At 39.8% G+C, this 72,089-nt stretch overlaps 2 protein-coding genes across 2 annotated transcripts; one reads left to right on the forward strand and one right to left on the reverse strand.

The window, feature by feature from the left end:
• Positions 1–15,850: 15,850 nt before the first annotated feature.
• On the reverse strand, positions 15,851–23,986 carry ESM1 (endothelial cell specific molecule 1). The gene is made up of 3 exons (XM_001097123.5): positions 23,281–23,986; positions 20,053–20,202; positions 15,851–17,407 (listed from the first exon to the last, which is right to left on the reverse strand). Exons 1-3 carry the CDS (start codon positions 23,717–23,719, stop codon positions 17,304–17,306), a joined length of 693 nt encoding a protein of 230 aa, XP_001097123.2. The 5' UTR covers positions 23,720–23,986; the 3' UTR covers positions 15,851–17,303.
• Positions 23,987–55,724: 31,738 nt separating this feature from the next.
• GZMK (granzyme K) lies at positions 55,725–65,537 on the forward strand. Its single transcript, NM_001266310.1, has 5 exons — positions 55,725–55,829; positions 56,104–56,251; positions 61,847–61,997; positions 62,774–63,043; positions 65,167–65,537. The coding sequence occupies exons 1-5, from the start codon at positions 55,766–55,768 to the stop codon at positions 65,326–65,328; spliced, it is 795 nt and encodes a 264-aa protein (NP_001253239.1). The 5' UTR covers positions 55,725–55,765; the 3' UTR covers positions 65,329–65,537.
• The last annotated feature ends 6,552 nt before the right edge of the window (positions 65,538–72,089 follow it).

Below are 72,089 nucleotides of genomic sequence, written 5' to 3' on the forward strand. Positions count from 1 at the left end.
GCCTCTCATTGCCACTATTAGCAACAGCCAGTCTCTATCTTTGATCATTGAGCACTAGCTAACTCGTAAGCATGCCCTGGTACTGTGAAAATTAGCCTTCTCCAAGTGAGTCAGGTTGGTTTTCAGATCTTGCCAAAGGAAGGTTGGATATGGGATCTCTTAATAGAGTCTTTGGGTCTTGCAATATGCTTACAGTTACGGGTTTCTACTGAAGGGTGTATGGGGAAAAACTCTCTTTCTAACTGCATTTTTCTCTCTATGCTCACACCATCACAACAACAATCATCAACACAGAAGACTTCCCAACACAGAATGTGTGGAGTTTTTCCCCACACACAGCAGACTTCAGCTGGGTGTCCTCCAATTCAGTTCTGATGCTATCTACCCAGAGATAGTGTCAGATCCTGCAGGTTGGGGGCTTAGTCCCCAAGATTGCTCCCCCACCCCCAGACACCAGTCGCAAGTCTGGGCCTCTGAAAATTCTGACCAACTGGCTTCAAGTTGAGGTTCCCAAAACTCCTTCGTGGAGTTCAATTAATTGGCTGAAAGGGCTCACAGAACTCAAGGAAATACTTACTTACACTTACCACTTTATTATAAAGGGGATTACAAGGGACACAGGTGAAGAGACATGTAGGGCGAGGTATGGGGAAAGGGGCGTGGAGCCTACCTGGTGCCCTGTGTTCAAGAACCTCCACGCGTTCAGCTATCTGGAAGCTCACTGAACCCTGTCCTCTTGGGTTTTTAAGGAGGCTTCGTGGCATCAGCATTCCTTCCCCCGAGGTACAAGAAGGGACCCTCTTGGAAGGGTCTTAAGGCCCACAATCAGAAAGGCAGAGAACATTAGAGTCCTGCCTTGGGGGAGGTGAAAGGAGTGCAGGAGAAGATCAAGGCTGCCCCTGAGGCCTCACACACCCAACAGTGTAACAAAAGACTGGAACAAGGGCTATAGGAGTAATGAGCCAGGAACCCTGGATGTAAACCAATACATGTGCGTGTGTGTGTGTGTGTGTGTGTGTGGCTCTTGATTAAGTGGAAGGGAGTGAGTTCTGGAAACTTCTTCAATCACCTATCATTGCTCTTAACCAATCATAGACCACATTTGTGAAATCTAAATTGAGGAAAAACCCACAGAAGGGAAACATTCCTATATACACTTTTTCCCTGTTGTTTAAACTATCTTAAAACTACATTCCATAATGTTTAAGCCACCTTAAAACTAAAAATTAAACAAATATATATTGAGTCTCTACTATATGCCAAGTACTGTGCCACTTCCTAGAGACAAGCAGTCAACAAAAACAGATGCAGTTTCTATCTTCCTGGAGCTAATGCTCTCATGAGAAGACCTAGTGTGTGAGCAATTGATAACTAATAGCATCTCTCATAGATGCCTGCAGAGAAGCAGCGTGGTGCTTGGAGAGCATAACAGAGAGGGGTTTAGCTGAGTCCAAGAGACCAGGGAACATTTCCTTTAAAAATGAAGAATTGAACTAAAATTTAAAGAACGGCTAAGAGTGAACTCAGCAATGGATCAGGGTCAGGATAATATAAGCAAGAGAACAAGCTTCACTAAAGCCAGTGAGATGAGAGAGAGCTAGACAAGTGTAGTGGGAAGTAACTTGGATCTGTGACTCAAAACCTAAAAATGTATCAATGCTGGGGCTTCAGGCACTGTGACAGACAGAGGGAGAAATTTTAAAGACAGGTGACAGTTGTGTTATCCTCAAATTGTGCTACATATGAAGTCAACTACACAACATGCTCATGAGTCCACCGCACCCTGCACGTCCTCCCTGAACTCAGCCTTTCAATCAGAATAATGAGATGATCACTGTAGCTCATAGGAACAAAGTATAATTCAAGACCTACATGATAGAATAATAGAGTTTTGTAACTGAAGGGGTCCTCTGAGGTCAATTAACCACTACCCTCATTTTACAGATAACCAAACTGAGGCCCAAAAAGATTGAGTTACTTGCCCAATGTCATATCCCTAGTTAGTTGTGCAACACAGGCCAGATTCGTACCTCTTGGTACCTATGTACTTCTTCCTCCTAAGGTCAGGTGCCACAATGTACTTCCCAGCACTCGCCTATTTGGATACATCCATGCCAGCTGTGATAGGCATGTTTTCACACATTTGCCCCATCCATACCCTCTTATCGTTGACTTTTCCTCCTGGCTATAGCCCTTTGTGTCCTAAATTTATTTGGTACCATGTAAACTGTGCCCTACCCCATACCCAGGTACAGCTAATTGTGTCACAGTGGGAGCTCAGGTATTGACATGTATTGTCTCTGCCATGCTTCATTCTATAACTCTTTCCATGTTTCTTTGGAACCTAAACACTTCTTTCCCATGGACGATTCTTCATCCCTACTTCCAGTCCTGGCCTGCTCACTCAGAATATCACACTAGAGCACTTTCTAGGACTTTTCTGCTGTAGCTATCGAGAAAGTTCTACAGTCACCAGAGTAGACCCACTTTCTCCTGAGAGATGGGAAGTCAGACAAAGTAAGTGAAGCCTGTGGATTCAGCCAAAGCTGAAGCCACCTGTACCCATTTTAGTAATGTGAGCCATTACATTCCTTTTTTAAAATTTAAGTGGCGTATTAATTCATTCTCACACTGCTATAAATAACTGCCCGAGACTGGGTAATTTATAAAGAAAGGAGGTTTAATTGACTCACAGTTCCGCATGACTGGGAAGGTCTCAGGAAACTTACAATCACACTGGAAGGCACCTCTTCACGGGGCAGCAGGAGAGAGAAGCAATCAAGACAGAAACTACCAAACACTTATAAAACCATCAGCTCTCATAGGAACTCACTCACTATCATGAGAAAAGCATGCGGGGAACTGCATGATCCAATCGCCTCCCACCAGGTCTCTCCCTCAACACCTGGGAACTACAATTCAAGATGAGATTTGGGTGGGGACAGAAAGCCTAACCATATCAAATGGTTTTTATACTGGGTTTCTATCACCATAGAGGCCCAACATACATTCTCCCCTACATACATCTTGGTTTTCGCCAAAACAGTACTGCCCAAGTTAATGAACATCACATTGGCCAGACAGGACTCTAAGTGGTTTTGACCACAACCAAAAAATAATTGCAATACACAATGAAAAACCTGCAATAGATGAATTTTTTTGAAAGATGAATTAGTTGACCTGTAGAATTTTTCTCTCAAAAATTTATACTGATACACGCAGAGGTCATTCTTTAGTCAAACAATATGTAGGAAGTCTAGAAATAAAAAGGTTATATGGAGTTGAGAAAGAAATTACTGCTGAAACAAGGCAATACCTGTCCAAGCTAAGGTAATGGGAAACCAAAACAGAGCCAAATTGCCTGGGTCTGAGACCCAGCTCTGCCACACACTAACTACACGATCCTGGGTAAGCTTCTCCACTTCCACGTGCTTCATTATACTCATCTGAGAAATGGGTATAAAAATAGTACCTGCCTCATGGGGTTATTGTGAGGACTAAACACATGAGTACATGCAAAGCACTTAGAACAGAGCTTGTGCAGATAGTAAGTGTTAGCTATTATTATAGGTATTACATGATTATTGTTATTAATATTATGGTTAAGCAGAAAAGGCCAATGGATAGAAAGGAGAGTGGGCCTGGCATAAAGAAGCTAACAGTCATATGGTCACTGGGCCACAGAGGGAAAAACAGGAGTTGTCACCTCTCCAGTTCCCATAGGACCAGCCATACTTCATAAGCTTTCTATATCCTCAAAAATACCCATTGACCCACTTTTCTTTTTTTAACTTTGGCCCCTCTGAGTGGGTTTCTGTTTCTTGCCATCACACAAGCCTAGACAAAAGTATGGCATTTGCAGAGCATGATGAAGGACCAACCAGATGGCACTGCCCTGCTGCACACCATCAACTGTGCCCCAGCTTCTCTCTAATATGTACTCTCTCCATCAAAATCCATCTTAGTTCTGCAAAAACAGCTCAAAAGCCAATTCCTCTCAGATAGCAAAGCCAACATCATCTCGGCCATGTGGAAGGCGTGCTATGCCAACCATAACACAGTGGTTGCCATGGCTTGTAAGAGGACAAGAGGGGATACTCTAGGTTTCCACCTTCGAAGGGCAGGTAGATCATTTCCTCTCTGGGGATCAGGTGTCCAGGATTGTCATGTGAATCCAAAGTCTTTATAACACTCTCTTTGCTAAGTTCTATTCATAGAAAACCTTGGCCTGCCTCCAGGTCCATGTCATATTGTTTGTGACAATGAGCAATGAGGACGTACTCAGCTTTTTCAGAAAAACAAGCTCATGTTTTCGAGACATTAAGGGCAAAACTTTTCCCACAGCATAGAGTGAAGTCCCCTTCATCATACCCAAGGTGCATCATTCCAAAACTCACAAACAAAACGCCCCCCACAAAGAAATCCCAAAGCCACACACATTCCGACTTCCTGGTCAGTAAACAATGTGTCTGAGAAGATTTACCCCGATGCTGGGCCCGATTCCTCCCCAGGAAACGGACTCCTTCTCGTACCTTTCCTCTCCTTACTTCAAAACACATAAAACACTAAATGAGGGCAGCTGAGTCCACACTCAAGGACAAGAAAACAGACTCCAGGAGAAGTGAAAACTCTGACCCAGTTTTTCCACCTGAATTTTCACCCATCAAGCCGTCATACTTCATTAAGTCAGGTCTAAACATTCTCACTCATCCTGAAATTCCAGAATTTCATAATTACAACCTTGACATACCAGGACAGTCTCTGTAACCGCCACCAACCCACAAAGATGGAAACACAAATTCTCCTCTACATATGGTGGGGTTACGCCTCAATAAACCCATTGTAAGTTGAAAATATCATAAGTTGAAAATGCATTTAGTGCATCTAACCTGCTGAACATCACAGCTTAGTCTGGCCTACCATAAATGTGCTCACAACACTTACGTTAGAGCAAAATCATCTATACAAAGCCCATTTCATAATAAAGTGTTGAATGTCTTATGAAATGTATTGGTTACTGTACCGAAAGCAGGAAACAGAATGGCTGTATGAGTATTCAAAATATGGTTTCTACTGCATGGGTATTGCTTTCACAAGTTTGTAAAGTCAAAAAATCGTAAGTTGAACCATTGTAAGTCAAGAACCATCTGTATAACAGTCTCCCTATCAACTACAGTATTCCTCTGAAAATGGATTATTAATCTTGCTTGAATAGGAACAAAATAGATAAACATAGCTAATTCCTTCTTTTTACTGCCTGGAAAGTAATTGCACATAAAAGAAGACAGACATTGACTAGATGTGGTACTTTACAAGTGACAATGATCACAGGGTTAAAAAGAGCCTTGCATCTACCTGGGAACTCCTCCCCAGCATCCCTGACATATTATGTCACCTGGGGTTGGACACCTCTAACCATTGCCTTTACTTGCTGCAGGAGTCGGAGCCAGTCTTGACATGGTCCTCCTGGGCACTGCTTCACTTCCACCTGCAAAAGCAGGTGTTCTAGCACCTTAATGAGGCAGACCTCGGCCTTTCCCATTGCTTCTGGGTGTCACCACTCCCATGCAGACTGAGAGATGGGGACGCAGTGTATGTAGGGCCTCCTTCAAACTCTAGGACATGGAGCAAGGGGGCAGCACCATTCCAAGCATATTTCCTAAGAGTAGCAGCTTTTCAAAGTTTTTCACAGGTGTTATATTGACATAATTATTGTAAAGACAAGGAGGAAAAGGAAGCAACATTGAATGGGTGAACAAATGGGTATCAATGATCATTTTCTAACATTTAGTTTGACTCAATTTCAGAAAGAGAGAAAAGTTTCAAAAATAGGAAAAAAAGACCCATATACCCTTTGTAAGGATTATTTAAATCTTAATGTTTTATCACCTTTACTTTATCAATCTCCCCCTCAATATGTATATATTTATATTATATGTTTTCTGTCCTGTTTGAGCATAAGTTGCAGCCATTCAGGTGGGTTTGACAGGAAGAGAGTTTTTTAAAACATACTTCAAGAGAAAGAAGAGAAAATCATTGATACTAAATAAGTCTTTGCCTTAAAGCAATTGTGAATAATAATGCTTTTGTCTTTGACACCCAATAAATCATTTAAGTTTAAAAAATCACTGGTCAGATGCTGAGACAAGTAAAGGGGAGCCGAAGGGTGACTGCTTCCCCCACCCATTCCCTGATGGCCCAGCCCTTCCCTGACACTGGTTCCATCTATGCCCCCGGCTCCATCCATTGAGGAGCTTCATCCAACTCCAAAGACACTTGAGAAACACACTGGTGCTTCTTTCAAAAGCGCCATTGATGCAAGTGACTTCAGGTGGGCCCCTATTTCCTAACTCCGCAAAACCACAGGGCAAGTTTCTGGGTCCCCCAGGGCACTCCTTCCTGCCTAAATTCTACTCCTAATTATCATCTTATATATACATGATGGGGTTCAGGGCATGCCAGAACCCCATCATGTATATGCCAGAACCCCATCTAGGAGACCAGAATATGTCACCCTAAACATGACTCTTTGGCACAAGGATTATTTTGAGCTGGTTATTTTGGAAAACAGCCGACACAGGAGTAGGCTATGAAAAGTTATCCTATTTTTATAGGAGAAATTTATGTCTATAAGGAAAGTCTGCATTTTTGGGGGCATCTTTCTGTCTCTGTGCCAGGAAGAGAAATATGGCTAAATCACCAGAGACTTATAATCAACAGAGAAGGCATCAATTTACATATGCAAAACAGGCCCTCATTTTACAGTGCTTTTCCTGGCTATCTCATCTTCACCGGGTCTTTCCCCATACTCTTCTTTCCTTGTTTCAGCAAATGACGGTATTTCCGCCTGAAGTCTAAGACACCTCTTTGAGATCTACTCTAAAAATGTACTCATTTTTCTGGGTTATCTCTCATGTATACATGTTATTAAACTGCTATTTTTCTGTTATTGATCTGTCCTTTGTCACAGAGAGTCCCAGTCAAGAACTACACGGGGTAGACAGAAAATTATTTTTCCTCCCCTACATACATCTTGGTTTTCACCAAAACAGTACTGCCCAAATTAGTGACCATCTTATTGGCTAGACAGCACTCTAAGTGGTTTTGACTATATCCAAAAATGAAATCCATCTACAAGGAAGAATATTTGTCACAGTTGAGCTATTCACTAAAACGGGCCACCAGGCCTGAGGTTAACCCAAAGAAGAGCTTCAAAGAGCCTTGGAGCCATGGAGCAGCACTGGAATACAAACAAAGCAACCGTAGTTCTTTATCTCAGCAGCAACAATCTGTCAAAAATACCTATTAGCTCTGCCACCTGCATCTCCCATGCTGCCCTGTACTCGCCAAACCAGTTGATTCAACAGGTGTTTTGTTTTTGTTATTTTTTTTCCATTTTGGGAGGCATCCCATACCTTCCAATAAATTACATTGTTGTTGAAGTTAGTCAGAGTTTTTTCACTCTTTTGCTTTGTTTTACTTGCATCCAAAGAACCATAAACTACCACACATGATTAAACTATGCACCTTTGCCTTTCAGTATTCATTGTTCTGTCTCTACGGCTATTCCAGTTTTCTATGTTCCATCTCCACAGCTTCCCCACAGGGCTTCTTAAAAATGGAACCATAACTTTTCATCTTCTCACTCTCCTTCCATTGACATAGTGCAGAATCAACGTTCCTCCTCCAAGACTGTCTGACTAACTGTTCATCGGTAAAAGATTAACTAGCCCTGAACTAGACTTACTCGGTTGTCTCCTAAATTTTAAAACTGGATATTGCTTTTATATCAATCTATTGTAAACAGAGTCCATTTTCAAATTCCTCTCGTTTCTATAAGCCATGAAACAACTTCATGAAATGGTATTCAAAATCTACTTCTCTCCAGTCTCAGATCTGTCAGCAGCTCTGATGCATTAAATAACTGAAAAGTCAACCACGATCCCGGATTCCCTAGGTTGTTTTCAAACCAAGAACTTTACTGGTGCCAAGACTAGCAGGAGTTCCTGAACTGGCCAACATTCCTTGAATTTCCTTTGAGAGGTAAAAAAAAATAAAAGGGTAGCTTAAAATGCATTATATAAGAAAGAAAGGTATGAGCAAGTTAAGGGGAAACTACAAAGGAAGCGGGCCAAGTCCCAAAATAAAAGGCAGGAATAGAAGACTAAAAATAACACACAGGGAAGTGTGCCACATCTGTAGGGGTCCCTTGCATTCTCCTGAAGCATTGTGCTTTTTTTTTTTTTTTTTCTCAAGAGCATGCTAATAATTGTGTGGAGATTTAAATAGAACACTATTATTTGCTCTTTAAAAATAGTCACTTCTCTTGTAGAATTGTGAGAGTTTCAAACGATATTAATTGAATTTCACTCATTGCAATTTTCTTTTTATGGATATCTTCAAGTTTGCTAAGAAGTTAGTAGATCTTCTTCAATCTCTTTATCTAGTCATCTTGAATAGAAAATGTAAAATATTTTAAGTATTTCAGTCTTGTGGCAAATTATTGGACACTTAAAATACAAAAAAAAATGAGATTGGTTTTTATAATAACACGAATTATCTGCCATCTATGGAAAGCTTAAGATATGGCAGACACAGTGTTAGAATTCACTGGCATACCTAGAACATGTGCAAAGATTCTTACAACTTTGCACATGAGCCATTACCCACACTTCACACACAAGACACTGAGAGGCATTGTGGTTGAATAACCCATCTGAGGACAATAGCTACTGAGTAGTGCAGTGGGTGAGTCCTGCTTCCCTCTGACTCAAAAACACTAGAGTCCTTGTCCTTCCGCAGTACTTTAAGGTGACCAAAAAATATTTTTTTAAACAGGCTAATTACGTATAGTTAGCTCAGAGCCATCATTAGGATATCCGTTGCTCTCTTAGTCGGTTTTGCTTACTTTGGAAAACTTACAGTTGGATTTATATTTAAATTCCACAGATCTCACAGCTAACATAGGTACCATTCCTCCTGGGTATAAGGTTCATTTTCCACCACTTAATCAACTATTGGATTATTATGACAATTATTTTTCTCCCTCAGGAGAAATATGTTATGACAGATTTTAAGAAAATGAGAACTTCATATAGTGGGAACCGTCTAGGAGAGGTCATTCACGATGTGTGTTTAATAATTGCTTCCAAGTTGTTAATTCCTGTTTTCTCTAGACACAACAGAAACAGGAAATATTTACCAACTTCACAGGTGTCAGGAAATACTTTTAAAACTGGTAGCCTGGGTCACCCGCTGAAGCAGATAGCTCTTCTGCGCATAGGTGCAGAAGGTACATTGTAATTTAAAATTTGGTCCAGAGAATCTAAGGATTCACAGGCATTGCTTCTGTTGAACCAAGGATATGTTCCAGAAGACAGTTGCAATGTATGCACATGTGCTTTGCAGCCTTTCTAGCATTTACTAGAAAACTAGAATTCTCTACATTTACTTAATTTGAAGCTCTATTTCCATATCTAACAATGTGCCAAGAAGAAAAAAATACATCTCAAAACTACTGAAATATAGGATCATGTTCTTAAGTCACTTTTTGTGTAGCAAACCACTGATTTGTTTTCATGTTGCAACCTACATTTTCAAAAATGGACAGAGCTTTTTTTTTCCCAATTATAAAAGTAACTGCAAATTTTCAGAACACGGCTAAAAATATAAAGAATAAAATGAGCTCCATTTTTTTCCTAATTATAAAATAACTGCAAAAATTTCAGAAAACAGCTAAAAATATAAAGAATAAAATAAGTGTCATTGATAACACCTTGATTTATATCCATTTAAGTATTTTTTCACAAAAATAAGATTATTCATATGGCATTGTACCTTACCTTTTTTGCTTAATGTAAGTAGAAGTGCTTTTAGGCAAACTTCACTTAATCATCTCACTGAAATCACCATCTATGTCCATTCTCTCCCCCAAAACACACAAGTATCGACATACATGGAGTACACTGAAGGACGAGGCTGGCAGCACTCCCCAACCCCGCCCCACCAGGGATGTACCTGTTACTTGCACTACCATTGTTGAATTAAAAATATACCAAGAGATGTTTAGCTCCCACATATGAATGAGAACATGTGATATTTGTCATTCAGTTCCTGACTTATTTCACTTAACATGGTGTCCTCCAGTTCCATCCATGTCGATGTTAACGACAGAATTCATTCTTTACATGGTTGAGTAGTATTCCATTATATATATATGTATACAATATATTCATTATATATTATATATCTCATGATATGATATATATCATTATATATCATCATATATACATTATATATTGTATATACACGTTATATATCATTATATATCATCATATATATTATATATACACATTTATATATCACATTTTATTTATCCATTCATTCATTGATGGACACTTAGGTTAATTCCATATCTCTGCTGTTGTGAACAGTGCTGTAACAAACATTGGGATACAGGTATCCCATTGATATATTTTCCCTTGATTTCTTTTCCTTTGGATAAGTAAATACCCAGTAGTGGGACTGCTGGATCATATGGTAGTTCTATTTTCAGTTTTTTGAGAAATCTCCATGCTGTTTTCTGTAATGGCCATACAAATTTACATTCCTACCAACAGCCTTTAAATTATATTAAGTTAAATAAACCAGGCACATAAAGACAAATATTGCATGTTCTGACTCATATGTGGGAGAAAAAAGAAAAAGAAAAAGAAAAAGCTCATCTTATGGAAGTAGAGAGTAGAATGAGACACTGGGAAGGATTGGGAGCAAGTGGTAGGGACAAAGAATGAGGTCAGTTGACAGATACAAACATAGAGTTAGACAGAAGAAATAAGCCTTAATGTTGGATAGCAGAGTAGGATGACTGTAGTTAACAATAATGTATTGTATATTTCAAAATAGCTAGAAGAGAGGACTTGACATGTTCCCAACATATAAATATGATAAACACTCGGGATGGTGAATACCCTAAATACTGTGACTTGATCATTACACTTTCTACACATGTAGCAAAATATCACATGCACCCAACACTCAAGATGGTACCCTAAATTCCCTGACTTGATTGTTGCACTTTCTACTCATGTAGCAAAATATCACATGCACCCCATAAAAATGTACAAATACTATGTATCCATTAAAATTTTTTAAAGCATACTGAGTCTGTTGCATTTATTCCCAAACCTGTTTGTGCAGTTATCTCTGTTATATAACTTAATTAAATATTACATACATCAGTAAGCTAGTAATGCAAGAGAATTGTTACTTCCATGAATATTAAGGTGAATGTTTTAGGGAAATCTGATAAAAGTGTTACTTTAAAAAAAACAGCTGCTCTCAAATTAGGGGGAAGGGAGTCATGAAAATCTAGTCGTCCACACTCTGATTGTGGTGTAGTCAAGAAAGATGATGTGCACTCCTTCCGGCAGCCACATTACCTGACCAATGACCAGAACTGAGTATATGGTCTCTCTCTGCTTTGGAATTAACACATTGTACATCATCAGTCGTGATATATGCACCTCATCATTTTCAATGTCTAAATTATATTCAATTCTTGGCTATACTGTCTTTTTTTTAACCAATGCTGTATCAATGACCTTTTCAGATTATTTGCCAATAGCAATTTTTCAATACTATAAAAATGTTGTAACATTTATTGTATATACATTCATGCACACTTTAACCAAGTATTTCCTTAGAATAAAATCATGGAAGTGGAATTTCTACACAAAAGAATGTATACTTTTTGGGCTGAGTGTAATGGCTCACACCTGCAATCCCAGCCCTTTGAAAAGCCAAGATGGGCAGATCACTGGAGGTCAGGAGTTCAAGACCAGCCTGGCCAACATGGCGAAACCCCATCTCTATAAAAATACAAAAACTAGCCAGGCATGGTGGCACGTGCCTGTATTCCCAGCTACTTGGGAGACTGAGACGTGAGAATGGCTTAAACCCGGGAGATGGAGGTTGCAGTGAGCCGAGATCGTGCCACCGCACTCCAGCCTGGTTAATGGAGTGAGACTGTCTCAAAAAAAAAAAAAAAAGAATGTATACTTTTTAAAGCCTACATATGTATGTATATTTTAAAATATAGAGTATGTAAACTAAAAATTTTTGATATTTTCATTTTTAAAAATTAAATGACTACACATGGGACGATGTTAATTAGTAGAGTTTTCACCACTATGCACAAGATTGTATCACTGAATTTATTTGGATCTAGGTGTTTCATCTGTAAAATAAAAGGTTTAGACTAGATTTCCTTGGGGCCTTCTTCAGGAGTCCAATAACAGACTACCATGCATGCCTATATTCTCTCAGGGGCTGGGAAGTGTATCAATGCATCTATTTTGTGAGTGTTATGTCTCAAAAGTTGATTTAAGTGGAATTTTATAAACTAATTCAAGTAAGCAAATCAAACTATATCGTCACTACATAAAGTCTCTATCTTCATTTTGACTGGTGGTCCTGACCTTGGAATGGTGTCTCTCTAACCGTGGGGGTGGGGCTTTGGGGTGAACAGAAAGAAACTCCTTTTGTAACTCTGTTTTCTCTTTAATTGCAAACTAAACCTTTGTCCTTCCCAGACAACCTTATGAAAAAGTGCTCACCTCCCATGCAGCATTCATACCCTTGTCTGCCTTTCACCCAATCTCCCCATGGACACTGCTCCACTGTGGTCACAAGGGCCTACCTAAGGACTCTGGTTCTGCCTTTTCTCTCCATGACACAGGACGCCATTCACTCTTCTTGAATGCTGTTTTTTTCTATGAGACTATATTACTTGATTACTTCCCAAGTCTCTGGTTCTTCTACTTCCATCCTCCTTTTGTGTTCTTCCTCTATTTGTCCCCACAAAGTTCCCACAGTTTAGCCGAAAGTTTCTCTGACTTCTCAGCAGCTTAAACAATTAAGAATCTTCAAACAGGCCAGACATAGTGGTTCATGCCTGCAATCCCAGTGCTTTGGGAGATGAGGCAAGAGGATCATTTGAAGCCAGGCATTCAAGACTAGCTGGGCAACATAATAAGACCCTGTCTCTACAAAAAAAATAATAAAAATTTAATCAGCTGGGTGTGGTGGTCTGTGCCTGTAGTCCTAGCTACTCAGGAGGCTGAGGGGGAAGGATCAGTTGAGCTCAGGAGTTTGAAGTTAGTGTAAGCTATTATTGTGCTACTGTACTCCAGCCTGGACAACAGAGCAAGACCCTGCCCCCTCCTCCAAAATAAGAGTTTTCAAAAAAATTAAGTGTACCAGCTAGTTACGATATATTGCAATGCATTCTTTCATAAGGTCAACAATGATTAGTTTTGATCACCCCTTAGTTTATCTCCTTTCTAAACAAATCTAGATTTTCTTGTATCTCAAAGTATAAATCCCTAGACCAGCAGCATCTGCACCACCTGAGAACTTGTTAAAATGGAAAATGCTTGGACCCCACCTCAAACCTACTGAATCAGCAATACGTGTTTTAGCAGGGCTTTCAGGTGATTCTGATGCATGCTAAAGTTGGAGAACCACTACTCTATGTCAGGCACCCTTTTAATGCTAGGTCTCAGTTTAATGACTAGGATAACTGATGGGAAATCAGAAATAATCACTTCTCCCTCTAAATATCTGCGTGGTGTTGAATGACACCTATAGATCCTTTATGCCTAGGGAGACCAGGGTGAAAGAGGGAATAAAATGCAGGATGCAAGAGCAGTCCTCCCAAATTGCCTTTCACAGGAAATGACAACCTGGTCTGACTATAAGAATTACCTTACCCTTTTTGCTACCACTGGTGATATCCCCAATGCCTGAGGGAGAAGCACTTCCTGTCTTTGTTGCTTTGAACAATTCTATTTGTCAGATTCACTAACTTGTGTAGGCTCTCAACATTTTCAATCACCTCACAACCCAACAGGAAGGATAAGTATCTGGGCAGTCAGGGATCTGGCAGGCGAAAGGGGAGGAAAGGCTGTCTTCTTGAGCAGCTGCTGCTCTGGTGAAGACACAGGGCCTGTTATATGCTTTATTTATTCCATTCCTTCACCCATCCATCCTTTATTCATTCACTCATCCATCCATTCCTTTATTTATTCATTCATCCATGCTTCCACCAATCATCCCTTCAGTCATCCATTCATGCAATACTCATCCATCCATCCCTCTTCCTATCCATCCTTCCTACCTTCATCTATATACCTATCCACCCATTCATTCATCCAAGCATCCATTCATTCCAGAAATATTTATTGTGACTCAGCTTAGTTTCTCTCCAATATCAAATGAGATTGGGCCCATTGATCTATGGAATTTTCTTGTTTCCCAAGTGTTTTCTGGAATGGTCCATTGAAGTGTGGGAAGAAAATTTCAAAACTTCTATTTATATCTCTTATCTCTTCATTTAAAAAATGTCTAGTTTGAGTGTATGTTTTATAATGAACACAATATATTAATACGATAGTGAGTATATAGTTTGAAATTACATGGTCAAAAAAATTTTGCACTCACAAAATATGCAGTCAGAGGTGTACAGATCCAAAGATTTTGGAGACCACTTCTATGAAGATTAGTTGTAAGACTGCAGAGCACTTTGGGATAGACAGGTCCTAGCTTTTGGGGTGAAAACCAGGAAAAGCCCCCAGTACCATGAAGCTGGGCAGCTAGAAAATATGCCTGCCACTCAGAGCAAATGGGCCCACTTTCATCTGATTTTATTGCCCATGGTCACACAGGTGGTTACTGCAGAGCCCGAAACAGAGGCCAGTCCTGCTCCAGTCTAGCTCTTGTTCCACACTTCCTCAAAGAAGCATTTGGACTGTGGCCCGGGCTTCAAACCAAGAGGGCAGATCTCTAAATAACCTCACTCCCTGACAGAGTAGCCTCAAACTTTCTCGCACATAGGTGAAAGTAGAGATTTTCAGTTCATAAAAATGTAAATATCTGGCATTCATGTAACTTTGTGTCTCATTCACACCCAATTCCTACCATCTTACAAAATATATTAATTCGAGCAAACAGGATTTTTTCTTATATAGACACTTTTTTAGCATTTTTATCAATTCACCTAAAATGTTTTCATAATTTGCCCACAAGGCTGAATGAATGTATACTGTTCTTGAATACAACACTCAAGCTTCAAAGTTGTAAAATAATCTCTTCTTCCATAGGTACCGAGAGGTTTGTCTTTGGCTATGTTTTCTAAAAAGTAACCACCTTCAAAAATATTAGAAAATATATGAAAATAAAATGCTAGTATTAATTATGAGTGGGAGCATGAGTGAGAAACCTAAAATGATAAAAGTAAAAATTGTTCAATGTTTTTAGAGCTGTAATCTTCAGTCAAACAGCTAACAACTGATTGAGATTTAATTATAAGGGGTTTCCTCACAGAACATGGAAGAGTGCAAAGGAGCACTCAGTAGCTGTTTAATGGCAAAGTTTCTACCATTGAAAATGTCAAAATCCAGGAAGAGAATACAAAACAAAGAAGAAAAACTACTCTAAGTCTAGGACCTCAAGAGCCATCCAGGTAGCAAAATAGAAATGGTTATTTCAAGCCTTAGCTCTGCAGCTAACTAATGATGCCAACAGAAGTGTTTACCTTTTGTTGTTGTTTTGCAGAATGAGTTAATATATTGGGACCTACTTTTAGGAAGCTCTAAAAAATGAGTAGATCAAAAATGTGAGGCAGAGAAGCAAATATCCTGACCCCCAGTATCGATAGAAGAAGCTTATCCAGAGCAGAAAATTCTGTTGAAGAACTTGTCCTTTAATATGCATGAGAGTTCTTATTTATAGAATGAATTGTTAAAATAACTTAGCAATTTAACAAAATCACATATCAACACAGAGAAGCTGTATCTTGTTCTTTTTTATTGAACAATAATAAACTTGTCCTTTTAAAACAAAACCTAACAGCTCATGCAGCTTTACATTCAAAGGCCTTCCCGTACACATTCACGATCTGTTGGCCAACTTCAAGAATAAAATACGGGTAAATACTGAAATCATTCTTAAATAAGTTCTTCACTTCAAATAAAATACTTCTGAAATATTTCCTAACAACATCTAGTACAATAGTCCTGTTTGTGCTAAGATTCTTTCAAATATACTCCTAATTCCACTTATCAACCAAGTTTAAAAGAAAAAAATATGAAAATAAACTATATTTTAAAGTTGACATGTTTTCTGCTGAAAATTGACTCTTCTTTTCCAAACCTCCTAAAAAGTTATTTTCTACTTTAAATTGAAAATTCACCTAAGTCACGGCACTTCTGTTTAAATAAAGACCCTCTGTTGCTCATTTTTTGACATTTTTGAAATCCAGAGTGACTCTATTTTTCTAGGTTTCTCTTACGCTTACTACGGTTATTATTACTATAATTACTGATAATAAATTTATCACGCCTCAGATGTTTGAAAATCTTATAGAGTCATAGCTTTATTCTAACCATTTTAAACAAATAATACTAGATTTCTTTCCTCAAGAGGATGATAAATATGGGTAGGGAGGATGACTTGCACTAACACATTTGTTTATAAAAATATATAAATATTTACCTTCATACACACACAAACCACCAGTGGGTAAAATACTTCTTAGGTTTATCTAAGCCATTTGTGGAAGTATATGTGTTTCCTCTGCCCCAGAACCATCCTTCAGATACAGGTAACCTGGGAGCTACATCCGCAGCCTTTTGAAATTGCCCTCAATTCAAAGCTGTTTGTTACTCAAATTTCCATAAGCTTCAAACACTTTACTTCCTTCAGGGGTTTTCTGGTTGTTTTATTTTGACTTTTCCCAAAGTGAAAAAAAAAAAAAAAGTACAATTAAATTCTACAGAAGCTACCTACCAAGGAAGGGCTAAATATTATACTTCCCACTCCCACCCCCTCCCCACCTTCTCCTGCTCTTAACTCTTCATTCCCTATCTCAACACTAATGTACATCAAAGTCAAAGAACTAATGGGCTCACTGTGGTCTTCAGCTTTGCCTAGCTTCCTCTTTGGTTGACCTGTCTCCATGTAAAATTACCTAAATTGCCTTTTTAGTTCTTCAGTTTACTATACACGCACATTTAACAAATCTATATGCATTCAAAAATTTAACAAATACATACAAGTGTTCAGTCATATGGATGTTACGGATTGTAAGTAGCCTACTTTTTGTTTTCTGGATCCACCATGCATCACATTTGGTCTTCAGAAATTACATGTCCTTATGCTATAATCTAGAAAGTTCCTAAAATGTTGGCTGTGTGTTGAACAATCACGAAAATAGAGCCTTCTCTCAGAAATTGCAGCCGGGATCAGCGTGGATTTAACCATTTCCTCATTACGGGAGACCTGGCAACGTTCTCTTTCACAGCTTCTTCTCTCACAACATTGCCGTCTCCAGATGTCATGTCATGCTCTGAAAGTAGACAGAATACAAATCATGTTCAAACGTCTACAGCTCAAAGACAGCACAGTTTTGTTTTATTTTGTTTTACATGGAATTTACAATGAAATCTTTAATCAATTTAAGATTCCATGCTAACTGTATTCACTGCTCTGTATCAGTGAGCACCTCTATATATAATAGCACCCCTTGAATTACTTCTCTTTGTATACCTATCGTCACCTGACATTATCTTCTACATGCATTTGTCTCTTTTTCCCCTGTATTATCTCACTCCACCACTAGAATTCCAGTTTCACAAAGGTAGGGACTTTATTTTGCTCACTGCTATATCTCCAGCACTTAGGACAGTGCTTGCCACACAGTAGGCACTTAATAAATACTTATGGAATAGGCAAATGTTGTACAAACAGGTCTCAAGTTAGATTCTTACACTAACTGGTATGAAAGACAGATTAACTTTTGCTGCATCTGGAAGGCAAAAGGCAGACCAATGGGTAGAACTTTCATAAAGACACTTCTCACTCTACATATGAAAAAAGTTTATAATATTTGAAATTTGCTAAAATGAAATTTTCTACTTCTAGGAGTAGTGAGGTGTGCTTGCTTTGGCAGTGCACGTTCTGATATGGAACACTTTAAGAAGATTAGCATGGCCCAGCAGACAACTGTATGTAAGTCCATGAAACATTCCAGATCTTACTCCCCCAAGACACTCCTGCACAAAAAGTTACTTGTGAATTCCCAACTTGGGAAGCTCACTGCCAAAAAAAAAACGCCAAGTGGAACACTGGGGACAGGAAGCACATTTGACAAGAGTGCTGTAGCCAGCAGGTGGAAAGGTGGAGAAGACAAGCTCGTGCTCTGGGGGTCCTAGTGCTGGTGAAGCTTGCAGCCATTTAGCCTGCTCTCAAAGGCTGGGCCCAAACAGGTTTGTGCAGAGGTGATGTGAGGCCTGTGTCAGAAGTGAAGCCCAAGCCTTATCCTGTAAACTCCAGCGCATGAACCTGGAAGTCTCATGTAGTCTCAAAGACACATGTAGACTACAGAGGCCCCTAGACTACAAAGGACCTCTCCAAGAGGTCCTTAGGGTATTCTGCTCTCCATCCTGGACCCGACTAAGGTTTACCAAGATCATACTAATAATCATCTTTTGCTGGTTGCACCTTTAGCTAATGAAAGGAAATGCCCTAGGTCAGAAAAGAGAGAAAACTGACCGCTTTTTTCAAATATTTCTGATAAGAATCTCAGTGCCTAACTTTGATGTGGAAATATTTTTGTAATATTTTTGTAAAAATTTTTGTAATTTTGGTGTGGAAATATTTTTGTAATTTTGATGTGGAAATATTTTGTAAGTATAATGTAAGTATTGTTATGGGCATCACCATACTTAAAACTAATAATTCACTTAAAAACATAACATTTCCCCTTCGTTGTAACATGTTTAGTTGATCTGTACATAAGAAGGAGGTAAAATTAGAAAACAAGTACCTTTGCCAAATAGTTTATATTTTATTAATTTGAAGTGCAAAAGACCAAAAACAGAAACTAAATAACAATGGACTTGAATTGTTATTATAGTTGTGGTGGGAAAAAAAAGTTTATAGTGTGTTGATACTAGCAGTCTCTGTGACTACATGTTGGGCTTATTATTTATTTGTTTATTTTTTATAATTTAAAATATAGTTTTTAATTGACAATAATTGTATATATTTGGGATACAATATGATTGATATATATTTCCACTGTGGAATGATGAAATCAAACTAAGTAGCATAACCATCACCTCACATACTTATTTTTTTGTAATGGTAACATTTAAAATTCATTCTTTTATCAATTTTGAAATATACAATAATTATTCATTTCAGTCACCATTCTGTGCAATGGAGGCCTAAACTTTAGTGATGCATGTTGCTTTAAATGAGCTACTTTCAGTTTAATGGAACTCTCCTGTACTAGCCATCTATTCAACAAAATAAACAAATATGTACATAGCACCATCTCATAGGTTGTGCATTTCTCACATTCTAACACCTGTATAAGAAATACACATGGACTAACAAGCACCACACGAATATTACTACAGTTTCATTCATTTCCAAAATTTCAATCACAGATACTATTTCTTATCCTCTCCAAAATCCATAAAAACACACACTTGGAATTATTCCATTTAAATGCTTTCATTTGGTTAAAAAAAACAAATGTTCTATATTTTCTATCTTGGCTCTTAAAGCTTATCCAATAAATTCCTCACAGTACTTTTTCTATGTGAAGTTAGGAGATGAATAGTTTTGTCTAGTAAATACATAAAACAGATCACTGAAGAATTTAAAGAACTTTGTATAATATCTCAGTTGGTTATTTTTTATTACAGATTTTTGGTAATTAATCATATTTATCCCCCTATAAATCATATTTAAACTAGGTAAACTTTATGATAAATTATATATAAACCTCAAAATTATTGATGGGCTCTTTTTAGAAAACAGCAACAGCAACCAAACTCAGCTACCACCCACCGTTCCCCTGAGTAAAGCAAAGGAAATAAAATCATTCCAATCCACATCTTATTCTACTCACAGATATTTTCTAAGTTATTCACACTGAAATGAGGCTATTGTTCCAATGCTTATAGCAGAATCAGTGCTTACCTGTGAGAGAAAAAAATCTGTTGGAAGACTTGGTTACTGAATATTGGAAAAAGGGGAATTTCAGGCATTTTCCCGTCCCCCTGTCACAGATGCCCGACTGGCAGTTGCAGGTCTCTCTGCAGTCCATCCCGAAGGTGCCGTAGGGACAGTCTGGGGACAAACGAAAATTGGAGAGGGCGCTGCTTGTTGTAAATACGTCTCCATCCTAACAGCCCTGTGTGCATAGCCTTACAATTTGAACCAACCTCATGAAACTTGAATGTAAAATAAAATCCAATTCTCCAAACCCAGGATTTGAAAGTTGAAACTTTGAGTCATAAATATGAAATCACACATTAAGACCAGATAATGGATGCCTCAGGCTTAGTGGCTTAGTGTCATAATGTAAAGTTAAGTTGAAGACAGCAATACACAGCCAGTCTCCTTGGACCTGTCTTCATTCCGGTGATGTTCTGCTTAGATACCAATAAATTCTCACAGATGACCTCTGAAACAGCTCAGCGAAGGTGGGAAATTGAACAGACATATATGCATCAGCTCCTCAAGGAGTTTTAAAAATGTGATGCTATCTTTGAATCTACTGTATTCACAGATAATTTACTATTTTAAGTGTATAGGAAAGGTCTTCAAACTAACCAGTGAGAGAGCTATCATCCTAGCTCACCATTAAGCAATCAATCCTCCATCTGCTCCAACCCCCATCAAGTGCCTTATTTGTCGAAACGGCATGTCATACAACTTGCCTGACTCCCTCAGTAGTTAAGAGGGCTCACTAGTAAAATCCTCTGCAAGGCTAACATGCAAGATGCTAAATGAGCAAGAAAGCTCGGGGCTTATACACCCTGAAGGTTTGTACACCTACCAAGAACTAGAAGTTTTTAGAGCTCCAGTGCTCACACTTACGCCAAAACGTCCTACATTGAAATAAAGAGGGCAAAATCATTTATTTAAAATGCATAAAATTATTTAAAATGCTGTTTTTAGAATAAACAGCATCTCAGTAGACTAACCAACCTTTAAAAGCCAGTAGAATAGATATAGAATATTCTCTTGTTGTGAAAATACCTTGTAAATGTACAATCACAGGTGGGTAAAGAACAAATTGTGAGCCATCTGAGTCTCTAGCAGTCAGTACTCCACTGACTGACCAAGTAGATCATCAATGAGATATCTTTTTATTAAAGAGATCTAAGAGTGCTCTTTTCAATATGGTTCAGATCACAGAGGAACCTGGTTTTGAACACTGTTCTCTTTGCCGGGAAGAAGAGATCTTAAAAAGGGATCCTGAAAAGGCCTCTTCCAGAAAAGCACACAGGATTGGGATTTGACTGTGCCTGCAGTGATACTGAAAACTAAAACTGTAGCCAAATTCCCAGAGATACTTTTAACGTATCCCCTGATATACTGAACAGTGCTGGGCAGATAGTAAGTGTTCGTTAAATATGTGTTGGCTGCTGATTGTTAATCCAGACAAGATGTTCACAGACATCTGAATATTTAGAAGACATTTGGATATGCAGCTGAAGTTTACAGTTTTCATGTGGATGTTCTTTTAAAAAGCTGAAGAAGGGAGATGGTGGCAAAATGTATTATCTCCATCTCGAGTTATTAAGGCTCACCAAGTCTCCTATTTCCAGCAGAGAGAAAAATGCTTAAAACTAGATTCATCAGCAACCTGAAGAAAGCCAAAAAGAGCGATCTTAAATATCTTTTTAGTATCTTGATCATTCAGTAGAATACTACAGTGCTAAAGACTCCAGATGCCACACAGCTTGTTTCTTTGCCCATATGTAATGTACATTTACCATCACATGTACAAAGGCATATTATGCCAAGAGAAAAAGCAATCCACTGCATATACGTGCTATATCATAAGTATGATTGTGTTAGCCACTTCCTCCCTAATTTCCTTATGTGAAGTACTGTTTTCTTAGTCAATAAGCCCCATAATTTACAAAATATATGGATCCTATTCAGTTGAAAGAAACATGCATATGTGTTCACCAAACAAAATATTTCCTCAATATTCTATTTCTGATTGTATATAAACAAAAATAAACTGAGCAAAAAATAAAACTCTCCTAATACTTTAAGAATTTGTTTTTTAATTTTGTATGTCTTGCAAACTAAAAGATGATTAATTTACACATTATATGTCTAAGAAGTAGGAGAATTAATGAAATTAGCACAATACTGGATAAATATCATTCATAAAAATGTATTAAATACATAAAACATAATAATTATTTAGAAATTTCTCAGTCCTTTTTATAATTTTGAAAGCTTCCTTGTATTATACAACTGATGGATGGGGTTATAGCATGTGTTGCTTCTTAATAATAGCTCTTCATAATAAGATCATGAGATATCTATAGGTAGAGTATTTTTAAATCATCATTCTTTTTATTCTAAACATTTTTAAAATGTTAAATATTTTAAACTACAGTTACTATGTTTAAAATAATTTCTATAAATACTTAACTACATTATTTAGCTAAAATTTCAACCTGACAAAGTTTTTCTTTAAGTGTACTAGTGGTCAACCTCATTCTTCACAGACTTCCAGTTTTTATTTTTCTTTATTGTTATTTTTCCTTGTCTTAACACCATCTGCTATTTTTCCAGATGACCAAAACCTTTATAAAGTCAGATGAGGTTTGTTTTATGCTTCAGGGGACCCTCTTTGAAGAATGAGTTATTTTGTTAGATGACTTAAGCTCACTCTATTCCATAAAGTGCATTTGTGTTTATCAGAAATATTTGATCTTGAGAGTGGCCCTCCATCCTGTGGACCCTTTCAAGATCAAAGAGTCACTAAATCTGGGGACTAGAAGCCATTCCAAGAGGTTATCTAGTGCAGACCTTTGTAATCGCTGCCTCGCAGAGGAGAGAGCACCTAAGCCATCCTTAACAGATTACCTGTCAAGTTTCTAAAGTTTTCCAGAAAAGGAGCCAACGAAATCTTCCATTGCAACTTTCTTTTTGCGATCTCCTAAGGCAATGAGTAAAATGCCACATTTCTTTCTGTGCCTTCCTGCACACTGGTTTCAGTTGCTACTTGCAGCTATCCTTCTGTCTCTACCCTTGACAATACCTGCGTAGTGCCTTGTCAAGAATCCACCTGCCTTTTCCCTCTTACTCTTGAGGAGCAAAGCCACCTCACTTCCCAAGCTGGCTAAAAGCTCTCAGCGTGCCCCAGGAGGGGAGAGGTAAGGGATCACTCTTTACCTTTGCAGATACCAAACTCTTCACCAAAAGGATCCTCCCCATTAGAAGGCTGACACCTCAGCCCCGGGCCACACTTCATGCCATCCATGCCTGAGACTGTGCGGTAGCAAGTTTCTCCCCGCCCTGCAGCGCACACCCGGCAGCAGCCACAGTCGTCGAGCACTGTCCTCCTGCAGCGCGGGCTGCTTTTGCACTCACTGCTGTCACAGTGTTGAGGGCAATCCACCGCATAATTATTGCTCCAGGCGGCCACCAGGTGTGCAGGCACGAGGAGCGTAGTCAGCAGCAAGATGCTCTTCATGTTTCCAAGCTGCCTCCGGCTGGGCTCCCCTGTCATGGTCTTTGCTGGTGGGAAGCAGCCGTCCAAACTGGTAGCTGAGCCTCTGCCTACACGTTTATGAGTTTTATACACTGGGTTGCCCGCATGCTTTCCCGTCATCAATTTCCTTAACCCAGCAGCAGCGCTGTCCTCCTGCCAGGCTCTCTTGTTTTAGTTTATGAAATCCAGGATGAAGGCTGGATTAACACGCTGCTGCCATCCAGGAATTGAAAAGCCCAAGCTGATGTCATCTGTTATGTTTAGATGGTTGTTTTGCATGAGGACTGAAAAACTCACTCACATCCGTCTCAAGGGCCCAAGGACGTCTGTGAAGGAGGGATAAAGAAGGTCGCACACCCTCCTTCAGGACGGGAATTGTTCTGACCCTGGCATATCACTTGAGGTGTAGCTTTGTCTCACAGCCTCTGTAGTCAGGAGGAAAATGATATCAACATGAATCATCAGGACCGAAGAAGCTTCTTCAAAAAAAATAATAAACATTTGGTATTTCCCCTCAATAAATAGCCATGAGATCATTTGAAAGAAGAAAGGGTTATATTGTGTCTTTTCAATACTTAGAAGAAAGAAAATATTTTGATAAAGATATTTTTTAAGACCCTCTCTTCCTTCCTCTCACCCGTCTCCTCAAATGTTATTTCTAAAGCAATTCATGTCACATATATCTAAGTCTATTGTAGATGTAGCTGTGCTTCCAGTAAAATGTGGAACTGCCTCTGAGAATTTCTTTTAAAATCAATACAAAAAGCCACAAGAGAGGTAAGATTCTTTCGGCACTGCTTCTGGGTTACTAAATTCTGGAAAAACTTATCAGTTGGACTTTTCTGGTCCAAAACTTCCTCAGGGGAAGGCTCATCCATCACTAAGTCTGCTTGTCCAATGATCGAGTCCACCCAGAGCTCTTCCCCTCACCTCCTGGCATCTATCATAGCCCTCGCTAAAAACTGCCAAGCATGGCAGCCAGCCCAAGGCAACAAGTGGCTCAGCAGGAAAATCAGAACACAGCCCCCAAGAGGCAAGTCACAGGGAAGGGAAACATTACCCCTCAGGAAACAAGGTCTGCATGCTACAGAGGGTCACCGTGCCTAGGTCCCTCTGGGAAAACTGAGTAGCCCTCTTAAAATATCAACTGTGCCAGGGCCTTATTAAGCAAGGTTAAAGAGGAGAGAGAGGAGTTCTTACACCAACCACATGCCGAATTCCATGCCCCCCTCACTTGTCAAAAGCGATATAGACTCATTGTCACTTAATAAATAACAACCCAGTAAAATGGGTAATTCTTGGTCTGTCACAAATGAACTGTGAGAAATTCACAGGATTTCTCTTGGCTTCAGCTTCCTCTTTTGAGAATTGATAGTGTTAGGCTGCCTGACCTCTAAAATTCTTGTTTCCCCTAGAAGATGAGGCATAGTGGGCATTGGATGTAACTTGATGATTGACTTTTGCAATTTTAGGGGGATACAGGGAGCAAATTCAGAATACAGAGAATTGAGGCAGTAGGAAATGAAAGCAAGAGTTTTAGCTTTCAAATTTTCCAAATTTTTCATGACAATCCAATTTGAAATACGCTAACTTTATCTCCCCAGAAGCACTTACTTAGCAGGTGGCACACTCTGATGTTTTCAATAATGGGTAATATTTGTTAATAGCTTAAATATTTTACATGCATTAACTCATTTGCTCCTCATTACAATATTATGAAGTGGCTGCTATTATCACGCTTATTTTTTAAAAGAAGAAACTGAGTCAGAAAGAGGTTAATTTGCCCAAGGTCCCTATATTGAAGGGATGTTAGTCTAATATCAGAGCCACATATTCTATTGCTTATTACAATACATGATTATGATTTCATGGCCAATCGTTTCAATGGCCTAGGTCGCAATTTAGGCTGACCCTGGAAAATGTTCCTTGTTACTGAACACCACTTTCTGAGGATTAGTTAACTGGAATAGTGATTAATAATAATATCTAACGCTTGCAGAGATCTGACTGCGTGCCAGATGCCACGCTAAGCAGTTTGTATAGATTACCACATTTAACTTTCAAAACAACCTCAAGAGCTAGGTGCTATTCTTATCTCCATCTTAGATATGAGAAAACTGAGGCCTAGAGAGGTTAAGTAACTTGTACATCATCACACAGTTAGCAAATGGTGAAGCCAGGACTCCAGTCCTGAGACCAACAAGCTCTGGAGACTGGATTAAGGGTTGTAAAATCAAATACATACAGGTACCAAACTGGCGCCCAAGGTGGGTGACATGGTAAGCTATATTAGATGTAATACAGAAGTAATGGAGTGGATTTTGTCCTCCTGAATAGCACATAAAGACATGAAACTCTTCCACTGTGGAAGATAAAGAGAAACCAAATTGATAATACCTTCGGTAAACGACAACTAAACAAATGTAAGTTGAGAGTACCAAATCCAAACAGTAAACTAAACTACAATGCACAAGAAAGTGCAGAAAATATGCCCAGTAGAGTTCACCAATGGTGGAACTATCTCAATACACAGTGCCTAACAACTCAGTTTAAGGGAACCTTCAATTCCTCCAAGACCCAACAAAAACCATTTGTCCCAGCACAATCCCTGTAAGATTTTTATCTGGTTGATTTCTGTCTTCCCCAGCCTTGAGCCCAGATCAATGAATTCCATTAGGAAAGTTAGCAATGACCACAAAGGGTTAGGAAACGTGAGCATGAGCAACCAGGGAGTCAACTTTAAGCTGCATTAAAAAGCAATAAGACGATGGCAGAGCTGTTGATAGTGAGTGGATGAGGTCCACCCATTTCACTTGCTTTGTGCTGGGGACTGGCACATCTCTCATCTCGCTCTGCCTGTATATCAGTTGTCAAGTCAAAGATTGAGAAAAGGCAAGAGGAGTTGCACAAGATTTTCACAACTCCTAAAATGTAAGTTCAAACTAAGGTGGATCAAACCATACCATCTGTGGATCCAAAGGATACAGCATATGATGTTTTGCAATGGGGGCAGAGAAATTATAAAACCAAATATCTATTTAACCCATTATACCCTGTATATTTAAAATGACACTTTGCTTTTTTTTCTTAAAGCTGATATTGTGTTAGGAAAATAAGCTTTGGTAATGTGCATTAATATTTTGTGTTTATTTTGTACATTATGATTGCTTCTAACCAAATAACAAGGTTTTTTTTCTGAATAGGTAAAAGTAGTCCAATGGAAAGGCCCTGGGCAGGTCCCAGACTCTCAGAAGGTAGTTTACGGTAAAGTGAATTGTACCATACTTACTGTGCCTTCCTAACAAACCAGCTCTACCAGATAAGTCTGGTTTAAATTGAATTACAAAGGCAGACTTGAAGGCATAAAGTTTGGAGGAGCAAGTGGAGACATTTACATGTAGATTTCAGGTGACTTGGTTTTTAGGTGAGTTTTGGTTGTGGTTTTTGATACTATCTGAAAGTCTTCCTGCTTTGACACCAGCTGATAGTAATTTTGCATGTGCCTACTGCAAGGTCTAGCCCACAGTAGGAGCTTAATACTTAATAAACACAAAAAAGGAACCAACTGTTTCCCAAAATCATCTTCAGATGGTAGTAAGTTAAATGGGCATCAATGTGTTCTTGGCTTTCCACCAGGAGAAGCAAAGTGAGGCCCAGATTCTAGGGCAGGCTGGGTTAAGCTGCAGAATGTGTTTACTTGTGGGAATGAGGTAGAGGTGTCCAGAAACAGCAGAAGACATTGAGGACTGGATGGAGCCTGAGCAAAGACTGTAGTCCCATTGCGGCAGTTCCTTCACAGCTAACCAAATTTGTCCTCTTGACCTTGGGCTTGGCAATATCACATCCACCCTGGGAAGTTCATGGGAGCCCCTCATAGCCAATAGAACTTGATGAAATACTTCTGCCAAACTGGCTGGGATTCACGGCAGTCACAGATCAGCTGTCAAAGCCCAGGGCCTAAGGAATATTCCCAGAGCCTCCTGCCCTGAGTACAGTTTGCCTAGAAACAGCTTTACCACTGCCAAGGTATGGGATCTTAGGCAAGTCACATGCCACATACCTTAGACCTCTCCTTTCTCCTCAGTACCTCAATAATAAGAGGGCCAAACATGGCAACAGATATGAAAGCATCGTGACTATTATTATCAAGAGTCTGATTTCTGAAGATTGGTTTCATTCTTTAAATGTGATCTTATGTCTTGGAGCAAATATTTTCCCAAAAGAAATCTCTCTAATTCTTTCAGTTTCTACTTTTAATAAAGACAATTTTAATAGTAAAGTGGAATTCAGTGCACCAATATATGATTTACAGGCAATTCTCAAAAACTACACCTGCTTAGAAGAGCAAAGTGAAATTTATCTGTTTTAATTAGGCTTCTTGCCCATATGGGGGCTCTCTGATTTGTCTTGATGAGCAGATCAACCTCATAGGAAGCTGGGGTGCCATCACACACAGCCCTGCAGGAGCCCTGAGTGTGAGGGTGTGTGAGTGACTGCGAGAAGATAAGGACAGGACACCCGCAGTGTCTGCTACAAACCCAGAATGTCTGGGCAGCCCTCAGAGAACTTGGCACTATATCCAGATTTTTTACTCCAGTGGAGCCTCTGAGGAAGTAGCCAGAGTCGGGTTGTTTTTTAACCCTGTTCAAATCTGGAAACTTCAACTTTGGGTTCACGCTGCTAGGAACATTTTTAGAGCCAGGAAGTCTGGCTTGGAAACATGAGGAACTCTTACTCACTGAGGTGACCTTCTTCTCCTCTTTGCTGCCGGTTCTGGCAGGTTCTAGTGTGGGACATCAAGGCAAGCTTTTCTTTCTAACAGCTAGCTCCTTCTCAAATCAGGTTCTGAATCTCGGACTCCATCAGCAAGAGATTCCGGTTTCACACAGTGTCCCTCTAGCTGCAAATATGAACCCACATCCAGAAGCACCATGTGCCGCCCTGACATGAGAAGCAATGTGAGTAGCAAAAGTAGCTCTGAACTCAGGACCAGAAGACATGGGTTGGAGTCCCAGTTGCATAATCAGCCACGGGTAAGGCACCAACCAGCCTTCCTCATTAACATTGTCATTTCCTTTTAATAAAATATAAGGGAGAGAAATGCCCTCCCTTCCTCAAAGAGATGTTGAGATCAAAGGAGAATGTGGATTAAAAACATGGTGCCAACTAAATTACTGTATAAGTGTAAAAGATTATTACTTACTCTATAAGACAAATTAAATCATGAGAGAAAATAAACCAGTGACTTTCTTAGGTCTCACCCATTCCTCCATTCCTCTCACATTCCGCAAGATGGTCTAGTTTTTCATTCACTTAATTCACAGCAAACCATGATGACTGAGTTTCAACATTCTTCCTTAGGAAAACTCCACCACCCCTCCTAGCAGCCTGCCTCGCCCCATCCAAGCATGGGATGACTAAACAGCTCACTAAACTTCTCTGCTAAAAGAGTTTTTAAAAGTGTCCCAGGTTCCTACATGACTAAAGAATTACTGTAGGCATTGGAAGTCATTTAGACACTAGAACTAGAGAGCATAGATTTTTTAAGTCATGTTAAAAGTTATTGCTAAGATATTTGAAATTTCCACTAGGAATTTTAGAAAGACAGAATTTCTGATTAACACAAGAATCATAGGAAATGATTCTGCTACTTTGCTTCTCTAATGACATGAAATTTCCTTTGCCTAACCTTAAACTCACCCCTTTTATAATGTAATAAAATGTTAATCAGGACCACCCTCACCAAACTCATCAGTTTGTCCAGTGATAAATGGCCTTAGCCTTTTATATGACATGTAAGTTGAATGAATGATTGAATGTTCAAAACAAAAGTTAACCACTGGATGAAGAGAAATAAGAAACATAGCTTCCAAGCCCCTTATTTAGGACATTTTGAGGATTTGGCAGTTTCAGACTCACTCTAATCTGGCGTCAAAATATTTTGGCTTCTTTCTTCCTAGGCAGTTTCTGATGAAGCCTTACTTTTTTTTTTTTTTTGACTGCCATGGACTTCATGCAGTCTCCAAGCCTGTGATCTGACAGCTTAGCGCAGCACAGCTGAGGGTGCCTGCAACGGGTCTCAGCAAGTGTGTCTCAAAACACTTCTCCACACCACCTGCATGACAGTGTTGTGGGAAGTTTGTCAGAAATGCCAAAGCCAGAGATTCCAATCTGATGGGTTGGGGTGGGCCTGGGAGTTAACATTCTTAACAAATAAGCCAGTTGATTCTGACAAACCCAAAAATTTGAGGAACCTCTAAACTAAAGGTTTTTCCCAGTCACATCTCTTCAGGTTAGTGAATTAGTATTTAATGTTACTCTGAAGACTTCTGACAGAAAAAGTCTGTCTCTGAGGGACTGACCAAGGATTTGTATTTATTTTATGCTCATGAATTTTTAGCTTATTTCACTAATACACATCTTCACATGTTAACATCAATGAAGATGAGATACAATCATCATGACGTAATTGTCACTGACTACATGTGCACATTAAAATTTGCAGGATGGGTGCCAGTCTCTGGGAAGAGAATCTTAAAGACAATCGTGGAGTTCTCTTTTTAAAAATGCTGTATTATCAATGATTTTGATAACCCAGAGGACAATACTCTGTGAAAAAAACACGGATGGCATTGACATGTGATTTAGGAGGATCAGATACAAATGTGGAGACATGGCCGGGCGCGGTGGCTCAAGCCTGTAATCCCAGCACTTTGGGAGGCCGAGGCGGGCGGATCACAAGGTCAGGAGATCGAGACCACAGTGAAACCCCGTCTCTACTAAAAATACAAAAAATTAGCCGGGCGCGGTGGCGGGCGCCTGTAGTCCCAGCTACTCAGGAGGCTGAGGCAGGAGAATGGCGGGAACCCGGGAGGCGGAGCTTGCAGTGAGCCGAGATCGTGCCACTGCACTCCAGCCTGGGCAACAGCGTGAGACTCCGTCTCAAAAAAAAAAAAAAAAAAAAAAAAATGTGGAGACATTTTAGGAATATTTTAACCAATTTGTTGAGTTTATATTTTTCTTTCTTTTGAAGGTACAGAAGTTTTAAATGATAAAAATCTATGTCCAAATAAGCCCTAAAAGGGTCCTTTCAATAAGTATGAGTAAAAATTCTAGTGCTACACGCTTGTTTACAGCTGCACATTTTTCAATTGCAAAAATATGGAATCAGCCCAAATGCCCATCAATCAATGAGTGGATAAAGAAACTATGGTAGGTAAGTAGATAGATAGATAGATAGATAGATAGATAGATAGATAGATAGACAATGGAATACTACTCAGTCATAAAAAGGAATGAATTAACAGCATTCACAGCAACCTGGACAGGACTGAAGACTATTATTCTAAGTGAAGTAACTCAAGAATGGAAAACCAAATATGGCAGGTTCTCACTCATAAGCAGGAGCTAAGTTATGAGGATGCAAAGGCATAAGAATGATACAATGGACTTTAGGGACTCAGGGGAAAGAGTAGGAAGTGGGTGAGGGATAAAAAGTTACAAATTGGGTACAGTGTATACTGCTTGGGTGATGGATGCACCAAAATCTCACAAATCATCGCTAAAGAACTTACTTGTGTAACCAAGTACTACCTGTTCCCCAAAAATCCATGAAAATAACAAATTAAAATAAACAAATTCTAGTGCTACAAAAGCATTAATTGGAAGAATTTTTTTCCTTAATGATACACTGAAAATAATGATACATATCATACTGATACCATCTTAAATGTAATGAAATATGATAGTTGCCAAAAAAAATAGATCTGTTTTTATTTTTGTTGACCTGCCATCAGCAATTTACCTACTACTAGTAGAATCTACTACTAGTAGAATATATTCTGTTTTATCAATCTTTAATCTCCTACTAGGACTTTACATGATAAAATCTAAGACCTTACTCTTACGAGCTGCCTGACAAACATCATCCTAACTTGACCTGACTAGAGGTATTTTGAGGTAAGATACATGTGCTTTAAAAACTCAAGTTTCATATTCTACTCTCAGTTTCAAATTGCACAAACACATACCCCCTTCAGCTAACATTTCTAACAGCATATCATGAGTCTGAGCGTACACCACCACTTACAGATAACATGCTGAGCCTGTCTTCCTCCGTAAACATATTTAGGAAGTACTCATTGAATAAAACACCAAACAATGACCCCAAGAATGAAAGGAATCCAAGGTACTTTGAGCTTTCTCTATTCAAAGTGTTCTCCAGACAGCAAATCAAAAGTTCAAACTTCGTGTGGCCTAGTCTAGAATGCTGGTCTATGGGAGATCAATAGTTATTACAAATGGATAATTTGATGACCCAGGTTATTTTGTAAAGTATTACTGTCTTCAATTTACTAATTTAAAATAACAAAACCTTAAATGAGGCCATAAACTTTCAAGTATCCTATATTTGGACAAGAACCTATGCTAAAAACAAGAAAATGCAGGGCATCTGATACTACCAGGGAATATTGAAGGACACTTTGAAGGGGCCTGAGAAAAAAATCACTGAGTAATGCTGTTTGGAAGAGGGGGTAACATGTATGGCATGCTTCCTATGGTAACCTCTTCCTAATTGCTTGAAATATACACATACACATATACACACACACACCCATAGAAACAACAGCAGCAACAACAACAACCATAACAGAACTTTGAGGGATTCCCTTGATCAAATAATCCTACATGGAGAGCCTTCAAAACTGTTCACTTGCAATTTGAAAGCCACACAAGCCTGCTAAAGGAGAGCACCTTTCCCCTTTGAGGGATAGGATATATACCAGAGCATATCACATTCAATTAGGAGAGTTCAAGACTTCAAAACACAAAATAATGCTTCCTTCCACATACAGTAGCACTGCTAGGACAATTATAACATGCAGCTGATCAGAAACCTTCAATACCTGAAAAGAAGAGGTAGAAAGGAGAAGCAAGCCCAATAAATGTGGCCCCAGAAAAATCCCCAAGCCCCAAATACACCAGAACTCTGAGCTTAGAGCTAGAAAATGTCTACTTTAAGAAGTGGTTCAGGGAGAATTGTTTATTCAACTGCCCAAAAAAAAACTGAGTTTTTAAATATTTTATTACTTAGAATTTTATAATTTATTTTCAAGTAAATTTTTTTAAACTTTTTTGTTCTTTTAAAATCTCTCTACAGTAGTATACTGTGTTATATTAACATTAGTATTTACAGTCTAATAACTGCTAAGGATTTCTTTTCATAGGAAACAAAATGGACCAGAATGTAGGCAAATGTATCCAGTCCCTGGTCAGTTTGGACTGCTATACTAAAGTACCACAAACTGGGTGGCTTATAAACAACAGAAACCTATGCTTCAGTTTCAGAGGCTCTAAGTCTGAGATAAGGGGTTTAACATGGTCAGGGTCTAGTAAGAAACCTCTTCTGGGCTACAGATTGCCAACTTATCCTTGTATCCTCACATGGTAGAAAGAGAGCAAGAGAGGTCTCTGAGGCCCCTTTTATAAGGGCACTAATTCCATTCATAAGGGTTCCAACTTCATGCCCTAATTGCCTCGCAAAGACCCCATCTGGTAATATGATCATTTTGGGGATTACCATTTCAACATATAGATTTGGGAGAGACACAAACATTCCATTCACTGTCATCCATAATTATGGTAAATGTGGCCTGGGCCTGGGCCTGCTCCCCTTCATCCACCTGCTTAATCTTCTCCACCCATCAGAACACCTCACCCTTCAAAGGGCAAGGCTGGAATGCCAGTGTTTCTTTGAGGCCCTCACCAACTTCCTCCAGGCCCAAATGAATCCCTTGCTCAGCCCAAATTTTGCATTTCTGAACTCCTTGCACAGTCTTCTACATGCAGGGGCCCTCTAGTTCCCAACGAGCAAGAACCGTCTTACGATCATTGTGTGGTTTTCACAATGCCTGGCTTAGGTCTTACACATACTAGATGCTCAATAAATGACATAGTCTCTAGAAAAAATATATGCAAACTTTAAAGACCAGCCTCATAGAGCCCAGCCCTCCATGGGAAAGCAAATGGGATAGTCCTCAGCCCCTTCCTTCAGCTTCCTTCCACCTGCCCAAGGTCTCAAGGAGTGGTGTTTAAGGAGGGCTCTCTCTCTTCAACCCTTTTTTTTCTTTTTTTTTTTTTTTTTTTTTTTTTGAGACGGACTCTTGCTATGTCACCCAGGCTGGAGAGCGGTGGCGCAATCTCAGCTCACTGCAACCTCCACCTCCCGGGTTCAAGCGATTCTCCTGCCTCAGCCTCCCGAGTTGCTGGAATTACAGGCGCCCACCACCACGACTTGCTAATCTTTTTGTATTTCTAGTAGAGACAGGATTTCACTATGTTGGCCAGGCTGGTCTCGAATTTCTGGCCTCAGGCAATCCGCCCTCCTTGGCCTCCCAAAACGCTGGGATTACAGGCATGAGCCACCATACCCAGCCCCTTCAACCTCTTTTAAAATTAAAATGCCAGAGGTCACTGTAACATTGCATCACTAACACATTAGTGGGTGGGAGTTTATCAAGTCACCTTCCTGTCTACCCTTGTCCTCCCTCTCTACCACCCTCTCTTGTACCAAGCGCACCACTCCCTGTGACCCCTGCCTCCTCCATCAGCAATTAAAGGGAGGTGGAAGCAGCAAATTGATTTTACAATATAGAGCATACACTCTGAAGGCAGACCATCCGAGTGTGAATCCTGAGTACACAACTTACTAACAGTACAAACTGAGCACAATGTTTAAATCTCTGGGCTTCTATTTCCCCAGATGCAAAAAGAGACATATGAGAATACTTACTTCAATGCCTGGTAAGTAGTGAGCACTCAAAATATGTTGATGACAACATGGCCTTTGGCAGGGCCTCCAAGAAACATCCCTCCTGCCCCAGCTCCCCATGACCCCGTGATTCCTGGTCTCCTTAGAGCACCCAAGCGGATACACAATGGTCCCTGGGAAGTGACAGAAGTTCAAGCTGTCTCTCCACCCACCAAACCCTTTGATTCAATTTACTTGGGAGCAAGGGAAGGAATGAAGCTTGATTCATCCCTTTAAAAAATCAATTTAATACCAAACAAAGTGGTTTGTTTTTACAGACACGGCCTTACATATTTGGAAAGAGTCCTCAGCATTCATCCAGGGTTCTAGGGGCTTTGAGGTCTGCAGAATCCAGTTGAGAGGCTGAAGTTCAAGACGGTTAGGAGTGGGCTTTATTTAAAACAGTCCAACAGTTTCCAAGGGAGTGAAACAACAAAACCTTGTATGAGCTGAGTCACACGGACTTGCAGGATCAGAGAAGTCATGCAGGATCAAAGAACGGATGAGCCTTCCAGCTCACTGCCCCTCTGAAACCAAAAGACTCATTTCACAGAGCCCTCTCTAATCTGTTCCAACTAATTTTCAGGGATTGAGTCTAGAGGAAGATTCAACAGGAGACTTAGTTGCTATAGCCACTTGGATCCCTGACAAAGTGGGCTTCAGTGCAATAGAAAAGTCACATTTTCCCCACAATACCTTCCCCCCAAACAAAATGAATGGAAGTCAAAACCTTATTTCCAACGGAGGGATGAAAGACAAAATTGAGCCACTTGCAAAGCAATCAGAAATAAATATGGACATCACTGAGCAACTTGCAGTGCACCACAAATAAATATTACCAATTTATTCAAGGGCATATATATAACTGTGTTTTTCATGGACACATCTATTTTGCTTTTCCTTTTTAATTTGTCAGCCCATTGTGAGGTCTGCCCACTGAGCCACAGGTGAGGGCTTAATGCCAAACATGCTGGGTCACAACATCAATATTCATCCCACTGATCATCTCACTTTGCAAAACGTCATAGCTGAGTGGTGTGCAGTCATCTTGGCCCCACGAGCTGGCATGCAGTTGATTAAAGGAGGTGCTGGCTAGAGGTCTGAGGAACAGGAGAACTGTCCATGTCAGCTGTGGGAGCTCTGCTGCCACCCATGCTATTCTGAGCTTCAGCCCCAGCATCTTGTAAACAAGAGCAAATGGCAAAGTAGTCCACACACACCAGGTCTGACAAAGCAGAGTTCCCAGGCAAGACAGGATGAGTTTCCCTGTGACCCACGTAGAGCAGTGCACAGAAGTCAAACAGAACTAGACTTTGGGCTGTACACAGTACAGCTTTCCAGCTCCTTCCCTGGTGTGATCAGAAACAGGACACAAGACTAACATGACTTGTCAGTACCTAACTCTAGCTCTATACCATCACTCAGCATGCATGCTTAGGAGAGGCTGCTCTTTCCCGGCACAGTGGGGGCTGAAACTGAGGCTTGCAGCTCCAGGATGTGTAAGCTAGCTGCAGAGTACCCCAAGGCAGCATTCGTGGTGGGAGAAGCACCAGCTCCTCTCCTGGCTTGATCATAGGCTGGCTAGGATTGATTGTCATAAGCACTGGCACATCTAGGCTTCCATAGAGAGGTCCATCTTTTCCGGAGAGAACAGCCAATCACATTTAACCAGCTAACCATTACCTCTACCAGATGAGGGCCGCTCCATATGGTCACATACCTGCCACCCACATTGTTCACCTAGGCCCTGCCTATGGCCGGAGAAGGGATTTGGACTTTTCTATCTGAGCACAAATAACAAATTTCTAAAGTATCATGTGGGTTTTCTCCATTTGTCCCCACCCACCCCAAATCCAATCTCCACTCTTTCTTGTCCTGCCTTATGCCCTCTACAAACTATATCACCCAGGCACCCCTGCCCTTGGGTTTGGCCTTTAGGAGATACCCACAGAGGATCAGAGGAGGAGACCAGGGCCATCGTATATCTTCCCTATGCTCTGGCCTTCATTTCTGGCAGGGTCTGTATCCCTCAGTGCTTACAGATCCTGCTGAGCAGCCCTCTTCCACAGCTCAGCTCTTGCTGGGCTATCTGGAGCAGCTTCCTGCTTTTGCATGTCACTGGGTGCCTCAAGTCCCTCAGCCCTGCCCGACCATCTGTGAGTTGTCCCCTTATTAAATCTCTTATCTGAACCACCTGAGTGAGATTCAGTTTCCCAACAGGGGCCGGGCATGGTGGCACATGCCTATAATCCCAGCACTTTGGGAGACTGAGGCAGAACGATCACTTGAGCCCAGGAGTTAGAGATCAGACTGGGCAATATGGCAAAACTCCAGTCTCTACCAGAAATAAAAAATTAATGGGGCATGGTGGTACATCCCTGTAGTCTCAGCTGCTCAGAAGGCTGATGTGGGAGGACTGCTTAAGCCCTGAAGGTGGAGGTTGCAGTGAGCTGAGATTTCACCACTGTACTCCAGGCAACACAGCGAGACCTTGTCTCAAAAAAATAATGATAATTCTGACAGGATCTGATTTAAAGAGAAATCACAGTGGTTCTAACATTTGTGATCCATTCAGACATATTTATATGCTTTGTTAAAACGACATCCTGAAAGAAGTGCTATAATGGACTTCCATGCTTAGGAAAAGAAGTGCTGTAATTTGCTTCCATACTCAGGTGGGTTTTGTTCTGCCAGGAGAGTCATCCTACATGAGCTATTTCTTTAACTCAGGATGTTAAACAATAAAAGGATCGTTAATAATAATTTAATCCATTTATATCAAGTTTACTCAACAATTACCTTGAAAAACACATATACAAACATACCCATGTGTGTATATATACATACTCCAAAATAGTATAATGGTGTAGGTTCAGGTATATACTTTGTATTCACTAATGAATTTGAGAAAACAGAATTGATATGGTTTGGTTGTGTCCCCACCCAAATCTCATCTTGAATTGTAGCTCCCATAATTCCCACATGTTGTGGGAGGGATCCAGTGGAAGATAGTTAAATCATGGGGGCAGTTTCCCCCATACTGTTCTCATGGTAGTGAGTGAGTCTCACAATGTCTGATGCTTTTATAAGGGGTTTCGTCTCTCCCTTGGCTCTCATTCTCTCTTGTCTGCCACCATGTAAGACATGCCTTTCACCTTCTGCCATGATTGTGAGGTCTCCCCAGCCACGTGGAACTGTGAGTCCATTAAACCTCTTTTTCTTTGTAAATTACCCAGTCTCACATACATGTTTATCAGCAGTGTGAAAACGAACTAATACAAGAATAATCCCTGTTGACCTGAACTCAGCTCAGCACCAAGCAGACCTAATAGACATCTACAGAACTCTCCACCTCAAATCTACAGAATGTACATTCTTCTCAGCATCACATCACACTTAATCTAAAATTTACCACATAATTGGAAGTAAAGCACTCCTCAGTAAATGTAAAAGAACAGAAATCACAACAAACTGTCTCTCAGACCACAGTGCAATCAAATTAGAACTCAGGATTAAGAAACTCACTCAAAAGCAAACAACTACATGGAAACTGAACAACCTATTCCTGAATGACTACTGGGTACATAACAAAATGAAGGCAGAAATAAAGATGTTCTTTGAAACCAATGAGAACAAAGACACAATGTACCAGAATCTCTGGGACACATTTAAAGCAGTGTGTAGAGGGAAATTTATAGCACTAAATGCCCACAAGAGAAAGCAGGAAAGATCTAAAATCAACACCCTAACATCACAATTAAAAGAACTAGAGAAGCAAGAGCAAACAAATTCAAAAGCTAGCAGAAGGCAAGAAATAACAAAGATCAGAGCAGAACTGAAGGAGATAGAGACACACAAAAAAAACCTTCAAAACATCAATGAATCCAGGAGGTGTTTTCTTGAAAAAACCAGCAAAATAGATAGACTGCTAGCAAGACTAACAAAGAATAAAAGAGAGAAGAATCAAATTGTTGTGGGAAGTCAGGGACCCCAAACGGAGGGACCAGCTGAAGCCATGGCAGAAGAATATAAATTGTGAAGATTTCATGGACATTTATTTGTTCCCCAAATTAATGCTTTTATAATTTCTTACGCCTGTCTTTTCTGCAGTCTCTGAACATAAATTGTGATGATTTCATGGACACTTATTACTTCCCCAGTCAATACCCTTGTGATTTCCTATGCCTGTCTTTACTTTAATCTCTTAATCCTGTCATCTTCGTAAGCTGAGGAGGATGTATGTCACCTCAAGACCCTGTGATGATTGCGATAACTGCACAAATTGCTTGTAGAGCATGTGTGTTTGAACAATATGAAATCTGGGCATCTTGAAAAAAGAATAGGATAACAGCAAAATTCAGGGAACAAGAGAGATAACCTTAAACTCTGACTGCCAGTGAGCTGGGTGAAACAGAGTCATATTTCTCTTCTTTCAAAAGCAAATAGGAGAAATATCGCTGAATTCTTTTTCTCAGCAAGGAACATCCCAGAGAAAGAGAATGTGCCCCCTTGGAGGCAGCTGTCTTTTACTGTCAAAGCCGAAGGGATGAAATAAGCTCTGGTCTCCTGTAGTGCTCCCAGGCTTATTAGGATGAGGAAATTCCTGCCCAATAAATTTCGGTCAGACAGGTTGTCTTCTCTCAAACCCTGTCTCCTGATAAGATGTTATCAATAACAATGCATGCCCAAAACTGCATTAGCAATTTTAATCTCACCCCATCCTGTGGTCCCGTGATCTCACCCTGCCTCCATTTGCTTTGTGATATTTTATTACCTTGTGAATCATGTGATCTCTGTGACCCACACCCTATTCATACAATCCCTCCCCTTTTGAAAATCCCTAATAAAAACTTGCTGGTTTTATGGCTCAGGGGGCATCACAGAACCTGCAGACATGTGATGTCTCCCCCAGACACCCAGCTTTAAAATTTCTCTCTTTTGTACTCTTTCCCTTTATTTCTCAGACTAGCCGATGCTTAGGGAAATAGAAAGGAACCCACATTGAATATCAGGGGTGGGGTTTCACCCTATAAATATAGATGCAATAAAAAATGAAAAAGGTGATATCACCACCAATCCTACAGAAATGCAAACTACCATCAGAGAATACTATAAACACCTCTACACAAATAAACTAGAAAATCTAGAAGAAATGGATAAATTCTTGGACACATACACCCTCCCAAGACTAGACCAGGAAGAAGTTGAATCCCTGAATAGACCAATAGCAGGCTCTGAAATTGAGGCAATAATTAACAGCCTACCAACCAAAAAAAGTCCAGGACCAGATGGATTCACAGCCGAATTCTACCAGAGGTACAAAGAGGAGCTGGTACCATTCCTTCTGAACCTATTCCAATCAGTAGAAAAAGAAGAAATCCTCCCTAACTCATTTTATGAGGCCAGCATCATCCTGATATGAGGCCAGCATCATCCTGATACCAAAGCCTGGCAGAGACACAATAAAAAAAAAAAGAGAGAGAGAATTTTAGACCAATATGCCTGATGAACATCAAAGCAAAAATCCTCAATAAAATACTGGCAAACCACATCCAGCAGCATTTCAAAAAGCTTATCCACCACAATCAAGTTGGTTTCATCCCTGGGATGCAAGGCTGGTTCAACATATGCAAATCAATAAATGTAATCCATCACACAAAAAGAACTAATGACAAATACCACATGATTATCTCAATAGATGCAGAAAAGGCCTTCGATAAAATTCAACAGCATTTCATGCTAAAAACTCTCAATAAACTAGGTATTGATGGGACGTATCTCAAAATAATAAGAGCTATTTATGACAAACCCACAGCCAATATCATACTGAATGGACAAAACCTGGAAGCATTCCCTTTGAGAACTGGAACAAGATAGGGTTGCCCTCTCTCACCACTCCTATTCAACATAATGTTAGAAGTTCTGGTCAGGGCAATCAGGGAGGAGAAAGAAATAAAGGGTATTCAATTAGGTAAAGAGGAAGTCAAATTGTCCCTGTTTGCAGAGGACATGATTGTATATTTAGAAAATCCCATTGTCTCAGCCCAAAATCTCCTTAAGCTGATAAGCAACCTCAGCAAAGTCTCAGGTTATAAAATCAATGTGCAAAAATCACAAGCATTCCTATACACCAATAACAGACAAACAGAAAGCCAAATCATGAGTGAATTCCCATTCACAATTGCTTCAAAGAGAATAAAATACTTACGAATCCAACTTACAAGGGATGTGAAGGACCTCTTCAAGGAGAATTACAAACCACTGCTCAATGAAATAAAAGAGGACACAAACAAATAGAAGAACATTCCACGCTCATGGATAGGAAGAATCAATATTGTGAAAATGGCCATACTGCCCAAGGTGATTTATAGATTCAATGCCATCCCCATCAAGTTACCAATGACTTCCTTCACAAAATTGGAAAAAACTACTTTAGAGTTCATATGGAACCAAAAAGGAGCCCACATTGCCAAGATAATCCACAGCAAAAAGAACAAAGCTGGAGGCATGATGCTACCTGGCTTCAAACTATACTACAAGGCTACAATAACCAAAACAGCATGGTACTGGTACCAAAACAGATACATAGACTAATGGGACAGAATTGAGGCCTTAGAAATAACATCACACATCTATAACCATCTGATATTTGACAAACCTGACAAAAACAAGAAATAAGGAAAGGATTCCCTATTTAATAAAAGGTGCTGGGAAAACTGGCTAGCCATATGTAGAAAACTGAAATTCACCCCTTCCTTACACCTTATACAAAAATTAATTCAAGATGGATTAAAGACTTAAATGTTAGACCTAAAGCCATAAAAACCCTAGAAGAAAACCTAGGCAATACCATTCAGGACATAGGCATGGGCAAGGACATCATGACTAGAACACCAAAAGCAATGGCAACAAAAGCCAAAATTGACAAATGGGATCTAATTAAACTAAAGAGCTTCTGTACAGCAAAAGAAACTAGAGTGAACAGGCAGCCTACAGAATGGGAGAAAATCTTTGCAATCTATCCATTTGACAAAGGGCTAATAACCAGAATCTACAAAGAACTTAAGCAAATTTACAAAAAAAAAAAAAAAAAATCAAAAAGCAGGCAAAGGATATGAACAGACACTTCTAAAAAGAAGACATTTATGCAGCCAACAGACACAGAAAAAATGCTCATCATCACTGATCATCACAGAAATGCAAATCAAAACCACAATGAGATACCATCTCACACCAGTTAGAATGGCGATCATTAACAAGTCAGGAAACGACAGGTGCTGGAGAGGATGTGGAGAAATAGGAACACTTTTACACTGTTGGTGGGACCGTAAACTAGTTCAACCATTATGGAAGACAGTGTGGCGATTCCTCAAGGATCTAGAACTAGAAATACTATTTGATCCGGCAATCCCATTACTGGATATATACCCAAAGGATTATAAAGCATAATACTATAAATTCATATGCACACATATGTTTATTGCGGCACTATTCACAATAGCAAAAACTTGGAACCAACCCAAATGTTATCAATGATAGACTGGATTAAGAAAATATGGCACATATACACCATGGAATACTATGCAGCCATAAAAAAGGATGAGTTCGTGTCCTTTGTAGGGACATGGATGAAGCTGGAAACCATCATTCTGAGCAAACTATCGCGAGGACAGAAAACCAAACACCGTATGTTCTCACTGATAGGTGGGAACTGAACAATGAGAACACATGGACACAGGGCAGGGAACATCACACATCACACACCAGGACCTGTTGTGGGGTTTGGGGAGGGTGGGATAGCAATTAAGAGAAATACCTAATGTAAATGATGAGTTAATGGGTGCAGCACACCAACATGGCACATGTATACCTATGTAACAAACCTGCACGTTGTGCACATGTACCCTAGAACTTGAAGTATAATAAAAAATAAAAACAAAAGAATAATACCTGTTGTGGATTTATCTGAATTATCTCTTGTCTCTTACTTGCATTGTCCACATTCTGATAATCCTTCTATGTGCGCTCCCTGTTGATCTTGTTTTATGTCCAGGACTTACTTGACTCTGTCTATAATATAAATTTCAGCAGACATTGAGCCTTCATTGCTAAATTGCTACAGTCTTGGCTTTGCTCTGATTTACTTGGCAAAATGCTGGCTGCCTACTTCTTTTATTCCTTGTTTTTCCATCGGAAGAGTAATCTTTATTCAATAAGTTGAAAATATATTGCAGGATGGCAACTGTTGCCAGTGGTTGTTATTACTACTTTAAAATTTGAAAATGAAGTCATTTCCCCCAGAAAGTTATTTCTAAAATGAAAGATAGGTTTACCATCTGCTGGTTTTTGACCCAGGGATTTCCCATCAGTTTTCCGACCCTTTTCTGCAAGTGTATTGGCCATTTGGATGCACATAATCTTCCTCTTCACCAGTCTCCTTTCTCTGGATCTCTTCTGACACATTCACAAAACAACATCTGAGAATAAAAACCTTAAGAATAAACAATGGAAGTGTTCTAGATGTCTGGGATGGAAAGCTGACTGGTCTGCTAGGAGAGTTTTCCTTCCTGAATTATGAATTATTGAAAACGTCCTTGTCTTATAGAAAACTTTGAGCACTTTGGTTTGGTTTCTCTCTTAATAAACAGACTGATTCAACTATTGGCATCAAATCACTTACAATGAAATATGCTTGCTATCTTGGACATGAGCAAATAAAAAAGAGGCTTTCCAACATTAAAATTTTGTTGAGGAAAACAATGAAAATCTTAATTTGGAATCTATTTTATGTTATTTTGATTTTATCATTGTGAATTCCCTCGGAGACCTTTATTCAAAATGACTCTATTATATCCCTAGTTCCTGATATTACTGGTGTAAAGAATACAGGGAGAAAAGGCTTTAGTATTTAGAATATACAATTAACAACTATAAATGTTCACCTGTGAATATTTCCACTGTAAGGTAAACTTTTAATCTTCCCCATAGAAAGTCAGGAAAGGTAGTAGACAGATGAAAAGTTATAAAATCTTGACTAAATGCATTTGGCACAACCCTTTGTTTACGTACTTAGCAAGTCTATAGAATGTGCAGCGTACTCTGTGGGGGCTGAACAGAAGAATATTAAGGTGTAACATATACCATTCCCAACCTTGCTAATGGAACATTGATTTTGTTCGTGTCTCTCTTCCTCATTGATGATGACCCAAATCCCAACTCGGTGGATGTGTCTAAGTCAGTCCAGTGGAAAATTCTATTTCCTTACTGGTGATTGGTTTCAGGAAGGCAAGTGATCCAGTGAGATGTGAGAGGGGAGAGGTGCTTCTTGGGAAAATGTGCAATCCTAAAAGGTACCTACAGGAACAGCTGCTCCCTCCTTTCCTTTATCCTTGTTGTGGCCAGATGTGACACCTGGGACACAAAGTTAGTGAGTGTGAGGACTGGAAAAGCACATCAAAGTCTTGATAGCAACATTGAGCACTGTATTAATCAACCCCGGTGCCACCTTCCCTCTGAGCTTCTTGTTATGTGATAAAAGGAATTTCCTCATTGCTTAAGTCCATTTCTGTTAGATTCTCTGTTATTTGCAGTTCAGAGTATTTCTTTCTGGTACAAAGTACATAGATGCAGCCCTCAGGAAGTTACCAATCTCAGAGATGAACAGAGGGATAAATAGGGAGAATATGAAAATATAATAACAATATTATGCAAGATGTTGACTCTGTCACTTCTATGGGTCCCTCCTGCTTTTAGAAAAAGGATAAAACACTTCAATCTGGAATGATCCAAAAACACTGTGGAGAAAGTGGCATTTCCCATAACACGTGAGCAATATGGTAAGTGCTTGACTGGCATGGAGGTAGTGAGTAGAAAATAATCAATTCTTACTTAATAGCAAGGAATTAAGAGGAGAGCTGTAAAAGAAAACGTTGTTGGAGCAATATTATGAAGAGAGGTCAAGGTAGAAAAAAATCCACAATGCAGTTGATGGTTGACATTCTGGGAGTGGGAAAAATCCTCAGTGTCTCCCAGCCTGAGTTCTGTGGAATCTGTGAAAAATATGCTCTATAAAAAGAAATGGCCTGTGGTCCAGAAAGTCCCAGAAACTTAGCATACCACATAACCCCTTGGTTACTAACAGTACGCCTTAGTGTTCAAAGGACCTTAGAAGTCATATACCAGAACTAAAGTCAGGCAAGATGGTATATGCCTGTAGTCCCAGCTACTTGGAAGGCTTAGGCAGGAGGATTGCTTGAACCCAGGAGTTTGAGTTCAGCCTGGGCAATATAGTGAGAACCCCCATCTCTTAAAAAAAAAAAAAAAAAAGAGGGGGAGTGATCAAGATGGTCAACTAGAAGCAGCTAGGGTATGTGGCTCTCACAAAGAGGAATGAAAGGGGTGAGTAAACACAGCACCTTCGACTGAAACATCCAGGTACTCAGATTGAGACTAATCAAGGAAGCAATTCGACCCACAGAGAACAGAGAAAAGTAAGGCAAAATGACGGCCCACCCAGGAGCAACATGGAGCAACATAGAGCCAAGCGAACCTCCCCCTCCCACGGAAGTGGTGAGTGAATGTGCAACCCCAGGAAATCATGTTTCTCCAACAAATCTTTGCAACCTTCAGCTCAGGAGATCCCCTCATGAATCCACTCCACCAGGGTCATCATTCTGACACACAGAACTGCATGGAGTCTAGGCAGATCAGCCTCTCAGGCATGCACAGAGGCCCAGGAGCTTTACATACTCCAGCTCTGGGTTTCCTGGCAAACGTAACCGGGAAAAGTAACCCAGCAAAGTGGGAGGTTAGTCCTCTGTGCATACTTTTAGGAAAGAGGCTGAATCCAGGGGGCCAAGCAGTGACAGTCTGCGGGCCCCACTTCCACAGTGCCTTACAGGATAAGACTCACCACTTGGAATTCCAGCCAGCCACCCACAACAGTGTCACAACCACCTGAGATAGATTTCCTGGGAGGAGGGACAGGCCTCCATTTTTCCTGTTTGGGCAACTCAGCCGTTCCATCCTGCAGGCTTTGGAGAGTCCAAAACAACCAGGGGTGGAGGGGGTCCCCCGGCACAGTACAGCTGCTCTACCAATATGTGTCCAGACTGCTTCTTTAAGCAAGTCCCCAATCTGTTCCTCCTCACTGGGCAGGACTTTCCAACTGGGGCCTCCAGCCATCCCTGCCGATGTTCTCTGGCCTACAGACGTATGAATTCTCCCTAGGACAAAGTTCCTGGGGGTATGGGTGGGCCACCATCTTTGCTGTTTTGGTGACTTAGATGTTCCAGCCTGCGGGCTCTGGAGAGCTCAAGCTGACTGGTGCAGAAGTTATACCCCAGGGCAGCACAGCACAGCACAGCTGCTCTACAAAGGCATGGCCAGACTGCTTCTTTAAGCAGTTTCCCAATCCCATTCCACCTGACTAGGGCGAGAGTCCCAACCAGGATCTCCAGCCACCTCCTACAGTTGCATTTAGACCAGCAACAGGTCCATACCTCCCTGGGACAGAGCTCCCAGAGGAAAGGGCAGGCTGCCATCTTTGCTGTTTCACAGCCTTCGCTTGTGATACTTCCAGGCACTGGAAAATCTGAGGCAACTAGGGACTGGAGTAGACCCCAAGCAAACCATAGCAGCCCAATGGAAAAGTGGCCAGGCTGTTAAAATTAAAAATAAAAATAAAACCATCCAAAGGTCAGCAACCTCAAAGATTAAAGATAGATAATCCCACAATGATGACAAAAAATCAGCACAAGAATGCTGAAAACTCAGAAAACCAGAGTGCCCTCTTTTGTCCAAATGACTGCAGCAACTCTCCAGCAAGGGTTCAGAACCAGGCTGAAGCTGAGATGGCTCAAATGACAGAAGCAGGCTTCAGAATGTGGATAATAATGAAGTTCACTGAGTTAAATGAGCACATTGTAACCCAATGGGGGGGAAATAAAAATCATGATAAAACATTGCAGGAGCTGGCAGAGAAAACAGTCAGTATAGTGAAGAATAACTGACCTGATAGAGCTGAAAAACACACTACGAGAATTTCATAATGCAATCACAAGTATTAATAAGAGAATAGACCAAGCCTAGGAAAGAATCTCAGAGCTTGAAGGCTGTCTTTCTGAAATAAGATAGGCATACAAGAATAGAGGTAAAGGAATGAAAAAGACTGAACAAAACCTTGAAAAACTGGAGAATGGGGTTATGTAAAAAGACCAAAGCTATGACTGATCAGTATACCTCAAAAGAGATGAGGAGAATGGAACCAATTTGGAAAACATATTTCAGGATATCATCCAGTAATTGTAATATTGTATTATATTATGTATCTTATAGTGTGTTTTTCAGCTCTATCAGGTCAGTTACATTCTTCCCCAACTAGCTAGACAGGCCAACATTCAAATTCAAGAAATGCAGAGAACCTCAATAAGATACTGCACAAGAAGATCATCCCCAAGACACATAATCATCAGATTCTCCAAGGTCCAAGTGAAAGAAAAAAATGTTAAGGGCGGCTAGAGAAGTCCAGGTCACCTACAAAAGGAAGCCCATCAAACTAGCAATGGACCTCTCAGCAGAAACTGTATAAGCCAGAACAGACTGGGGGCCAATATTCAACATTCTTAAAGAAAAGAAATTCCAAACCAGAATTTCATACCCCAAAATAAGCTTCATAAGCGAAGGAGAAGTAAGATCCTTTTCAGACAAGCAAATGCACCACCAGAAATGCCTTGAAAGAGCTCCTGAAGGAAGCACTAAATATGAAAAGGAAAGACCATTACCAGTAACTACAAAAACACACTGAAGTACACAGACCAGTGATGTTATAAAGCAACCACATAAACAAGTCTGCAAAATAACCAGCTAATACCATGATGACAGGATCGAATCCACACATATCAATACTAACCTTAAATGTAAATGGGCTGAATGCCCCAACTACAAGACACAGATTGGCAAGCAGATAAAGAACCAAGACCCATTGGTATGCTATCTTCAAAAGACCCATCTCACATGCAGTGACACCCATAGGCTCAAAATATAAGGATGGAGGAAAACCTACCAAGCAAATGGAAAACAGAAAAAAGTAGGGGTTGCAATCCTAGTTTGTGACAAAACAAACTTTAAACCAAACCAAAGATCAAAAAAGACAAAGAAGGACATTACATAACGATAAAGGGTCCAACTGAACAAGAAGATCTAAGTATTCTAAATATATATGCACCCAACACAGGAGCACTCAGATTCATAAAATAGGTTCTTAAAGACCTTCAAAGAGACTTAGACTTACACAGAATAATAGTGGGAGATTTAAGATCCCATTGACAATATTAGACAGAACATCAAGACAGAAAATTAACAGAGATATTTAGTACCTGAACTTAGCTCTAGGTCAAGCAGACCTGATAGACATCTACAGAACTCTCCACCCAAAAACAACAACATATACATTCTTCTCATCACCACATGGCTCTTACTCTAAAATTGATCACATAATCAGAAGTAAAATACTCCTTAGCAAATGCAAAAGAAGTGAAATCATAACGAACAGTCTCTCAGACAGCAGTGTAAGCAAGTTAGAACTTAAGACTAAGAAATTCACTTAAAACCGTACAATTTCATAGAAATTGAATAAACAACTCCTGAATGACATTTCAGTAAATAATGAAATTAAGGCAGAAGTCAAGTTCTTTGAAACTAATGATAACACAGATCCAACATACCAGAATCTTTGGGGCAGCTAACACAGTGTTAATACGGAAATTTATAGCACTAAATGCCCACATCAAAATGTTAGAAAGATCTCAAGTTAACAACCTACCATCACAACTAAGAGAACTAGGGAACCAAGAGCAAATAAATCTCAAAGCCAGCGGAAGACAAGAAATAACCAAAATCAGAGCTGAACTGAAGGAAATAGAGACATGAAAAAACATTCAAAAGATCGATGAATCAGGAACTGATCTTTTGAAAAAAATAATAAAATAGATAGCCCACTGGCTAGACTAATAAAGAAGAAAAGAGAGAAGATTTAAATAAACACAATCAGAAATGAAAAGGGGGATGTTACCCCTGACCCCACAGAAATGCAAACAACTATCCAAGAATGTTATAAACACTTCTGTGCACATAAGCCATAAAATCTAGAAGAAATGGATAAATTCCTGGATACATACACCCTCTCAAGACTGAATCAGGAAGAAACTGAATCCCTGAACAGACCAATAATGAGTTCTGAAATTGAGGCAGTGATAAATAGCCTACCAACAAAAAAAAAGGCCAGGACCAGATGAATTCACAACTGAATTCTACCAGATGTACAAAGAAGAACTGGTACCATTCCTACTGAAACTATTCTAAAAAATTGAAAAGGAGGAACTCCTCCCCTACTCATTCTGTGAGGCCAGCATCATCCTGATACCAAAACTTGACAGAGATTAAAAAAAATTAAGCCAATATCCTTGATGAACATTGATGCAAAAACCCTCAACAAAATACTGGCAAACTGAATTCAGCAGCACATAAAAAAGCTTATCCACCCAGCAGCACATCAAAAAGCTTATTCACCACAATCAAGAAGGCTTCATCCGCAGGAAGCAAGGTTGGTTCAACATATGCAAATCAATAAATGTGATTCATCACATAAACAGAACTAAAGACAAAAACCACATGATTATCTCCATGGATACAGAAAAGGCTTTTAATAAAATCCAACATCCTTTCATGTTAAAAACTCTCAATAAACCAGGTATTAAAGGAACATACCTCAAAATAATAAGAGCCATATATGAGAAATCCACTGCCAACATCATACTGAACAGGCAAACGCTGGAAGCATTCCCCTTGAAAAGCAGCACAAGACAAGGATGTCCTCTCTCACCACTCCTATTCAACATAGTATTGGAAGTTCTGGCCAGGACAATCACGCAAGAAAAATAAACAGCATTCAAATAGGAAGAGAGGAAGTCCAACTATCCCTATTTGCAGATAACATGATCCTATATCTAGAAAACCCCATCATCTCAGCCCAAAAGCTTCTTAGCAGATAAATAACTTTAGCAAAGTCTCAGGATACAACATTGATGTGCAAAAATCACTATCATTCCTATACACCAACAGCAGGCAAGTCAAGAGCCAAGTCATGAACAAACTTTCATTCACAATTGCCACAAAAATAATAAAATACTTAGGAATACAGCTAACCAAGGAGGTGAAGATCTCTACAAGAAGAACTACGAAGTACTGCTCAGATAAATCAGAAATGACACAAACAAACTGAAAAATATTCTATGCTCATAAACAGGAAGAATCAATATCATTAAGATGGCCATACTGACATTTATAGATTTAATGTTACAATGCAATTTATAGATTCAATGCTATTCCTGTCAAACTACCAATGACATTCTTCACAGAACTAGAAAAAAACTATTTTAAAATTCATATGGAACCAAAAAAGAGCCTGAATTGCCAAGGCAATCTTAAGCAAAAAGAACAAAGCTGGAGGCATCATGCTGTCCAACTTCCAACTATATTACAGGGCTACAGTAACCAAAGCAGCATGGTGCTGTTACAAAAACAGATACATAGACCAATGAAATAAAATAGAAAGCCCAGAAATAAGGCTACATAGCTACAACCATCTGATCTTCAACAAAGCTGACAAAAACAAGCAATGGGGGAAGGATTCCCTTTTCAATAAACGGTGCTGGGATAACCATCCAACCCAACAATTCCGTTACTGGGTATATATCCAAAGGAATGTTGGTCATTCTGTTATAAAGACACATGCACACATATGTTTGTTGCAAAAATGTAAAATGTGCTTCATTATTTATCCTGTAACAGTCATCAAGGTTATTTCTAAATATTATTTATATACCAGGTCTCTAGTGAGTTAGTTTAACTAAAATACTGTTGTATTTATATTTATATTGATTTGCTCACATTGAGCCCACTTACTGTTACTTTTATTTATAAGGACCCTTCACATATTAAAGACATTGTCTTTGGGGGGAAATGTTTTCAATGTAAGTGACAAGCATTTTGTCATTTGTCTTTGGATATTGCCTATGGTATTTTCTACCTTACAAAAGTCTTCTATGCTCTAACTTATTGATAGTTTCCTTTATGCCTTCCTCTCTTAAACATTATTTTTAATTCACCCTCTCATTTAGTGTTTATAATGATTTCATTTCCTCATAGAAAAAAAGGATGGGAAGGGAAGGGTGTGTGTGTGTGTGTGTGTGTGTGTGTGTGTGTGTATGTGTGTGTGTGTGTCTTGTTTGGTCACTTTTTGGAAAAAGTATTTATATCATACCTAGATTTCTACTTGAATTGATTCTCAGTGGAAAATTAGTGAATACTGAATCAATCGATAACATTTGCTGTGTTCCAGCTTGGCCATAGCAATTACTGTCTTTCCCTCATTAATGAACGTGGTCGTTCATTTTGAAATTCCTACTACTTTGCCTGCTGTGACTTTGTTTATTTTGTAAAACCATCCTGACTAGTTTAAACAATTTAATCGCTTTCAGCATGATGAGATTATTTCTTGTAACGTATCTGTTTCCATTGTAAAATAATGATAACACATCTGCCTTTGGGGCACAGCACTGTATCACAGTACTGTATCTGAGATGTTCAAATACAAATGGAAGTGTTCCATTATAAGGCCTCCCATCCTCAATTGATCATTTTTCCTTCTTTATTCAACAGTATTTCTTTATTTCCTTCCCTTCCCTTCCCTTCCCTTCCTTTCCCTTCCCTTCCCTTCCCTTCCTTCCTCCACCTTTCCTCTGGTCTTTATTACCTGGTCCTTCTCTGGTATTTTTCCCTTAACTTGGCCTACATATTTACCCCAGTTTTCTCCCTAAAACACCGGTAGGCTCACATAGTCCTCACCTTCCTCTGTACAAGGCCAGGATACCCACAAGCCTGGAGCTGAAAACCTTCCTTTGGCAGTCATTACTGTTGAAAGAATTTCCACATGTGCAAATCTTTCAGGACAAGTATTGCAGACAATGCAAGTGATCTGTCTTGAGTCCAGCGACATCACAGGGACCACCCCATGTGGGATTTTCCTCATCCTGCCCATAACATTTGAACTCAGTTGAAATGAACATCAAAGGCTTCTCTAAAGAAGAAAAGAAAAAGAAGAGGAGTCATAAAAGGGCAGAATAAGGCCTGGAGACAAAGTTGAGATAGGGACAGTGTATGACCAGGCAGACAGCACCAGCAGTGCTGGGATATCCCTATTTGCCAAGTCCTCAAGGTATTTTCCTATGATTACTCCGTATATCAGGACCCTGCACTCAACGCAATTCTCATCCATTCCAGTCATTTCATAGCTGACTTGGAGAGGAGTAAAGGAAAAGGAAGTTGCCATACTATTGTGTGATTTAACTCAGTAATGACAGTTTAGAAAACGTGTCTTCATATTTATGAAAGGAAGATTTAACATGCAAAATATATTCTGATTTAAAGTTGAGGTAGAGGAAGACAAAACAAATTTCCCTCAATCTCACCTTTGCCACCACCATCATTCCACCAAGGGGAGGCCTTAGAGCAGCCCTCTGAAGTTTTTACATTTAAGTTGCTTAGGAAAAGGCAGTGTTCCATGTGTCCCAACCCATGTTACAGCCCAGCTCTGGGTTGAGGGGTACTTTGCTTTCCTTGCCAACTGCCCTTAAGCTCATTCATTTTAAGGACCTCGTGGGAGGGATGACTGTAATCTGAGGTGGGATTTACATTTTCTTGAGAACTTTGAACTTAATATCATTATACAGCACCCCAATATCCTTCCCAAGCCCAATTTTCAAAGCTGCCATAGTTTCACTATGGGTGTTAGTAGATTCATTTACCAAATTAGCCAAGCCATTACTGGACAGAAGTCAAGGACCGGAGGATGGTGGGCTACAAGGGAGGGACCCAGGGAAATTCTGCCAAATCCTGATGTAAAGTACCAAGGGCTGGGGATGGTTGGACAGCCTGGGAAACCTTGATGTTGAGAACATTTTTCAAAGGAATGTAAAAGGGAATAAATGGGAAGGGCTTGAAACAAATCTGCTTTGTACTTATGTCTACAGAGCAGTGTTTCTCAGACTACCTGTGGGAGAGACCAGCATGTTTGGAGTTTTAGTTTGTTAATTTGTTTGTTTTCAGTTTCAGCCCATTGTGAACTGATACGTTTATACAATACAAATAAATAGAAAAAAAGTAATTAAATAAAAAACAAAGGCATACAAAATACACACCCAATTTTTATTATATTGGAAAAACTATATTTCATTAATAAAATAAATTAATACAGTGATATGTTAAGTAGCTGTTACAGTTTCTAAACTCTGGCTCTCAATTTCTGTCCCCATCTTGCTCCAAATCAGTAAGAAACAGGTTCGGAGACTGGCACAGGTCTGCGGATCATGCTTTGATTGACATGGCTCTAGGGGGTGTGGCTTATAAATCTGACGGAGCAGGTGTCTGGGCTGTTGAAGAAAGGCAGTCCAAGGGGTAGAACCACACGAGGCCTTTGGAGCAGCGGAACAGCTGTTCTATAAGGGTATCCTGAAACACAGGAGAGGCAGAAACAACATCTCTAAGAGCAGCAAGAAAGACAGCTAAACACAGCAAAGGAGAACCACAAGGCCACGACGTGTGAAGGCCAGCCCTGCTCTGAGCACGGCCTTGCACTTGCTCAGTCCGGTACAGCTGCTGTAAAGCCATCCAAAGCAAACACGGCCCTCCCTGCAGCAGACTCAACAGAACGAAAACCAACACCCAGAAATAAATTAGATCACCGAGCTCATCATGTTACACAGCCCACTGTTCTCAAATCCAGGATCTTGAATATAATAACAAATGATACTATTAACTGGCTAATTGGTCTGAAGCCAAAACCAAATAACTCATTGCTATTAACCAACATGATTCTCAGAATTTTCCAAGTCAGCTACAAGAAAGAGTTATGAGACCCTTCCCAACTGAACTAAATCTCACCCATGTCTAATTGCACGCAGTGCATATGGCTAAACCCTTTTTCTCTTCTGCACAGCCAGCTTGTCTCTCAGAGCATCTAAGCCCCCAGGGACTTCTCAAAAGAGGCATGCATGTAGTCAGGTTGAAAGGAACATGGAGCTGGGAGCCAGCACATAGGCGCTTAAGGGCCACCTACTAACGCGGTAATCTCAAGCAAGTCCCTGCATTTCCGTTTCTTTATCCATAAAACAAGACTAAGGACAACCACTTCCCTGGAAATACAGCTAAAAACGTTCAGTAATTTGTACAATGCTATGTGGACTTTAGTCCTTACTCCTCAGAAATAAGCAGCTGAGAGATGTTTGTAACCATTCCCATTTCCCCCACCACACACACACACACACACACACACACACACACACACGAAGCTTTGTCCTTTACAATTTATTTCTTCCTTAGAGTTCAGATGACTTCTACCTGTCACACACCATCTTCCTTATGATCCCAGCATCACTGGGATGTAGCAGGGAACAGATGCCATCCTGTCCGCCTTCCAATGTGGAACAATGGCACACAGTAAAGCCATCCAAGGCACATCAACAGTGACAAAGATGACTTGAAAATTCACAGGGACATTTGAGTGGGAGTAATAAGTTTGGTTTATTAAGCTTGTGGCTTTTCTTAACCTGGCTCCTCCTTATCTCACCTTCTGCTCTCTCTGGCAGGAAGTCACTGCTCTGCATTGGTTTTGTTCATTCCGTTTAATATGTAGAAGGCTTTGCTGTTGCCACATCCCTGTACAAGGGAAGCAGGCTTTTTATAAAATTCTGTGTTCTGGCAGAGTACTCATTCACATGTAAGTTAACATACAGGGAGGTCAGGCAGGTGATTTGGTCTAGGTCATAAGCTGTGTTGCCTTCGGCAAATTACTTAGCCTCTTGGAACTTATTTCTTCCATTGTAATGTAAATATAATAGTTGTCCTGCTTTCCTCAAAGACATAGAAATGAAACCATAAATGATCACATAAAAAGAATTTTGGAAATAACTTCAGGCATTTTACTTATATATTATTAAGTTAGAATATATAATTATAATATTAATTATTATTATTCCTACTTTCTGTGCTAGAAAACAATGTGATAGGAATCTCTTGCAATCTGCTGAGCATAAAAGTTCTGGATTTTAATTCTCCTTTCTAAAATGAATGGAAGACAGAATGCATACATCTTAAAAGAAAGATCTGTTGATGTAATGCAAATTTTGATCAGTATTTCTAGGAAGTGGTTGGCATTCTGGTGCGTGATCTATTTGTATTCATTTTATATTTGCACTGCTGATCAGTGTCTGGTACCAACAGAATCTTGTAGAATCTTGAGTCTAATACCTTTTTTATTGAAGGCCTGGCAACGCATTGTCATCTGCTCTGGGGAGAAGTACAAAATGCAGTCCTTTATTTTTAAAAGACATTATTATTAAGTCCCTGGAAAAGCATACAGCCATTTTCAGTTAAAAGTGAGTAAAAGAGAGACTCTGAATCAAAAATAGTTGCCAATGCTCACCTTTAATAACATTATGAAATCTCACAAAAATGTAACTAAAATTTAACCAAATTTGGGCAAACTTAGAAAAACGACATGAGTAGGGATGTTTGCTGCAAAACATTTGGCTTTCTCTGGATGATGCTCAGGCTTTAGCTAAGCCACATTGTGAGGTAACCATATCTATGTTCAAATGAAAAAGAGAGAAGAATGAAATACGATAGGCACCATTTTGTGCCAGGAAAAATAGTAAGTATTGCTTGAGAGCAATGGACATCTTTGAACTCTGTCTGAAACTTCATTACATTCTTACTGCATGGATATTTTTCATTTATAAATATTATATACATATATAGTATAAATTTTATTTATAACATAAGTACTCTGATACAGATATTACAGATGGTATCCCCAAATAGGAGTTCTTTATGGCCCACATACCTCTCCCAAAAAAGTGCTAAAAGCAATTAGCTGGGCGTGATGGTGAGCACAGGTAGTCAGTCCCATCTACTCGGGAGGCTGAGGCAGGAGAATAGCGTGAACCCGGGAGGCAGAGCCTGCAGTGAGCCAAGATAGAGCCACTGCACTCCAGCCTGGGTGACAGAGGGAGACTGCATCTCAAAACAATACAAAACAAAAAAGTGCTAAAAGCACAGACCTGAAAGTCCCCAAACTGATACATAACATTTACACCTAGGTGTGAAAACAATCTTACCCCTAGAACACTTGTGGTGAGAAAGTCAAAACTTACAAGAACCAAACGCAGTCTTCAGAATCTTCTTCCTTCATCACACAATCAAAGCATTTCATCTGGGCTTCTTAAATCTAAGTCTTTAAAATGACTAAGTTTTCTTCCTTTTCTCTGTTTTTCCTAATAGCTGGGGCTTGTATGACTCCTGTGTGTAAGTATCTCCTATATCTACATGTAAACTTTAAATGAATTTCTACTGACCATATTGTTATATTATAGATGAAAATTATTTTCACAATCATTCCTATCTTTCTGAACTGTAATGTATTATACAAATTTTTCATCAGTAAAATTATTGTAGCTTTTAGGTAGGGTTATTGTTGTTCTTTAAGCTTTGAAAATAATATAGTGCCTGTCATTGGAAGAATTACATGAAACAGTCTGTTTAGATCTTTTGTGTGAAATCTTTTGGTCTACTTTTGTAGGTTTCAATATGGAAATTATTGGAGGGAAAGAAGTGTCACCTCACTCCAGGCCATTTATGGCCTCCATCCAGTATGGCGGACATCACGTTTGTGGAGGTGTTCTGATTGATCCACAGTGGGTGCTGACAGCGGCCCACTGCCAATATCCGTAAGTCCGCCACACTTTTCCAGGCATGTGTTTTTTCTGCAATGTATTATAGCTATAAGAGAAGCTTACCTCTCCTGAGTGAGAATTTGACCTACAGTTAGTTTCTGTGGTCACTGACCAACTGGTGGCATTTACTTACCTTCTTCCACATCCATGCTTTCTGGCCTGGGTTTTCCTTTTCAGAGAGAACTGAGCTGCTTTTCCCAGGCAAGATGTTAGACAAATTCAAGTCCTCTGTATAATGCAGGGAACACAGTAACGGTAATATTTGAAGCAACAGTATTCTTGACCTTGTTAGATCCACTGCTCAAGAGGAAATCAGACAACCAGAGCTTGCTCTGTGCTCTGAGCTTCCCCATTTTACAAAGGGGTAATAATAATATCATACCTGCTTTGTGGGGTTTGAGAATAGTATCTGTTTCTGTTAAGTATTTTAGCATGCTTGGCACATTTAGTAAGCACAAAAAAATTGCAGCTATTATCATTAGTATTATACGCATGAGAAGCCTACTTTGCCACTCCTAACAGTAGCTACTCACCACTTACAACTTTCCTAGGTGGAAAAAAAAAAAAAAAAAACAAGTTATTGATGACTTCTAAAAAGAGAAAGATAATGAGAGATTTATTTTCTCGGATACTTAGAATGAAAGCTTTTCTGAAGACAGAGTAAAACCTCCCAAAGTCCATTTTGGCGTAGGATTCTCTTACTTCAGCTAATAAAGCACAAAACCCCTCTTGGGATGCTGCAACCATCACAAAAGGAAATGCCAGTAGAAAACTAATTTGGTGTTTGTTGTTTTGTTTGTTTGCTTAGGGTTTTTGGTTTTGTTTTTTGTTTGTGTGTATGTTTCCTTATGTTTCTTGCCCAATAAGCTGAAATGGAGCCTTCTCCTTTTCTTTCACTTAAAGATCTCTCTTAGCTGTCATGGTTTGCTCTCCAGGCATTGTCTATATCTAAACAGAACAACTCAATTGATTTGCTTTTCCATGCTTTGGGGGTTTTGTCTGATTGCCCCATTTAAATGGAACTGTTTGATCACAAATTGAAGTTTTGAAGCCTGCAGACAGGGAGACCTTCTGCTATCTCTAAATAGCAACCCACTGATTTCCAATTTAATATGGTTACTTCATTTACATGGGGTTCTTGCCCTCATAGAAATCACACTCTCATCCCCATCACTTCTCTCTTCTCCAGGGCACTTGCCCCCGCGAGATGAGAGAGACAGAGTGGGGAACTGTCAGTAAATGTTCATTTAATGCAAAATATGCACATCTTCAAATATGCTCATGATACACATTCAAATGGTCTATAACCTCCCCAGACAGAGAGCTTGACTTTTAAATGTTCAACAAACATTGGATGGAAAGAAAGAAATACGTTTAAAGATCTTTCTTTCTTTCTTTCTTTGACTAGGCCTGAAACATGGTGTATGAAAAAGTGTTTCACTAGCCATAAAGTGTTATAGGAAGTTAAATAATATTACTAAGTTGAATTTTAAATTTTGTCAAGTGGATTTAAGTCATGAGAAGTGGATTCTCAAACTGGGGAAAGAGATTATAAAAAAAACACTGGAGAGAGGTCTTAGAGGTTGTTTTTTTTGTTTTTTTTTTTTTTTTCTTAAAACAAACTATTGCTAAATATCATTTTAAATGGCTGGGGTATAAAGAACTCCAAAATATGTAGAACGCATTTCCTCTACAGGACACTTGGGTGTAAAAAGTAGGCAGATCGGTGGTTGGAAAAATATTAAGCTTTATGAAATTCAAAATATTTACGAAATAGCTCAATGGTGGCTTCCCACAAATGTACTCCCCAGTATCCTGTGGGAATAGTTTGCCCCAAGCCTCTCTCTCAGCAAAATTGTGAAGAAGGTCAAACCTGGGAGTGATCCCTTCTCACCAGCCATCCACACAGCTCCTCCCTCAGTATCCTGGCCCCTTTATTAGTTGCCATGTCAAATATAAAAGGAAATTGATTAAAATGTCCTGTACAAACTTATTTTCAGCATTTTAACTTACCAGAAGCAAAACTCTCACCAGCTGTTATACCCTGTTCTCCTGATTCTCTCCCAGACCCCCTCACAGAGCACTTCCCCCTGCCCCAACCTGCCTAGCAAGGTGTTAGATGGAACCTTCCACAGCCCCTTCCACACGGCCTCACTCCATCTCAAATGCTCAAGGCTCCTGGAACAAAATGGTTCAATGTTCAGGCTCTAGATTCAAGCCAAATGAGCTTTAATCCTGCCTGGATGTGCCTCCTGGAGGCAAAGGTCCTCAAGTTTATTTGCTTACCTGAACCTCAATTTCTTCATCTCTAAAATGGAGATTATCATAATACCTATCTCACCACGCTGTTGTTAGGTTTAAATGAGGGAAGCTTTGTAAAATGCTTAACACAGAACACAAAGAACTTCATAGATGTTATCGAGTACTGTTATACAATTATCTGTGCCTTCCATGGTAATAACCAAGGAACTAATCTGATGTTGACGAGATAAGACTGGGAAGACCTCCCTGTCTGACAGCCAAGTTCTTCTCCCTCTCTCTTAGGCAAGAGAAATCTCCAAGACATAGGGACCCTGCCTTTGCTGCCAGACCTCAAGGGGTGGGTCTAAACAGAAACACTGCTAAGCGTCCAGGCAGGCTGGCAGAGAAAAGAAGAGGCTTCAAGGGGGTTGGCACGGGGTTCAAAGAGGGATTGAGGAAAGAGCACTGGACTGGGAGTCACCAAAAGCCAAATTTGGATCCTGATTCCCCTATTTATGAGGTGTGTCACCTTGGACCAGTCAAAGAACAATATTTTACTGGTAATGAATACACAGCCCATCAGCTTTACCAGCCTTGAGAAAGGTTGTTGTTAGGCTCAGTTGAGACAATGTTTACAGATATCTTCAGCAGACCTACTATAAGCCCCACTGTCGTTCTGCTCCGTATATGATTCTCTTCCAGGAAAGTTCAGGGTGGGACTCAGGAAACCACATTTTAAGCCAATACCTCCAGGTGATTCTGAAGCAAGTCTGAAGACTGCACTTGGGGAAACACTGTGTTGCGCAACTCAAAAACACTGGTATTATCACTTCTCCTTTGTGTGAATTCAGACTTCAGTTTAGCTAAGGAGGTGGGATCCTAGAACTCAAGTAATTCCAGGTATCCCGTGGGCAGAAAACTTGACCTCAGTAGCACAGATTACAGTTGAAGGATATCTAGAAATTGAAAGTTCAGAAGGAATAATGGTCTGCTTGGGTTGTTTTTGGTCTTAACACATCCCAGTGGAGACAAAAATAACCAAAACATTTCAAAGGCAATGACTCGCCGAGGAAATTAGTAAAAGATGAAAAAAAAAAAACAGACATTTTTTCAGCACCCCTCCCTTAGTGAAAGTCCACCTTCCATACCTCTCATTTGTACTTCACAGCCTTCTTTGTGTGAGTCATTTAGGCACGTGCCCACCTTTCTGTTAGAGCATTCATCCTGAAGATTTTTGTCACCCTTCTCCTACAAAGTTTTGGGTTTAGTGGGTATGTTGAATTTGAATTCAAATTCAAATCAATCCTAGGAAATCCAGTCCACATCCTATGAGAAATTTCCACCCCATCCTGATTTTGCAATAGGCAAACTTTTCAACAAATAGAGCTGGAATTCCCAAAATAAATAAAAATAACCTCTTTTGGTACAAACCAAAAAGTGGTCATTCCAGGCGGTCACAGCTCTGCCATAAGCAAACCCACTCCACCACAGGCATTTGCTCATTTTCCAAATCTGAAACAATCATGTCTTCCTTTTTCTGTATGTTTCTGTGCTCTTTGTAACTTTTATTAGTCTTTATTAACCTGTATGCATGAGTATGTGTGTTTTTACTGCAATCTACTTTGGTAGCTTTTTCAAGTACAAAAGAAATAGTTACACATAAACAAATACAATTAAAAGATCTGAGGTGGGCTTCATAAAGACAGACACTGTAATGGAATATATCTGTAGTATACAAATGGCTCTACAGTACTGCCAAAATCTCTAAAAATTATTTCTACTTTATCACTGCTGTAAATGTAATTTTATCCAACAAAGAGTAAATCTGATCAATTGTGGCACTGTTGTAACACTGGTACTAGAACTGTGTATGACCAGAGATGTAAAAAACAAACCTGCCGAGCACAGAGACTCACACTTGTAATCCCAGCACTTTGGGAGGCTGAGGCCAGTAGATCACCTGAGGTCAGGAGATCGAGACCATCCTGGCCAACATGGCGAAACCCTGTCTTTACTAAAACTACAAAAATTAGCCAGGCGTGGTGGCACACACCTGTAGTCCCAGCCTCTTGAGAGGCTGAGGCAGGAGAATCGCTTGATCTGGGAGGCAGAGATTGCTGTGAGCCGAGATCATGCCACTGAACTCCAGCCTGGGTAACAGAACAAGACTCCGTCTCAAAAAAAAAGGTTAAAAAAAAGCCAAAAAACAAATCTATTTCTTCACCTGACTCACCAGTTCGTACCCTATAAATCCCCCTGATGGAATGACTACTAACTTTAAAGTATCTTCATTTCAAATTAGCACTATTTTCTTCCCTTGAGGAAAGTTTTCCTTTCTTGACCAAATCTTTGTTCTAATTGAGGGGACAGGACAAATTGAATATCTGACTGCCATGTAATGGGCCTTACTTCCCCACATTGACCTGAGATGAGGTCTAGGCATGTGGGTGAGCAAGTGTAGGGTGGGGGTCTTCGTGGTGTTTGCTTGTTTGTTTGTTTGTTTGTTTTTAAGAGATGGGGCCTTGTTCTGTCATCTAGGCTGTGACACTTCAGCCTCCAGCTCCTGGGCTCAGGCAATGCCTCCTGCTTCAGCGTCTCAAACAGCTGGGACTATAGGCATGCACCACCGTGCCCAGTAGGCACCACTGTGCCCCTTAATATTTTTTTAGAGATTGGGGGTCTCACTGTGTTGCCCAGGCTGCTCTCAAACTCCTGGCCTCAAATGATCCTCCCACCTCAGTCTCCCCAGTGGCTGGGATTACAGGCGTGAGCCACTGCACCTGGCTACCTTAATTATTAAAACACCTAATGTTGGGAAGATAAAAACGTTCTGGGGTTCTGGAGATGATAGTGGTGGATGAATAACAATATACATGTCCTTCATACCACCAAACTGTACATTTAAGAATGGTTAAAAAGGTAAATTTTGTTATGTATATTTTACCACAATAAAAAAATTTTAATGGTAGTTGGTGTAAATCTCAAACTACAAACTCATGAAATATAATTTCCTTTATTTTTACATAAATGAACACAATTTTGTTTTAAACTTGATCTAAGTCAATTAGGATTTCACTCCTTTTCCTTCCCCAGTTGGATACAAGTTCTGATATTCTTTTGCAATTCCAGGGAATTGGTTTGGGATGGGATTAAGGGCAAGTCATTTGGCCCTTAATATCAATTCATGCTGGGGTCCTCTAAGACCTTTGTCACTCCACCTAATCTTAAGCAGTTTACCTTGGAGATAGCCCTTGTTTCTCTATGTATATAACCCTCTCCACCATCACTACTCCCCACTGGGGGATTTGGGAATCATTCTGCTGCTTTCATTCTCTTTGCTTTTTTTAGGTTTACCAAAGGCCAGTCTCCCACTGTGGTTTTAGGAGCACACTCTCTCTCAAAGAATGAGGCCTCCAAACAAATATTGGAGATTAAAAAATTTATACCATTCCCAAGATTTACATCAGATCCTCAATCAAATGATATTATGCTGGTTAAGGTAGGTAGCAGCATTGCCTTCCTTCTATTTTGTCAACATTTTTATACAGGATGGCTCAATTAGTTAATCACCTGCACAAAAGCATTTTGTTAGCACCCTCCCCATGTTTGAGGTGATTATGATATATTTTATAAGGGCCCATGTTATTCCATATACTGCCTTGAAAGAAACAAGAATTTATCACAAATGTATCAGGGCTGCGTTTATACAAGGAAAAGCAACTCTGATACTCACATATGTAGGAGGGGAACATCTTACAAAGCCCAAGGATCCACACTGAAAGCTTTTCTCCCAAATGCTTTTCTCATTAGCAAGTAAAAAATACAACAGTTGTTTATACAACAGAGCCAACCAAGTGACTTCAGGGGCTCAGCAGCAAGTTACAACTTAGTCTAGACCACACTTAGTCTAGTCCAAACTTGGTCTAGACCATACTCAAGGGTCCTATCCAGCAGGAAGCAGCCCAGCCCTCAAAGTCATGACCTATGGATGTTATTCCACACAAAACCATCCAATGCAGGGCAAAGGCCAGTTTGCTCGAGACTGGACAAAATTCCTGCTGTCTATAAGCTCCCTCCCCAAGCCTCAGTGAGCTCCTCGGGGAGTAGAGAGCATGGTCAGAAAAGCAACAACCACAAATGCAGCTGCAGGCCACCACCAAAGTAGATTCCAGAACAGGGACGCCTGCCTAAGACGGAGACCACACATACAACGCACAGGCTAGCATCAGAATACTACTGGGAAAGAAATAATTCAATCTTTTATCAATCTGTCAGCTTCAAACAGCCGCAAAACTCAATAAACATGTCAAGCTGCTCCACGTAAGATCCAAAACCTATCTTAGATCTGGAACCAAATGCGAGGTTACTGGCTGGGGAGCCACCAACCCAGATTTCTTAAGACCTTCTGATACCCTGCGAGAAGTCACTGTTACTGTCCTAAGTCGAAAACTTTGCAACAGCCAAAGTTACTACAATCGCGACCCTTTTATCACCAAAGACATGGTCTGTGCAGGAGATGCCAAAGGCCAGAAGGATTCCTGTAAGGTAAGAATCTCTCTTTTAAACAGGCATCCCGGAGCGCTGTACAGTAGCCAAGCTTCCATTGCTCACTGACACTGAGGAGGAGGGAGGGGCATAGAGAATACAAAACCACAATTCTAAACACTTTCTCTCCATTCCTGCACAGCATTCTCTATTCTTTTTCATCTACCAATGTGAATGGATTGTAAAAACTTCCCCAATGCTTCATAAGCACCCACTAAATGTTTGTTAATCAGGATAATAGACTATATCTGACAACTTTTACAGGCTTCCTATGAGAGGTGTTATCCTCCTTAGAAAGTCTACCAACCCTGAAGTCACTAGTGGTGATTAGAAGATAACTTATTTAAAGAACCACCTTGCGGATTAATCAATAAGGAGGTCTTATAAGACTCAAATGCAAAAAGCTCAAATATACAGTATGTGTTTCATAAGTAATGCTGACTGACTGTCTTCGTCTGTTTGGGCTGCCACCACAAAATACCATAAACTCGGTGGCTTATAAATAACAGAACTTTATTCTGTTCAAGATCAAGATCAAGGCACTAGCACATTTGGTGTCTGGGGAGGGCCTACTTTCTGGTTCATAAACGGCTTCTTTTCACTCTAATCTCACATGGTAGATGGGGTGAGGGGTCTCTCTTAGGCCTCTTTAATAAGGGAACTAATCTCATTTATGAAGCCTTCACCTCCATGACCTAATCACCTCCCAAAGGCCCCACCTCCTAATACCCTCACCTTGGGAGTGAGGATTGCAACATATGAATTCGGAGGAATCAAACATTCAGACCATACTGCTGACTAACAAAAAGAAACAAAAGGCCAGGCACAGTGGCTCACACCTGTAATCCCAGCACTTTGGGAGGCCAAGGTGGGTGGATCTCTTGAACTCAGGAGTTTGAGACCAGCCTGGGCAACATGGTGAAAACCTGTCTCTACAAAAAATACAAAAATTAGCCGGGCATGGTGGCATATGCCTGTAGTCCCACCTACTCAGGAGGCTGAGGTGGGAGGATCACCTGAGACCAGGAGGTTGAGGCTGAAGTGAGCCGAGATCTTGCCACTGCATTCCAGCCTGTGTGACAAAATGAGATCCTGTCTTAAAAAAAGGAACAAGAGTCATTATATTTTTCAAAATCTTTTGTTTACTAAGATGGTAAAGAAAAAAATAGGTGTTCATGTTTATATGAACTATACTAATATATAGTACAAATGAATTACTAATTTTTTAAAAAATTAGAATACAGTATTCATTTCATACTATATTAAGTATTATTGGGGAAGAGGATATGATGACTTCAAATGTCTTTTGCATCTGCAGTACCCAAGACCATCACCCTCCTAAACATCTGTTATCATGGTTGACCAAAGTACAAGGCACTGCAGTTTGCAATGTGAACATTAGCAAAGAGAAAGGCTGGTCTTCAAAGAAGCCAGCTCTTCATTAAAAGACCATGCCATCCCCTCTATAGCTCTTTCCCTTCACTTGATAGAATTTAGTTACATGTTTTGCTGTTAGAGTGAATCTTCAAAAATCATTTCATTCACTAAGTATTTACTAAGTGTGGTACATATACATAGCACTATGTCCAACCATGTGAGGATGCAAAAAAATAAATAAGTAACAGAGAACATATAATTCCTGCCATCAAGACATTTACTACAATACATTGCTCTTTTCTGCTACTCTCAATAGCAATTTGATTTTAGGTCTATGAGCATCAAAATGAAATATACAACTTTAAAAGATTATTTTATTTCAGTGGATTATTTAAAACCTTATCCATTCTTTAATAAATAGTCAACAGTCATTGATTCCCAGAGGAAAGTAGACATAGATAGGGACAAAACGGAGACAAGGACATGGACACCGAGACAGAGGCAGAGGCATAGTCATAGTCATAGTTAGAGACATAAACAGAGAAGCAAGTAGGCAGAAACATAGTCCTAGACAGAGACAGGCATATAGAGAACCTATAACGAGTAAAAGGCAGTGTCAGACACTCTCCAGGACATAAAGAAAGCAACGACCCAGATAATACTCCTTTGAACAATCAACAGTTGGTGCTTAAAAAAAAAATTCCAACAGCTTCTCACCACATATTTTCCCTTTTTCTTCTTTCCAGGGTGATTCAGGGGGCCCCTTGATTTGTAAAGGTGTCTTCCATGCCATAGTCTCTGGAGGTCATGAATGTGGTGTCGCCAAAAAGCCTGGAATCTACACCCTGCTAAACAAGAAATACCAGACTTGGATCAAAAGCAACCTTGCCCCACCTCATACAAATTAAGTTACAAATGATTTTCTTGGATGCACTTGCTTCTTTTTTCCTAATATGCTCACAGGTTAGAGTTGGATGTAAGTAAAGCAGAACACAAGATGGGGTCCATTTTTGTACTTGTAAGTCATTTTATTAAGGAATCAAGTTCTTTTTCTCTTGTATCACTGATGTATTTCTACCATGCTGGTTTTATTCTAAATAAAATTTAGAAGACTCTCTGTTTGTCTTTTATCACATGAAGTAATATCTACCCCCATTCCACCCACACTCCCCAAAGGGCAATAAGGTCACTGAACAAAACAGTAATGGTACCACCTTCAACCAGGTGTGACTTCTGCTGGATCATCCTAAGTTGTTGGGTTGTTTTCATTGTTGTGATAACATTAAACATGAGATAGGCCCTTTCAACAAATGTTTAAGAGTGCGATACATTATTGTTAACTATAGGCATGATCTTGCAGTGCAGATCTCTAGAACTGCTTCATCTCCTATAAATTAAACTTCATGCCAGTTGAATAGCAGCTCCCTATTTCCCCACCACTCCCATCCTCTGGCAACCCGATTCTACTCTAAGCTTCTATGAGTTTGTATTTTTTAAATATAAATCATAAATATAAATATCCCAATTCAAGCAAGCAGCTTATACAAATGTTTGGACAGTATTTTTTATTTATATATGTCATATTTTGTTCTAGAAAGGACTTAAAGCAATGTACAAAAACACCTGCAACAAAACAAAATGCAGAATTAAAAACAAATTGATGAAAGTATTGGGACAATGGGGAAATGAGAGTAAGAAAGAGAAGATGAAGGCTAAGTAGTCACATGGTACTGATAGTGCCACAAGTTTCTTTCTATACATTTGCTAGAAGGATTCACATTTGACTGTATGCTTTGGCCAATGCAAGAAAGAGCAACACAATCAATTATATGAATTACAGTGTCCAGGAAATAAAAATAAATTGTTTACCCAGAAGTAGGACCGCTGGTACTGGAACTAAAACTAGAGAGAACTTTTTTCCACGGTCCCTCTTTTCCAAAAAAAGGACACTGTGATGGTCTGGCATGGTGGCTAACACCTGTAATCCTAGCATTTTGGGAGGCCAAGGCGGGCGTTATCATGAGGTGAGGAGATCCAGACAATCCTGGCTAACACAGTGAAACCCTGTCTCTACTAAAAAATACAAAAATTAGCCGGGTGTGGTGGCGGGCGCCTGTAGTTCCAGCTACTCAGGAGGCTGAGGCAAGAGAATGGCGTGAACCTGGGAGGCGGAGCTTGCAGTGAGCTGAGATTGTGCCACTGCACACCAGCCTGGACAACAGAGCAAGATTCCGTCTCAAAAAAAAAAAAAAAGAAGAAGAAGAAGAAGAAGAAGAAGAAGGACACTGTGCTATGTTTCCCATATCCCCACCAATTGCATCAGAACCACCTAAGATTATCTGTAATACAGGTTCCCTTGACCTCTTGCCTAGAAATTCAGATTGAATAGGCTTGGGGTGAGCCTGAAAATCTGCGTTTTTTTCAAAGCAACTCAGTTGATGCTGATAAATGGGCAAATCTGAAAGCCACTGATAATGAACTTCCTTAGTAACTTCTTATAATAAAGACAAAAATTGATGTCAAGGGATTGTTACAAATCTTTCAGTGTGAACTGATGGCTTCAGACCAAAAGGCAATTCAAGTAAGATCACTGGAGGATCTCAGCTGTCTTGGGCTGTGGTCATCCAGTCATTAGAGAAGTAGCAATTTCTAATTTGGGTGGAGGAGCACGGTGGGAGATTGGTGGGGGATGGCTTCAACAGTCAGAAGCCAAAAGATTAATCTCAGCCTCTATATTTAATTTGAGTTTGGGGGGATAAATAGTTCTCATTTCCAGGCAACATCATCAAGTTCTCTTACATGCATATAGAAATAGATGCTTTTGGTAGTTTGTTTATTTGCTTATCTTTTGTCATGGTTCTTAGAAACCATTAACCAGCACTACCCTGCACTATGAATACTTACAGAAATGGAAGCACTGGGTTAAAAAGGCAACCTAACTAAAATTATTGAGAATAAATTTTTTAAATTATTGAGAAAATAGTAAAAGAAGGTTATTTAAATATCTCATCTTGTATCATTTTGATTTATTAAAAAATACTGATTATGAAATCCCAGACTATATTTTACAACAAAAGAAAAGGAAAAAATTGTAGATTCTCTGGACTCACCATTAAAAAATAATCCTGTGTCTATTTTCTCTAAATTTCAAATCCATGAAACATATCATTATAAATCTTTTTAACCAAAAGGACTATTGCCATTACCCATAATTCCAGCTGATGAGTTATCCTGAAAAGCTGTCACTAAAACTTGAGAGCTGTGTTTTGATTTTAGATTCCCTGCTGTTAACATCCAATAGTCGAACCTGATCAGATTGCCAGAGAAGGTCCTTTCAACAGCTGTGGCAGACCTGGCAACTCTGAAATTGGAAGATAAACAGTTTATTTTGACAAGCAGCTAATGATAGAAACTGCAATTGAAATGCATTCCTTATCCTTCAGGAAAGTCGTGTTTTGTTAAATGTACCAGTATCTCTATTCTTTTAGGGTATGCCCTAAAAGAATAGAGTATTTTATTTGGAAACTTCTGTCTTTGAGAGCCTGTTTGATTCTATCTATGGCCTCAAAATGAAGTTGAGAGTCAAACCGAAGCAAATATCCAGATTTTAAAACTGCTCAAAGGTTTTAGAGCAAAGTAGTTTGATGTTGTCATTCTAATCATTCCACTTCCTCCCTTCTTTGTGGTTGTGGACAGAGTATATTTGCCTTCCCCACAGATACAAAAGAAGGCTTTATGCTTTATTTTATGTCCACCCTGTTATAATAGAAAGTGACAGCACTAAGTCCAGATATAATGCATGAAATACATCAGAATTGATTCAAATAAGCAATTAAACCAGTCTAGAACCAGGTAGCAGAACTAGTCCTACCTTCTGACTCTCTTAGTTCTTGCACATATTAAATCTCAACTCACTCTAAAATGATATGAAGAGCAGTGCTTCAAGCTTGGTTGTTTTTAGAAAACTATCTGAATAAAGGAAGGTACTGTTGGTCAATCAAAGAAGTGCTTCCTTTTTTACTAAGCTCTTGGTTTGGGAAAGGACACTGCTGTAGACTGAATCATGTCTGCTCCAAATTCATATGATGAAGGCCTAACCCTCAGTGTGACTGTGTTTGGAGGTGGGGCCTATAAGGAGGTAAATAAGGTAAAATAAGATCATAAGGGCAGGGCTCTGCTCCAATGAGATCCCAGTGTCCTTACAAGAAAAGAACTAGAGAGCTCAATTGCTCCCTCTGTCTGCTATGTGAGGACACCGTGAGACAGTAGCCATCGATAAGCCAGGAAGTGGGCCCTCCCCAGAAAATGAATAGGCCAGCACCATGATCTCGGACTTCCAAGCCTCTGGAATCATGAGAAATAAATTGCTATTGTTTAAGCCACTTAATCTGCAGTATTTTGTTATAGCATCCCAAGTTGACTAAGCCAGACACACCTGTGGTGAGGGAGAAAGGACACTGTGTGCAACCTGCCCAAGGGCAGGGCAGCAGATGTCTCGACAGCCCTACAATTTCAAAAGATTACTGAGATATGCCTGAAAAGCTATCTGTATGTTGTCTGATGAGTTATTTGAGGACCAAGGGCAGCCTGGCTGAATGGTTGGGCTCCTTGTGTCTTAACTGATTCAGCCCTGCTTTCACGCTTTCACACAATGACTTCCTGTTGACTTCTCCAGTCTTTTTGCTGAGTCATATCAGTCCACTGTAGACTGACAAAATATCCTCGTCACTTACTATGTTCTACCATGAAAGGATCACATTCTTTTTCTGGTTTTAGCCATAAATATCTGTGTGACAGCCTGTTAAGAGTCAGCATATGGATTTACACTGAGGCTTTCCCTAAGAACTTACAAATAAGTTGAATAAAATTGCTCTCTGAAAGTTAAAATTTAAACTTTATGCATATTAGGTCAGAGCAGAGATACATAAAATCACTCTGAAGAGACATGAGACATTCCCAAACCTACAAGACTATTATCTGCTTGAAGGTTAGAGACTACCGGTTTGCTACTCAGTCATCTCCTCTTTTTCTCTTGCATCAAAACTCAAATATTATTTGGTACCACAAATGTGCACAGCCAAAACAAGCCATTTTCGAGCCTCTCTCCTTGCCAGTAATGGTCATTGAGAAATAAGTGAAAGTGATTGGCCGAGGTTTCTAGGAAGTACCTATAAAAGGAGCTGATTCCGCTGGAAGGAGTGCCCTTTCCCCCTTCTTCCTTCCTACTGCCTGGATTGCATATGTGATGGCTAGAGCTCCAGCAATAATGCTGAACCACGAGGCAAACTTAAATCGAAGCCAAGTGCTACTAACAGTGAAGTAGAAAGAAGCAGTTGATGACCAAAGCACCTCCATACCAATCCTGTACTTTTTGTTTTACATGAAATAAAAATAAAAACTATTTAATCCACTGTTATTTGAAGCTTTCTGTTGTATACATCCCACCTAATCCTAATAATAAATTTGGAAACCTAAATCTTCTATGCCTGATATATGCTCCAAACAATGACAAGTATGTGCCTTTATCCCCTTATACCCAGACCCTCTCAAATCCTAAACGGCTTTAGCTTTCCACCTTCCCTTATTCATACAAGAATCAATTCAGAAAAAGTAACATTTAAATGTTATAATCAATAAACCATTTCCCCCTCACTGCTCCATCTATAGCTTACTATGGAGAAACTTCCCTGGCCTACCTGACAAGCTATTTTTATCTTTACCACATACTGCTGTATGGCAAACATTTTTGTTTCTAGTATAAAAATGATACATATCACTCAGTAGTCTGTAATAAGCTTTACTCTGTTGGTGTATTTTTTTTTTTTTTTTTTTTTTTTTGAGATGGAGTCTGGCTCTGTCACCCAGCCTGGAGTGCAGTGGTATGATCTCGGCTCACCGCAAGCTCCGCCTTCCGGGTTCACACCATTCTCCTGCCTCAGCCTCCCAAGTAGCTGGGACTACAGGTGCCCGCCAGCACGCCCAACTAATTTTTTGTATTTTTAGTAGAGATGGGGTTTCACCATGTTAGCCAGGATGGTCTCGATCTTCTGACCTCGTGATCTGCCTGCCTCGGCCTCCCAAAGTGCTGGGATTACAGGTGTGAGCCACCATGCCCGACCCCATCCATGTATATTTTGTAAATGGATCCTGTAGAACTGTTTTTTGAAAAGTTGCCATGAAAATAATGTTTTCTGGCATTTCAGGTTATTATTGTTTGTTTTATTATTTGACAATCATTTGAAGTAATATAGCACTGTTTCCAAACCAAACTACAAAAGCAACTCTATTGGAAGACAGTTGGATACAGTAATATCCTGGATATTAGCAGTGTTGTAGGAAATCAAAGCAGTCCCACATGTGATCAGTCAACAACACATGGGATGGCCATGTTAACAACCAATACAAATAGACTCCAGAATCTCCACCATTTAGCATCTAGAGAGACAGAGAGATATTCATTTATTCATTCACTCACTCATTCACTCACTCAACAAACACATCAAGCACTTCTATTTGCCAGACACTGACCTGGTCACTGTAGAAAGAGGAAAAGATACAATTCCTGGCCTGCAAGAACTCATAGTCTAGACATGTCCATGTTTACATGCAAATAAACATACAATGTAAATAAACAAATATACTATGCTCCAAAATTGGTTACAATGGAGACTTGCACAAAAATGATTATAATGCGGATATGCACATGAGACAGAAAACCGACTTACCTCAGGCATAAGTCAGTCATTCAGAATTCCTGAAAGACAAATAATTGGCCCTACCAGGCTAGGCCTATGCAGATAAGACCTGATTCAAAAATTTCCTAAGGTAAAGAGAGGGAAAGATCTAAATCACCAGATTTGTACAATCCACTCCAATCAGATAAAAGGAAACACAAGCTACAGCAATGCCTATTGTAAAACTATGTCAATAAAGGTGAGAACATTTATTCCTTTTAAGAACTCAGCTCTCTCCCACACCTCTGTGGTCTTCCATAGAGACATCCAAGGCAAAACACATGACCAACAGAGATGTCTCAGGAGGAACTGTTCCATTTCCCTCAGCAACAGATGATTCAGCTTTTTCCATGAATCAAGAATGATTATTGCTGTGTGCTGTGGCTTATGCCTGTAATCCCAGCACTTTGGGAGGGTGAGACAGGAGGATCACCTTAGGTCAAGAGTTTGAGAGCAGGCTGACCAACATGGAGAAACCCTATCTTTACTAAAAATGCAAAAATTAGCCAGGTGTGGTGGCACATGCCTGTAGTCCCAGCTACTCAGGAGGCTGAGGCATGAGAATTGCTTGAACCTGGGAGGTGGAGGGTGCAGTGAGCCAAACTCGCACCACTGCACTCCAGCCTGGGCCACAGAGCAAGACATTGTTTCACAAAAAAAAAAAAAAAAAAAAAAAAAAAAAAAAAATTCATCTGACCTTTTAGAAGCTTTCGAATCAGAGGAATTTGTGAACTCCACAAAGCATGGAAACTCTAAAACATACCTGTCCCAAACTTTGCCTTACCCGTCACCTCTGTTCTCTTAATTTTTATTTTTTTCAAATAAAGGCAACTCAGCAACATTAAAACAGAAGTGGGCTGATGTACTGGTTTTTATGGGTTGCTGTCCTGCCTTACCATACTGGAGGACTGGTGCTGGAGAGTTTCCCACCTCAT

This window comes from Macaca mulatta, chromosome 6 (assembly GCF_049350105.2).
Source record: "Macaca mulatta isolate MMU2019108-1 chromosome 6, T2T-MMU8v2.0, whole genome shotgun sequence".
Classification (NCBI taxonomy): Eukaryota; Metazoa; Chordata; class Mammalia; order Primates; family Cercopithecidae; genus Macaca; species Macaca mulatta.

What these genes read in the sequence shown, in the direction of transcription:
- ESM1 (XM_001097123.5), bottom strand. Translation starts at nt 23,719, where the DNA reads ATGACGGGAAAGCATGCGGGCAACCCAGTGTATAAAACTCATAAACGT. An exon ending in AGAGTTTGGTATCTGCAAAG is followed by an intron (nt 20,203 to 23,280) that starts GTAAAGAGTGAT and finishes GTTTGTCCCCAG; the next exon opens with ACTGTCCCTACGGCACCTTC. An exon ending in CAGATTTTTTTCTCTCACAG is followed by an intron (nt 17,408 to 20,052) that starts GTAAGCACTGAT and finishes GTCTACTTTCAG; the next exon opens with AGCATGACATGACATCTGGA.
- GZMK (NM_001266310.1), top strand. Translation starts at nt 55,766, where the DNA reads ATGACTAAGTTTTCTTCCTTTTCTCTGTTTTTCCTAATAGCTGGGGCT. An exon ending in GGCTTGTATGACTCCTGTGT is followed by an intron (nt 55,830 to 56,103) that starts GTAAGTATCTCC and finishes CTACTTTTGTAG; the next exon opens with GTTTCAATATGGAAATTATT. An exon ending in GCCAGAAGGATTCCTGTAAG is followed by an intron (nt 63,044 to 65,166) that starts GTAAGAATCTCT and finishes TCTTCTTTCCAG; the next exon opens with GGTGATTCAGGGGGCCCCTT.